The sequence below is a fragment of the Accipiter gentilis genome, chromosome 10 (genome assembly GCF_929443795.1).
Source record: "Accipiter gentilis chromosome 10, bAccGen1.1, whole genome shotgun sequence".
NCBI classification, from domain to species: domain Eukaryota; kingdom Metazoa; phylum Chordata; class Aves; order Accipitriformes; family Accipitridae; genus Astur; species Astur gentilis.
Window position 1 is genome coordinate 25211691 of NC_064889.1, and position 69795 is coordinate 25281485.

Here is a 69795-nt window from a genome sequence, read left to right on the forward strand (position 1 = left end):
CCCTCTCAAAGCATCCTCGGCAGCTGGCCAGAAGCTGGGTATCCCTGATGCTAACCGGGCGCTGGGCAGCCCAGGGACAGTCCAGGGGGACACTCTGCACCCTGGTGTATTGTCTCCAGCCTGCCGTCATCTGAGGTGCAGCCAGTGTGTGTCTCCATTTCCAGCTCTTCCCACAGCTGTTGGGGGGGCCCACGTGGGCTCCCGGGCTGAGCTGCTCCTCCGTCTGCTCCCAAAAGGCAGAGGAGCCAGAAGCCATCCCTGTTCCCTGCAAAACCTCCAGCCTGCCTGTCTGGCCGGAGCAGTCACCAGCAACAGCGTCAGGGGAGAGCTGTGGGTGACTGCTGCACCCTGGGGACACCAACGCCATCGCTCAGCAGCCAGAGGAGCACCTTTGGCACGTACTCCATCAGGCCGATGGAAACTGGCACATATTTATTTTTACAAACAAACTGGGGGGGGGTGGGGGGGGGGGTGTGGCAAGTGAGGAAGGAACCTGTAGAAACAGAAGACGAGCAGAGTCCTGGTGATTCGGGTGCTGGCAGTCGGTGGGCTTGGCGTGAGCTGGACCGGCAGCCAGGACCTGCCGAGATGCCATGCTCTCTGGGCACACGTTTGCCATCCAAATGTGTGCCCAGCCCAAACCAACTAACCTTTTTGATATAACCGTATACTCATGTGGCTATCCATTACAGTCAATTAAGAAGAGCTGTGGCTAGGTATAATTACCGCCAGGCCATAAAGCGAGCTGCGAGCAGGCGGTCTCCCCAGAAGGGGATGGGGGGGTCCCTGGCAGGGACACGGAGGGGCTCACAGCCCTGGCTTCCCACCGCGGAAGATTGCATGAGGGTTCAAAAGCAGTCGATGCTGTCAAACAACAATTGCTTATTGTGTTTGCTGGGTTTGCCTGGATTTATGGTGTCATCGTGGCCCGACGGCATAAGCAAACAGCTGCTGGGGAGTGCAGCGGCTGCCCAGCAGCATAGGGAGAGGTTTGCAGCACCCTGGTAGGGAGCAGAAACCCTGTCTTCGTCCTGCCGGGGGCTGAGCTGGGGCCAGGGGACCTTGGCAGGGTGATGCCACCTCCACGCCGGGAACGATGCTCAGCACCCGTCAGAGCGAAGTACCCACTGGGTCCTGTGCACACCCTCTCCTCCTGCTGTTATTGATGTCCATAAAACTCTGTTGTGGAAACAGCCTCTTTCCGAGCAGGTCCCCCCGCTGCTGCCTGCGGGTTTTCTCCGGGCAGACGGGGGCCGCAGTGCCTGTGCCCGGGATGACTTACACACATTCAGAGCAATTTCCATTTGTCTCTATTACCTGGAAGAAAGGCACAATGATCCTTGAAAAGGGGCCCTTGTTGGGCCACACCACCGCTCCTTCCCGCATTTCCTGCACCTAATGAAGACAAATGAACATTATCTTAACCTGTTCCAGCAATTCCCGGTTCCAACCAGCACTGGGAGAACAGACAGTAACCCTTTGTTTGCTGCACTGCCTGCACTGGTGCATCAGAAGCAAGATGGATGTCCCTGCGAGGGTTTCCAGGGGAGTCCTGGCTCGCTGCTGTTTGTGCCATGAATGGGGCTTTGCTTTATTGCTTATGAGCTGATTTCTCTTGTTCCCGTTGCTGGCTTTGCTGTAAGGCCGGAGCTTCAACTCAGTTCAAGTTCCTGCTGCAAGTGGTGCTTTGCAGCATAGGAGAGCAATTTGGTCCTTGCCAGGAGGAGAGCAGTCAAAGACCACTCCACATAACATCAGGAGAGATGGGAAAGGTACTGAACCCAAACCCGCAAATTGTTTAAAACCAGTGGATTAAAGGAAAAATCAATGCCAGCAGAGAGAAAGCTGAGAAGAAGACCTTTCGGAGCAGGACATCTTAACAACATATTCCTGATCTACAGGAGGAGGATGCAGAAAGGGCAGAGGTGTTCAATAGCTGTTGGTCGGGTGGTTGGAAGGAAGCCAAGGGTTGGGATCGGTGGTTGGTGATGAAAGACTTCCCGGCCCCACAGTCACTCACACGAACGTTAAGCAGTTGCTAAACCCAGGCGTGTGGAAATCGGCAGGTCCGGTTCAGCTGCAGCCAAGGAGCTTTAAAAACAGTTGGCCAAGAGGAATGGTTGGGCCATTAATGTTGATTTTCAATAAGTCTTTGAAGACTGGGGTGGTTCCAGAGGGCTGGGAGAAAGCTAATGTTGTGCCGGTATTTTAAAAGGGCAAACAAGATGACCCAGGTAATTACAGGCCTGTCAGGCTGACATCGATCCCGGGAAAAATAATGGAACAGCTGATACAGGACTCAATTAATAGAGAGTCAGAGGAGGACAGTGCAATTAATGCCAATCAGTGTGGATTTATGGAAAACAGCCCTTGTCAAGCTCTTGTGATACCTCCTTGATGAGATTACAACTTTGGTGAATAATCATAAATGTCGAAGCGATGGGTTTCGTACTGTCCCCAAGTGCTCGTGTGCTGGGAACCCAAATAACGTGAAGGCACAGAGCCCACAGAGGGTGGCCGGGGGTCCCGGGGGTGCTGGCACTGGAGACCACTCAACATGCCCACCAGTGACCTGGAGGAAGAACAGAGGCTGTTGCCTGGGGGGTTACACGGAGGATAAAGGGGGGGGGGGCTTGCTGAGTGAGGCGTGAATGCACCGTGTATGTTTTAACCCAGCCAAAAGCAAAGCCCCTCACGTAGGAATGGGGACCGGCGGGTGGAGGAGGGACCAGCGTGGGTCAAAACACCCCAGAGGAGGTTGTTCTGCTTCAAAAGCACATCTAGGGACATCTAAAACTTGTTGCCTGACCTAGGAGGAAATGTGGTGCTTTCAGGTTATTAAACCTTTAAAAGCTCAGCCAATTTTAAACTTAAAAAATCGAAAAAACCACCGTTTGTAAATGCAGAGGCTAAATTCTATTTTGGAAATGTCAGAAATAAAACATTCTAACATCTTCAAAAGGAAAATCCCTGTTCAGGCTTTTATTTTCAGCCAAAAGCTCTCAGCAAGTTTTGTACCAAACCCCTGGGGTTGCTGATGGCCTTCCCACCCTGGACCCATGGATGCGGCCAGGCTGCTCCTGGCATGCACAGTGCAGGTAGGAATCTTGGAAATGTGGATTTTGGGGGGGGGGGGGGGGGGGCTTCAGGGCTGTGGACGGGCAGGGGCCACCTCACGCCTGGCTCTGTGGCAGGAAGGGCAGAGCCGCTCTGCTGGCCCCCAGCACACATGTCCCTGTGTGTCCCGTCCCCCCCCAAATCAGTCTGTTTGTGGGCGAGTGGTGGCAGATGGGCTCCTATACAACTGTAGATACTCCTTTCCCCTGCTGACCAGCCTGATTAGCAATCAATATGCTGCTGTGCCCAGCTCCCAACACCCATTTCTGGGGAACCTTTTATTTAAAGTATTAGGCAGGTTATAAAAATGTCACTGATGATTTGCTCATGTTTTCTAAACTGTCGTTAAAAATTTATAGTCAGGACAAAATGCAAAAGGGGGAGGGAAAAAAACCCCGCATGTTTTAAACTGAGCCTCTCCATAAATTAAGGAGATTTGCTTTTGAGGGTGGTCCACAGAGCTGCGTGCCAAAATTGTGTGCGTTCAAAGAGTGAGGATCATGAGGTTAAGTGTTAGGAAAGGGGAGGGGAAAAGCAACTTATTTAAGAAAGCGGTGCATAAAGCAGGCAGAGGTCCTTGCATCTGCCAGGGTGTCTGTGCAGTTTCTGGCCAAGGAGCTGCTCAGGGGGTGGGACGCTGGCTAATCCCCGCTGCCCTCCCATTAGCATGCAAAGCTGTGGTCTTGCTTTGAGGAATTTTTGAACTGCTTTTGGGGATTACAGGGATGTCAGCCGGCATCGAGCTGCAGAGGGACACACGGCACAGACCTGAGGAGCAGCACCAGGGCCATTCCTACCCCATCCTCTGCACCGGGATGGGGTCTTGGGGACTCAGCAGGCAGCGCGGCGGGGGGGTGAAGCAAGATCTTTACAGAGAAAATGGTCCCTATTTCTGCTGCAGGAAGCAAGTCAGCTGTAAGGGAGCGTGCTTCCCATTTATAGATGGGGCTCAGACCGCTGATCTCTCTCCAAGGACAGGCTTTCTTGGGTTTGTACAAGCTGGGCAGGCTCAGCTCTTGTGCAGCCTTGGACCAACCCTTGCAGAGAGCAGCAGGGGTGGTTTGATGGTTCAGGAGAGCTTCTGAGCTGTATATTAGCTGGGATGCTTGCTTTGCTGTTCAAAAGGCTCCTCTTCCTTGGAAGGTATTTATCAGAACAGAGATAAATCTCATTAAAGCTGGGCAGGGGGTGTAAGCACTGTGTCTGAGCGCCGGCTGGTTTCAAAGGAGCATTGGTGCTTTCGGGAGAAGCAGTGACCTCCAGCACGGCCGAACCAAAGCTCGCCGGGAACCCCATGGCCAGCGGCACTTTCCTCTGCCATGTTAGATATGTCTCCTCTTCGTTCCTCCAATGTTACTAGGAAAAAAATCTAAAATGGAGCACAAAACCACCCAAGACCCCCAAGTTTGCCCTAAGGGAGAACTGGGGGCTCACCCACTGGGCTGAGGTTATTCTGGGGGGCCGGCTGGGCTGCTTGGGAGCTCCTCGGCTGGGACAGCAGCATGGGGGAGCTTGTGAGGGAGCACACGGCAGGGACTGCCCCAGATGTTGCTTCCACAGCTGTTTTGAGCTCTCGGATACTGCACAGAGCAAAGCAGCTGTGGGTGGGATTGAGTCAGCCCCAAAGAGGGCTTTGATGCCTACGAACCCGCAGCGCTGCCTGGCCCCGCAGCAGCATGTTCCCCCCTCCCTGGGCAGGGTGCCCGCTGTGTGTGCAGAGCCCAGGGCAGCACTGCTGGCCCCCCCAGCCTCATCCCCCCCCCCACCCCAGCCCCCCGTGGCAGCCGTGGGACGGCCACCCGCCACGGCACGAGCCACCCCGGGAGCCAGAGCCGCTGGCCGTCCGGGCTGTGATGCTGCAGTTTGACCTTGCTGGCTCTGATCTTTATCTTTCCTTGAAACTCTTGTGTTTTCAGAAACATACTGACTTTTACAATTTTGCCTCCTACTGAAGAGCAAGCTGAAGGCAGCGGTTGCTTTGCTGTTTGTCCAGCAGCGATCAGGAGGGCACAACAGACGGCCAGCGTGCGGTGCCATGCGGTACCGTGCCATGCCGTGCCGTGCCGTGCCTGCTGGCCTTGCAAGGGCCAGGCAGGGGCTCCCAGACCTGCTCTTGGTGCGTCTGATGAAGCAACATCGCGCTCACACGGTCTCCTCTCCTGCTGACCTCATGAAGAAGATGGACTCTTCCCTGCTTTGAAATTTTCCACTTTTGCATTTATTTCTAATATCCGAACTATTAGAGAAGTGTTACATGTATGAATTTAGCAGCATCGGTGGAAGACTGCCCCAGCCCATCTCCTCCCCCTCCACTGCACTTGGCAGGAGGGTGGAGGGCTTAAAGCTGTTACTACACAAAAATGAGTGGTCAAGCACAGAAGAGAGACCCATTGCACGTGCAGGACCAGCTACCCCGCAGGGAGGGCAGTGCCACTGGGAGCAGCTCTGGCCGGTCCCCCTGTGCCTGTGCCCAGCCCCCTCGGCTCCCCACGGTACTGGAGGCTGAGTGACTCTCCGCCAAGGGCGGCTGGGACAGCAAGGATGTGTCCCCACCACACTAGGATCAGAGTAACAAGCGTTCATAAATACCGCATCTCTCAGCACGTTGTGGGCTCGCTGGCTCCCCCAGATAGGCTGTACTGGGGGATAATATATTTATCTGCAAGTAAGGTATAAGGCCACAAGTCCAAAGCTACAAATCCTCACAAGTGAGTATTAATGGATTATGCCTCTGCAATCCATTGCATGTTCTAGTTATACAACAAAAATTGGGATAATAAAACAGCTCTTAGTGTCAAAATGTAATTAAACTGCTTCAATACGCCTTGAGAACAGCACAGCTGCTTTGTGCCACCATAAAGCATTTTAAAACTGCTGGGCCATTTGCTTGGGTGCCTAAATGAGAGTTCCTGGATTCAGCCGTGGCTCCTGTACCACGGCATCTGTGGGGAGGTGAACCTCTCCTCCAATAAATTAGCCCGCCTGTAAACATGGGTCCCAACATCCCGCTAATGGATGTGCTCCCGCGCGACCGCTGCAGAGAGCAGGGGCCGAGCCCCACTGCCGTGTCCTGCCAGCAGCAAAGCTTTGGTCCCTGCCGTGGGGAAGGTGTTGTGTGTGCTGGAGGGGGATCCCCTCCCACCCCAAAATGTGCCCGGGAGGGCCTGCTGCTGTTTATCCTTCTGCTGCCAGTGCCGGTCAGAAGGTAAATGCCGAGTGAACAAGACCTGTCGATAGACTCTTGTTTAGTACTTCTGGGGGATAAACGAACCATTAATTAACCTCCCAGCAGAAGCTATCAAACCTGCATGCATGAAATACCAATTATCAGTCAGTCACAGCGTTTATTCTCATCAGCCTCGTTAGTGTCCCAGGTGTGTCCAGGGCCCACGGTGCAGCTCCCAGGGGTAGCACGAGGTATTGCCCACGCTGCCACACACCCCGGGGGTCCTGCCGTGTCCCCGTCCCCGATCCCATCATGGTCACTCATGGGACCAGCCCTGCTAAGCAGTCCCACCTCGGAAGGTTCTTGCTCTGCAGACGAGGGCGGTTACTCCAGCAAGCATGGAAGTTGTGCTTGTCTCGCAGGGCAATGCCAGCCGTCACACGCAATGCATGGTTCTGCCCGGAGGGGGCTGCAGGCAAAGGGGTAGGGTGCATCCAGCTCCCCAAAATCCCACTGGTTCCCTGGAGACCTCTCCCTGGCAGGTGCACGCTGACCTTGTGGGTCCCCAAGCTGCCCCACACCAGCCACTGACGCTGCAGGGTCCGGTCCCGCTGCCAAACCTGCTCGAGGGGTCTGTATTTGTTTTAAATCTCAAACTCTGTAACACACGACCTCCCTCCCCAGTGCCCAAGCCACCGTGTGCGGGATGCCCAGGCTGAGCCACCTGGTGCTCCTGCATCCTGCTGAAACTGGCGCATCCCTGCCCCACTGCCTGGGAAAATAGGGCTTTTCCTCATGGCACGGCCCATCCAGGGTTCAGGAATGACAGGATAATTATACCGGGCTGGGGGGGGCACCTTCCTCAGACAGCCCTGGGGGGGGGGGGGGGCAGCCACATCCCAGGGGCTGCAGAGGAGCGTGTATGTGTGTATGTGTGTGCACACATGCACGTGCGCCTGTGCACGCAGTTACCTTTATCATCTCACCCATCTTCTCCCCAGGGGTGCTGGGGTTTTTGACTTTTATGTGTAACAATAAAAACTTTCATTGTAGCAAAACATTGGCTGGTCAAAATTAGACTAGTTAATTCCAGAGAATTGTTTCATCTCAGCTCAACAGTAATAATGAATCTTTTTTACAAGATGAATTGGTGAACAGCCAACTTCCTCCAGGGCAATTCCTGTGTAGTGTTGATCCCGCTGGAATTTACCTTGGAAAAAAAAAAAAAAAAAAAGAAAAGAAAAGAAAAAAGAAAAGGTTTAAAACTATCAAATGCTACTATTCATAACAACATGTTATTTAGCTCAGTCATTTACTGACAGTGTACAGATGGAGCCAAGTCTTTTACAAAAAACGCTCACACAACACTTTTCTCCTAAGCCAGCCACAGCCTAAAAGAAATATTAGGTGCACACAAGCACGTTATTATCCTCGCAGAAGCCAAGAAGCACGATGGGTGCTTGCAGAATGCAGAGCTGCCTTTAAAAATTAATATGATCTTGGCCTCTAACTCAGAAATAAAAAAGGGTTCGTTCCCACTCGAACGCCGTGTTTTCAGTGGGCTCAATGCTCCCATGTCTCCCTGTGGAGCCATGCCTCTTGGCCACAGCTTGAGATCCCCAGATTTGCAGGATTGGTCCCTGGGGGCACAGGGCTGGGCCCATCCAAGTGGCCAAACGCTTGGAAGGTATTTATCAGAAAAGAGATAAATCTCATTAAAGAGGGGGGTCGGTGGTGCAGCAATGCTTTAATGAGATTCTGGGGACTTTTCATGCTTTAATAAGACTTTTCATGCATTTTAGGGCCAGGGGAGCATGCAGCTGCCACCTCACCCAGGGTGTTTGCAACAGAGGTGGTGGCACATCACCTGGCACCGTGTCTCCTTTCGTTTCCCCCAGGTTGCTTTTGCAGGGGACACACCTGGTACCTGCAGGCACTTGCAGCAAACGGCTGTGACTGAGGCTGGCAGCTCGCCTCTGCCGGCCCTGCGCCGTGCTGCTGACAGGTCGGCAGGTCCGGAGGTGGTTTGGGGAGGCTGCAAATGGGGCAGCTGGGTGATCACAGAGCTTCCATTTGGGAGCTGGCACCAGCACCTCGCCGGCACCCATGCACCCTCGGCAGGGCCGGGAGAGAGCATCGCATCTCGCCCCAGCCTGCTGTCTGCATCCCACCCATGGGAAACACTGGCTGGGGAAGGCCAGAGTGCCCCACGTGAATAATATCCCTTTCCTAGAGCAGCAGAGACCCCCGAAGCTATGGTGAGTCTCCCGGCTGAAGCTGACCCTTCAGGTGCTGCGTAAGCACCAGCACGGAGAAGTCCAGCTGGTTGCAGCAGGGTTTAGCTGTATCGGGGGCTTTGCAAACATCCCAGGTCAGTGTTGAGATGTCACCATTAGAACACGGGCTGGGTTTGGGCTGTCCCCAGGCTGGGGCCGTGACACTTTCTCATGCCGCTGTCCCCTAGCCCCGCAGCTGCCGTGCCAGGAGCAGCCTCTTCCCCAGCAGCAAAGGCGAGGGCGGCTGCGAGCACCGTGCACAGGCACTGAACAGTGGGCATGGGCATGGGCAGAGCAGGGCCAGACGCCTTTCCCAGGGCTCCAGGTACCCGTGTCACCTGCAGAAGGGACAGGCTGGCAGCCACAAGCCGCCCAGTGTGGCGAGCGGCGGCTGGCAGGGGCGAGCCCCCTCCGGGAGTGGCTCTCGGCAATCCCTCGTGCCGTGGGCGGTGTGTGTCAACCAGTGCTAATGATTTTTTCAGCGGCCAAAAGCTCTGCAGGTTGTTTTTTTTTTTTTGCTGTTGTGGTGTTTTGTTTTTTTGTGTTGGGTTTGTTTTTTGGGTTTTGGTTGTTGTTTTTTTTTTTTAAAGAGGGATTAAGCCAAATTAGTTTTTATCTGTTTCTGCAGTTTTCCGCTGGGATTCAGTGAAGCACCAGTGCCTGAGAACAGAAAAACGATAAACATCTAAACGCAGACACTCTGAGTACTGTTTTATCTCTGCCATTTGAAGTGATGACACCCTTCAACCAGATAAACAAAGCAACGAGGAGGGGCATGTTGTTAGATGGAGTGTGTAACGAACAGAATACTCCCTGCCACATTACAGACAATGGTAATGCACAATCATTCATTATAACTCAATTACAGTAATTAAAACTGGTGGGATGCAGAGGCAGAACAGACGAAGGGAGTAGTGCCAACAGAATTTACACTCCGTGTCATCAGCTAGCGATAACAACAGCTGATGGTGTCCCAGAGCCTCCTCCTGCCATCTGTTCGGAGAGCCGGCGACGAGGGATGGCATTAGGTGCCGCAGCAACCGAGCGGGTGGTGGATGGAAAGGGGGTAGGAAAGAGCTCTCGGCCCTCCCCGGCACGGCACCCGGCCCAGTGGGTGCCATGGGTGCCGTGCTGCAGGGAGGTGCTGCCCCGTGCACCCCGAAGGGTGAGCCACCCCTCCGAACTGCGCACAGAGCCTGGGAAAACGAAGGGGGAAGAGTCACCCCGTTATCCCAGCTCCCTGCGGTGCAAATGGCACGGCCGCCTGGCTGGGCAGCCCAGCCTGCAGAAGTCTGCTTCGCTCCTGGGGTGGGCACGGCATGGCACAGCGTGGCACGGCACAGCACGGCACGGCACGGCTCTGCTATGACTGTCGTTTAGGGATGAGACACAGAGCGTGGGAAAAGCTGCTTGGCCTGGTCAGCTCCTCGGGGCAGGCATTCCCGGGGGGTCACCATCCCAATTCTCTGCCTGCTTGGGGCAGGGGACACTCGTGCACCCCACCGACTGCGCAGGAGCCCTGAGGTGGCTCTGCCAAAGCCCTCGGTACAGGGGGCGAGTTGGGGCAACCGGCACGGCGGCAGCCGGAGCAGCCACCCTGCACCTTGATCAGTTCAGTTAGTTATTTCATGGCAAGCTCACAACCTCTGCCTCAGCGCCAGGACCTACGCGCTGTAATTTGATAATTGTTGGTTACTCAAAGTGCAGTTTGGACTGACTGCCGCCTCGGAGAGCTGGGCTGGGAAGGGGGAGCAGTGCCCAGCCCAGGCGGCTGCTGGAGCGGTGACCTGCGTGCCAAACCACCCACCCTCGCGGTGCAACCTTCGCCCTCACCTGCAAGGGCTCCAGGAATGGCACCACTGCTGAAAACCAGCCAGGAGCAACGTCAGGGTGCACCCAAAAGGGTAAGGGCTATAGGGTGCACCCAAAAGGGTAACAGCTCAGTTCTGATGCCCAGCAGCTACCAGGATCAAACATCTCGCACGCTTCCATGGGAGCCCTTCCTTGCAGGAGTGCGATGCTCATGGAAGGAAATCACTAATGAAAAGTGGGTAATACAAGCCAAAAGGCACCTTTGCCTGGTGTGCTGAGCCATGGCCCACCGGCCGCATGGCGCAGCCTCAGGATGGGCGAGCACCGGCGCGGGTGAATCCTGGTGCCCCCCTGCAACGCCCACCCCATTTGCCAGCTGAAGCGTGAGGTCTCTGCCTTCACGCACTGCTGTGTCACAGCAGCATCGGCCAAGGCTGAACTAAAAGCACGTTAAAAAAAAAAAGCCTTTATGAATATATAATAAAAAAAAATTAGCGTATGGGGCTCGGAATACTTTAATTACAAAGTCTGGGCATTCGGCGCCTGGCTGATAGCATAAATGGGAATCAGAGAGACTGCGCACGGCTCTAACACCTCCTCCATCAGCACTTTCGGAAAGGTTGTAGTCAAACCAAATTAATTGCAAAGGGCAACAGTTTGCTGGGAACTGTTGAAAGCAGAAGCCACAGCAGATCAGGTGCCCAAAGGGGCAGTGCCGGGGGCTGCCGGAGGGGATGCCAAGCCCTGCCGAACCCTTCCGCTCCCCTGCACCGGGCTCTCCAAAATCTTACAACAAAGGATTTCTTGCAATTTTTATCTTTTAATGGTCCCCTGTGTAAGCCCCTCATTCCATCCAGCTTAAAATCAGATTTAAATGCACTCATAACCATTTACCGCTGTACATTATCGGGAAACCAAGCAGTTAGAGTGCTGCTCCTGCTTTTTATTTCTCCCTCGCAGCAGGCTCTGTCATGTTCAATACATCACAGGGAAGCCCCCGTAGGACGGTACATATGTCCTAGTTCAACGAAAGTGCTTTGTCTCTGTCAGGGGCGCTCGGGCTGAGAGCGCAGGAATGCGGGTGCTCACGTCCCGTGGTTTCGGAGCCACCCGACCCCATCCCTGAGCCATGGTGAGTATTCCTCCTGCAGCCACGGGCACCCCGAGGGCTGGCACCCCGCTTTGGCATCCCCCTGAGGTGCAGGGCCCCCTGCTCCCAGCCCTTTCTCTGCATCCCTAAGTCCTCCCTGCAGGCTTGCAGCAGTAGAAACAAAGCAGCTGGGTGACGCCGTCGGAAGGAAAAAAGAACCGATGGGGTCCCAGGTGCTGGTGGGCTCGCTTGCCCCGAGGGTGATGGGGGGACATCCAAGCAGAAGGAGCACATCCCTCGGCAGCATGTCCTGGACAGGAGGGCACGGCCAGCCCCCCACAACCAAGGGAACAGGGAGAAGCCGAGGGCTGGGGACTGCAGTCAGCTGCTCCCATCAGTCCTGCGCTTGGTTCTTCCTCCAGCTGACCTCTGCCGTCATCCCCATGGGTGAAGGGGTCCCTGGGCGAGGGGCGTCCTGTGCCCTCCGGCCCCGCCGCACAGGAACAACGGGCCCTCTCTCGCTTTGCTTGCTTTTATTAACAACTCAGTGCAGGTTTTCAGAGATCAAATGGTTTATAGACACTTTGCTTTCATTTGAGCTTCATTACATTTGCTTTTTATTCTTTTTTTTTTCTTTTTTTTCTCCCTTTTTTACAAAAAACAGTCGTAGTTATTAACAGCTGTACATATTCTGCTACATACTTTGGTGTAAAGTTGAGAAGTCTGACTCACTAACCCTCCGCCAGCTCCGGTACATGCAGTTCCTCTAATTTTCTTTTTGCGGGGGGGGGGAGGAAAACAAAGCACCGACTTGCAAACCAGTGACCATGCGGGACATGATCTGGGGGTGACCTTACTGCTGGAGGAGTTTGCCATGGGGACAGTTCAAAGCCCCCCAGCCCTTTCCAAGGCATCCCCCCATCAACGCAAAGAGGGGGGATGCTCCAAGCGCCCAGGGCTGGGGGCGCAGGGGGACAGGCAGAGCTGCCCCTGCGCAGATCTGCGCCAGCCCCAGGGACGAGCCCCGAAACACACACAGGGCATCGCTAACGCCCCAGCAGGCGCCAGCGTGGGTCCATTGGCACCGGGGGCATTTTCAGAGTAATTTTTCTGAGCCAAACTGCCCTCAGAACCACTCTTCCTAAATGCAGTTTTAAAGAGCTTGCTTTTTCCTTCGCTGGATAATTGGTGCACAAGATCGATCCCATCTCCTCCCTGGCCAAGGCAGCAAGCCGTGAGCACTAACGAGCCGCACAGAGCAGACAGCATTTGCCTGGGACATCCCCCTTAATTTTTCTTTTGAACAGAAAAGGGCAAAAATCTCAAAAACCTCTTATTTCAATGGGAAAAAAAAAATTATCATTTCCCATGAGATCTCCTTCCAACCCCAACTCATCTCTCCCCGCTCCAGAGCAGCTGCTCAGAGGGATGCGATGCTGACCGTGCGCCCCAGAACAGCCGGGTACCGACCACCTCTGCTTCATCCTCCTCTCCCCCATCTGTAAACCAGGCAGTTCTCACCTGAACCCTAAGCATTATTATTTTTGACCAGATTAAAATCAAAAATTAAAAAATAATCCATAAAAATGTAGTATAAAAATTCTCTTCCATATGCTACAATACAGGGTGAGCGCTTCTGCTACACAAATACTTTTATTTCCCATTATGTCTTTTTTTTTTCTTTTTTTTTTTTTTTTTTCCCCTTTAGTACAAAATGCTGAAACGCAGGCCTGTGCGGGGAGGGGGTTTGCTTCATCGGAACCTATATACCAGAAGACACAAGACCATATATAGCCCACAGGACCCTACCAAAGCCAGCCCCTTCCCCCCACCACACACAAACCCTACTTGTTAGTAAACTTTGCTTTTAAAAAAACTGTATTTTAAAGGTTATCAATTCTAATTCTTTACTTTCATTTGAATACAAAACACATAAGTTGCTATTATCTTTCGTGGCTCCCTGAGCTGAATTTACTATGCTTTCTTTGAAATCACTCCTCATTGCTTCTGTCCGAAGACCAAGAAGGGCTTGCGCAGACGATCCCGCAGCGTGGGCTTCCCCTTTTCTTCAAACATACGAGCACAAAAAAATCCATATATAAAAAAAGGTGATTGTGTTGCTGATGTCCCGTCAGTAGCTGAGGATCTGACCGAGTCCCCTGCGGTCCCAGCAGCGTCCCACCATCACTAACACACCGAACAATGCACGGGTACGACAGTAGGAACAACTTTCACCAGTGGACATCTTTGCTCAGCCTGGTTACGCGCTGCACGGCAAAGTCACGTCCCAATGGACGCTTCAGGGGAGGGTAAGGAAAAAAAAAAATTGCCACCACCAAAACCATCAGTGGAATACAATTACAGCAGACGAAAAATACACAACTAGTGTACCGGGAGGGGTCCCCCACCCTTCCAATGCTATTTACTAGTCCATTATTTACATTTTTCACAAGTCTTATGCAGGATGCACAAAAAAAAAAAGTCACAATAAAAAATAAGTCCTTTATAGTGCCACCAAAGCGCAGACGGAAAGAACCAGAAAACCAAAAAAAAAAAAAAATCAAAATAAAACCCAAAACCCTAAAACCAAACAAAAATTTGTTTAGGGCTTCAATGTGTGCCATATTTGCAGACCTCCAAATAAATCCGTGTGTATTGTACGCCGGGCCCTCGAGGCAGAGCCCCGCCAGAGCGTGCCGGTCCGTAGCCGAGCCCCAGGGGCCGCCCCACAGCAGACCCCCCGAGCCCCCAGCTACTCCCCGCCGGCCGCCCGAGTCCTGCCACCACCAGTGCTGGGAGTTGCCAGCCCTGCTATAAAATCCGTGGTTAGTAGATGACCTCGTAGACTGTGGCCTTCTTGTCACCAGAGCCCGTGACGATGTACTTGTCATCCGCTGAAATGTCACAACTTAAGACGGATGAGGATTCCTTGGACTGGAAAGTGGAGGGGGGAGAGGGAGGAAGAGAGAAGAATTAAAACCATCAGTTTGGTTTCCCCGATGAGGCTACCACAGCCATGTTTCACCAAGCAGCATCCACATTGGTGGCATCACCACATCCCACACGCTGGGTACCGAATCCAGCCACGTCAAAATGATTTCCCCCTCCCCAGAGCTGGCGGCCCCCTGGCTGATGCCAAGAGGGGGCTCCAGACGCTGCCCACCTCCATGCCCTGCCCAAGAAGCAGCCTCCTACCTGGAAGATGCTCGCTCCGTAGGGCGTCCTCCAGGCATTGAGCAGGTTGTCTTTTCCAGTACTCACAAACCATTTACCTGCACCCGGGAAACGCAGTGTCAGTAGCCGAAAGCTGCCGCTGGCGACTCCCTGCCCCGTGGCCGGCAGCACTGAAGCCACCAGACGGACCCTGCAACCGGCCTCTCCCTGGCCCTGGAGGCTTCTGGCTGTTTACCCTCAGAAATTGGAGATTTTGGAGAAATTGGAAAATCTGGAGATTTCCCAGAGATGGGTATCCCAGCCTCTCTCCTGGTGGGACAAGTCCCACCACTGCCCCACACTCGAACAGGGCCAGGCACCGGGTCACCTCCTGCAACGTGGCAATTTGCAACCACAACTAGGATTGTTTTACAGGGATAAACCCCAACGGCACCATCCGTGGGACGGATCCTGCCAGAAGCCTCCCCGCTCAGCCCCCCGCCACCGCGCCATGCATCGTCCCTTCCTGCCGCCGTCCTCGTGTGCATCCCCAGCTGTCACCGGAGGAGCCGAGTTTAGGGCCGGCGCCGCTTACCGCAGTAGGCAAACTTGAGGGAGAGGACGCAGCTCTCGTGGAGGTGCAGCTGGTACTTGTCGGGTTTCGTGTGGTGCAGCACTTCCACGTTGCTGCTCTCCATTCCCACCGCGAGCCACTCGCCCGTCGGGCAGTATCCCAGCGAGAAGATCTGTGGAGGGGGACGGAGGGGTGCTCAGGGAGGGGGATTTGCACCCACCAGCTCTGCCTGCAGCCCCCTGCCTGAGCAGGCACCAGCCACCTCGGTGTCCCCAGCAATTCCTCATCGCAGAGAGATGCCGATCGCCTGGGCACGAGCCGAGCTGGGGGTGATCCCCTTGGTGATTTTAGTAACGTGATGGCTTTGCCCACAGCACCGGCAGCAAGGCCAGCAATTCAGAAGAGATACAGCCCGACAGGCAGGGAAGGACGCAGCCTGGTCCTCTTAAATCACCGAGTGTCCCCAGCCACTGAAATGTGGGCACGGCAAAGCTGAGAGCCAGCGGATGTGTCTGCCCCTACAGCATAACCCCAGCTCTTGCTGGATGAGACACAGCCTCTTCCAGGGCCAGCACTTCTGTCTTTGGACAGAAAGTACCTTCCTGGCATCCTCCAGAAGTGGAAAACTCAGCGTGGAAGGCAGCGAGACTAAATAAGCTTTAAGCCACAGCTATTCATGGGCTGCTAACTGTGGCGGCATGGCTTCTGGATGCCCAGGTCCACCATGGTGAGCGTTAATGCAGTGGGATGTCGTATCCGCCAGTGCCGTGGGGTCAGCAGCTGGGACGCCCTCTTGGCATCAGCCTGGGGGGCTGCCTTTCCGGACCCTGATCACGCAAGTCTAGTTTCACCGGCCATATGACATTGGTGGAGGTTGCTGGCCAGCCCTGAGGAGGTGCAGCAGGGTCTGGAGAGGCACATCCATGTACTTGGAGCAGCTACACGAGACCTGCAAATGCCAGGATGGCTCCAGTCCCATGGAGACTGCTGCACTTGCCGAGAGGACACAAGGTCCCAACTTTGCCCCTCTGGACAAGGGAGGGCCCCTGGCTCTGGGAGGGTCTGCAGGAGGAGGCAGATGCCTGAGCCCTGCAGCCATCCCACCTGTGGGGCACCCACAGCCAGCCTGTAACACCCGTGGGCATTCCTAGGCGAGCACCACTTTCTTAATGGCAGCCTAGTCTTGCAGCAGATGAAAAAACGATGAAAGAGGAGCTGAAACAAGAGCCAGGGAGCCCCACAGCTCCTACCGTCTTGAACACTCTTGGGTTACGCCTAAAGCAGTGGGCACAGCCACACACAGAACTAACAGGGGCCTGTGCAGGCTATTTTCCCAGCAGGAAAAGCCCCCTCTAACACCTACACAGGAGCCAGTGCTGAGCAGGCTGCCCCAATTTCTGTGAAGGGATAAACCCCTGCATGGGGTCTCCACGAGGAGCTGCGTGAGGCCAAGACGTTCCCTGCTCCTGGGGCTGAGGGCACCCCATTCTTACCTGGGAGGTAAAGTCGTGCTGCTGGAGCTGCCTCCCTTCCCGCAGGTCCCAGGAGCGCACTGTGTTGTCCAGACCCCCTGTCCACAACTTTGTACCGTCATGCGAGATATCTATGCAGCTGGCACCATCTGTGTGGCCTTGGAATTGCCTTCAAACAACAAAAAATAATGCAAATCTTTAAGGGGAACGCTAGCAAAAAGCACGTAGGTTGCTTCAAGGGAGCTGGTGCTCAGGCTACATTTACGAGGCTTCCCTGCACCAAGCACACCTGGAAATCCATCCAGGGAGCATCCTTTGCCAAGGCGCACCAGCCTGGCCGAACCGGCTGGGCTCACTTAGGGCCACAGTATCGCCAGATAGCGCTCGTCACCATCCCCAAGGTCCTCACGCCAAGACACGGCCAGAAAGACCCCGATTACAGAGAAGAGCAACCCTCGGTGCTCCCAGCCCTCCTGCCGCGGTCAAGGGTGCCGAAGCCGGCTCACCTGACGAGCGTCTGGTTGTGCAGGTCCCAGACGGCGATGTTGCCGTCGCTGCAGCAGGAGAAGCAGACTTTGGCGTCGGGGCTGATGGCCAGGGCGTAGCAGGCGGGGGCAGAGGAGGTCAGCTCGGCCTTGATGCGGGGCGTGGGGGAAGCCAGGTCCCAGATGGTAAGCGTGCTCGCCTCCCCTCCCACGATCAGCGTGCGGCCATCAGGGAGGAGTTTGCAGGAGCGGATGTAGTTATCTCTGTTCTGGAGGGGAAAGAGACGTTAGCAGGAGGACAGAGAACGATTCCCCGCATTAGAAGTGGGGGAAAGCAGGGGGGACGCGCACTTGGGGACCAGCAGCGATCCACTGTGGCCTGCTGGCTTGCGCATGCATCAGGGATGCTCCAGCTCCCACACAAGGCAGCAGCACTGCCCCAAGTCCCCTTACCAGGCAGTCCAGCTGGGAGATGGGGCTCTTGCTGCCCGGCTGGCTGATATCCCAGATCTTCACACACCCCTTGCCCCCAGTGTAGACGTGCCTGGTGGGGTTGCTGATGGTGACGGCACACACCACCTCCCCGTGGCTCAGCGTGTTGATCTGCCGGGCGTGCCGTGGGATGCCGGGACCCGCCAGGGCATCGTGGGGAAAGGGGACCGGCTGCATCTGCCCGTCGGCGCTCACGTGGAAGGAGTAGGCTCTGCCGGGGAAGGGCGAACGGGAGGGGGTCAGCCCCGGAGACAGAGGTTTGCTGCAAACCCAGCATAAGGAGGGGGGCGGGTGGCATTGCAACCCGGCTGCCAGGTCGTGCCTTGCTGGGAACCAGAGGCCACAGCTGCTCTCCAGACGCTTGGCTGGACCCAGCCCCAGGTGAAGCCCCATGCTCATCTCCCTCCCGGGCACACTCATCCTCACGCAGTGCACAAAAAAACCCAAGAGGGACTTACGGCTTCCCTCCAGGGATGGACGCCAGGCTCGAGGGCAGGCCAGGGGCTCTCATGGGCGGATGCGGGTCGAAACCAACCTGCCAAGAGACACGCAGACACAGGTGAGGTCGGACACGAGCAGGGCACGTGAGCAAACAGCTTCCCATCCGCGAGCCTGGACAGGCGTGGAGACACTCGGTGGCTCCTTTTCCCTTGCTGCTCAACAGCTAATTGTTATCTTTTCCCCAGCAGAAAGGGCTGGGGAATTAGCTAAAGGTTTTGGGTCTGCAAGGACCAGCATGGGACAGGCTCGCCCTCCCCGTGCCGTTCCCAAAGCCCCAGGGACAGGAGCAGCCAAGCCATGCCCAGCACCCCAGCTGCAGAAACCCCCATCTCTGCATTAACGGCAGCACTTCTTGTTTTGACTGTGTTTTGCCTTACAGCATGCAATTGAATGTTTAGCAAGAGTAATGGGGAGGGGGCTGTACAGTGGGTACTTCCCACGCACAGGGGGAAGGATAAACCCCGGTGTAGTAGCACATGCACTTTACCCCACAGGGAGGCATCTCCACACCCAGCACCCCTTGATGGTGGCCGATTCAAAATGCAGCTGGTGAGGAGCCCCACTTTTACAGCTGGCACAGGGACACCCCCCGCCAACCCTCCCCGCACCCACCAGCCCACCGGGAGCGAGAAAAGGAGCTAAAAGTGCTACGTACAGCTCCAAAGCTCACCATTGGCGACCGGCCATAGGCAGCAGCGGCGGCAGCAGCGGCACTCATCTGCGGGGGGATGTTGTGGAGCCCCGCGTAGGCGCCGGGGCTGGTGAGCGAGCCATTCATCTCGTGGTGCCCCATCATGGCGAAGGGAGCCGCATAGGAGCCCGCAATGGAGATGGGCGTCCGCAGGGCCGAGGCTGCAGGAGGGTTGGGGACACGGTCAGGGGACAGAGCCCACCAGCATCCAGCCCCACTCACCCCAGATGAGAAGATGCAATGGCTGGACCTCCCTCCTCACCCCACGTCTGGCACGGGGACCACCCGAGCTGCTGGCACCCCTGTCCTGACCTGGATTAGGTCTCCAATAAACCCAACACCCCCCCACAAAGCTGCTGTGCCCCCAGTGGAGGGTACGGACTGAAGCTGTGCTGGGGATGGCAGCAGAGAGGTGGCATCAGGGACCGATACCCACCCAGGGGGTCCATGCCGGTTGGCTTGCCGGGCATCGGCCGCAGCCCCGGGGTGCTGCTCGTCCCTGGGGTCGGAGCATCGTTCCTTGGTGTTGGAGTGTTCGACTTGAGCCCGGGCGTCGATGATTTGTCATTCTGGATGGAGAAGGGATAAAAAACACAAAGGATGAGGTTCAACCGCCGGCACCTGCAGCCCCTGCTCAGCAAGCCCCTAGACCCAGCGAGTACCCGCGGCTGGCGGGGCCTGACCCCCCCGGCAGAGCAAAGGACATACGTGGCCCAGGTCTTTAGTCTTGGAGGAGGGAGTGCTGCTGGAGGAGGCGACCGAGGCCGGGCTGTTTGGTGCGTCCCCCTTCTTCAGCCCACGGGCTTTGTCTATGCCGTTCTCCGGGGGGGAGTGGGCTGGGCTGACCCGGGGGGTGGCGGGGTCCTGTGAGACAGGAGAAAGCATTGGCACCCCCAGCAGCGGGGAGGGCTCCCTCCGGCTCCTCTTTCAGGCAGGAATTGGGCCGGTGCCGGGGGGCACCTAAGGCATCGCCCCCCACCCCTCAAATCCCCACCGTGCCGCGGGGAGAGGAGCAAACCCGCCGAAACAGCCCCACGGCTCACCTCGTTGGAGACATCGACCACCAGGTCATCGCTCTTGTCACCATCGCTGTCCTGAAACACAAAGCGAGTTAAACCATGGAGAGGTGCCAAAACCCTGGGGTGGGGGGCAGCCCTGCAGGGAGCCAACCCCCCACCCCCACCAGGACACGTCACCCACAAAACATTTGGGAAAATATTACCCAAACCCCGCTTTCCCCCACTCAAAGTCCCACCTGAACGCGTGCCGCACGCCCCGTGCCTCATGCTGCTGTGTCCCCCGGCAGTTCTCAGCACCCCCCCGCCCCCCAGCAGCCGCTGGACCCAGCTGCAGACCGTCCCTGCCACTTACATATCGGCTCATGCTGTCCTTCTCCTCCGCTTTCCGCTTCTTGGAGTCAATGCTGTAGTCCGTGGAGCTCCGGTGCTTCTCGCTGGCTCTCAGGCTCTCCGAGGGTGAAACGGAGTTATTCTGCAATAACAGAAGACACTTTTTAAGTTGGAAACAGAAGGAAACAGGACTTTACAAGCAGCAGCTCAGAAGGTGCCGCAAACAGTCCTCCGGCCAGCACTGAGCCTGAAATCCAGCCCTGTCCCAGACTGCAAAGCCCCAGTGGTGGAGTGAGACGCCACAGCCCACCATGCTAGGGAGCAGGGGACAGGGTCCAGCCTGGGCTGGAGGATGGCCACCACCAAACTGGGCATCGCTTTGAGCCCCGGGGATGCTGTTGGGGCAGCCCCGCACGGCTGCTCCATTCCAGCAAGGCTGCTCCTGGACACCTGAGTCCATTTACTGCAAAAGCAGAGCAGAAAAAAGGGAGGAGCTGGTGGTTGTTTAAAAAGGCAAACCCTGGGAAGAAGCTGCGTGCAATTGCAGCAGCCCCCGGGATCCACCAGCGGGTATCGGTGAATGCAGACAGGGGAAAAGCTGTGCTCCCCTAAACCAGCCCCATCTCCACCTTCCTCTGCCCCCCACGGGGAGCACCACAGCTTCACCCCGGCCCTGGGCAGGGGAAGGGCTTTGCACAAGGCCTAGCACCCACGAGAGCCCACGGGTGCTTCCTCCAGCATCGGCAGAGCTGGGGGGCTTCATTCCCAGCATTCATTAGGGGAGCAAAGGAATCGCTTCATGTCAGGCCCAGCCAAGCCGCACCAGCAGCTGAGCTCTGCCAAGCCAAAGGGCATCCAAAAAAACATTTGTCCAAAAAACGTTTGGAAAAGTCCACGTCACCGGGAGGGGCAGAGCCCAGCGCCCTGTGGTGCAGCTCCGCTCGGAGAGGGGGCCTTTCTGTGCTCGCTTCAAGCGGCAAAGCCCAGGAGACACCGGCGCTCCCCGGAAAACCCCTCGCCACACTGGGACTGCGCTGGGAGCAAAAATGGCAGCGCAAAACCACCTCGAAAGCAGCGGAGAAAGCCCGGCCCCGCATCGCCCTGCGGCACAGCCCCGGCCCTGCGCAGATGCCCTTCAATTAGTTTCTCGGAGCAACGGGAGAAATTACCATCATTTCATGTCTTGTAGAAGAGCCTGCCACCCCTGCTAAGCAGAAATGTTCCTAAGCTCCTCTGCCTGCCTTTCTTTCCCAGCTGAAAGGGAGAACTAAAGCAGTTCATGTTTCTCCTCGGTACCCAATAAGCAGCTTTGGATAACACCGGGGTCTTTCTTCTCAGGCAGTCATGCTGAAAAACCTCGCAGCTACCAGAGAATCATGTCAAGCATTTAGAGGCATCGATCCATTCAGCCCGCCGCTGGCCCGCCGCCAAGAAACTAAATATTTTTTATTGCGCAGGCAAGGCTAGGAAAATATGAATGACTAACTCTGATTATCGTGCGCATTAAACCTCCACAGGGAATACCCCGTATTTTATTTTATAGATCGGGAACCTTCCCATCTCTGACAGCCCCCTCCCTGCTGCAGGAGGAGGTTAATGATGCCCAATTCCCCTCTCCCCCCTTAAATGGCACTTTTCTTCCCATCCGCCCCCGGCTCTCAAAAGGCCCATTTGTGGGCTCGGGGATGGCAGGAAATCACTGCAAAGCCGCAGCTCAGCCGGGCTTTGTCCTGCCAGCTTTTCCCCGAGACGGCAGCATTGTGTACCCCAGGGGTGGGGGGTGCAGGCTGAGCCCCCCCCCTCCCTCCATGGGGAGGGCAGCCCCCCACCAGGCTCCTACCAGCCTGTGCCCACCAAAAAATATATTCACCACCCTCTCCATCCATGCTCAGGCACCGCACCCAGCCAAAACAAGAACCAAACCACTGCTATTAACACCGAGGTGTCAGGGACACAAATAAAAAGCAGCCATGCTGGAGGTGACGGTTGCCCTCCACCACGGTTATTTAGCTGGTTAGTTAACTGCTTGACCTTCCAAGTCCTACTTAACACAGCGTAATAGCCAAACCCATCCCAACAGATTAGATGACCCAAGATAATAGAAGAGTGATCAGGAATAAAATAGCTTTCCTAATCGCCAAAGGATTTTTAGCTGCGCAGACTTGACTGCGCTCATTCACAGGGCTTAGTCAATTGAAACTGAATCTTGAAGCTCTGCGGCAATCAAAAAGATTTAAACCAAATCTCATAACTGGCCCGGAGGAGGTGGCTCCACTTGCCCCAGCACAGCCGAGAGCCCAGCAGCTTTTCCAGCTGGGGGGGTGTTTCTTGATATTTTTTTTTTTATTATTATTTTTTTAAATTAAATAGGACCTGTGCAAAAGGCATCCCTGGAGCTCACGCCCAGAAGTCTGTTTTTTAAGACAATAGATAAAACAAAAACATGCAGCCACCAGAAACTGAGGGGAAAAAAAAAAAGGAGGTAATGGGACTTACTGCACTTGAGTCTCGCTCTTTTAGAAGAAGCCGGTGTCAGAGGCGAGGTCACAGCCAAAGTAAAGAGAAGACAGAAAAATAAAGCAAGTTAGGCTAAGTCTTAAAACAGAAAAATAACTCTAGAAGGTCCTCATTGTATGGTCTCCTGCCTTAACTCAAAACCTATCTGGTCTGTCTTTGGCTTGCTTTAAAATTCCTGTCCCTTGTCCATCCGGCTCCTGCTGCCTCCTGCCCTTTTCTTTTTGTTGATGTGATTTATTTGGCAAAACACACAGAGGAAAGGGGAAATGCCCTGAAATGCAAAAGCAATGACACCAGCCTAAGGCTCTTGTGACCAAAGTCACAAACCCAGGAGAAGGTCCCGACTGCCCGTCTCCGCAGCCACGCAGGCAGGATGTGGTTTAGCCATTAATTTGTACACAAACAGCCCCTTTTCCCTGGGATGTCCTGGCAATTTGAATCCATGCAGAAAAATTAATGTAATTGGAAAATTGCTACCAATAGTTTTTTCTCACTGGCTTTCACATGGAGGAAAAACACCCCAAACCCACCAGCAGCAGAGCCCAACAACTTTGTGAGGCTGTCGGATAACTGCCATGCAAACCAGCGTATTAAGGGGAAAGATCTCAGATCTTCATGTGTTAACGGGCAGGGGGGATTGTGAGGAAAATCTTCAACACTGTTGGTTTGCAACCAAACTCATGCATCATTTTATCTTCTAAAACATTGCCTTATCACTAACAATAAGAAAAACCAGCAAGTTTCCTAGTGAATGTTGCTGGTTTCCAGACCATCAAAAGTCTCTGACAGTGATGGAAAGGAGAAGGAGGAGGAGGAAGGCTGCTTTGCCTTTAAGGCACGGGTGAATGGGGACGCAGGATTTGCAGCAAGACTCCATCAAAGCCTGCTAGGACTAAAACCTGCATGCGAACTCAGGGGGCAAGTGAGCAACTCAACCCAACAGAGGTCAATCTGCCGGTGTCATTTCTTGGGGTGATTTGCACTCCCTACCCTAAATGAGCAAAGAAAGGAGCAGTCTGGAGGCAGGTCCCCACCTCCCCTGCCACCTGAAAACCCCCAACATCCCTCAGCTGCTCCCAAAGAGCATCTTGACCCCAGCGAACAAGAAAAGGGAAAGCTTGGGGATCGCCTGGAAGTTGCCACTGGGAACATCCTGCAACAGCAGTAGCATCTCCCTCGGCCACCGAGGCTGATTTAAGGAGCTTGAGCATCATTTAGGGAAAGCCGCATCCCTAAAGGCACAAGTCCACCCCCTGAAGCCCACTGCCCCGAGGGATGGGGTGGTGGGAGCAGAGCCATGCCTGGACCAGGGCATTTCTAGCACCAAGGGATGCAGCGACGGGCAGCCCCCGAGGACTGCATCGACCTGGCTCCTCGCTCTCACCTCTGTGGTCCAGGTCGTGATGGTTTTTCTCATCCTTGACGGCGAGGTGTGCCTGGCTCCCCAGGGCACCGAGAGCCAGCAGCCCTGAGCTGCTGCCGGTGACCGGCGGGATGCCCGGCGGCTGGAGGCCCGAGGGGTGTGGCGGCAGCTGGACCGGGGGTCCATGGGCGGCGTGGGAGAGGTGCTGAGCCTGGAGCTGCTGCTGCTGCAATGAAACCACCAGTGAGCCGGGGAGGGGGCAGCGGGACCAGGGGGGCATTTCGAGGCATTGAGCGGTGGGAGCAGTGCTGGGAAGGGGCATGCCCCGCTTCATGCCGGGAGGGCAGCGAGGTGATGCCCTGGGGAGCTGCCCCGCTCGGCTGCCTAGAAGGAGAAGCCCCGTTAGCAGGAGAGACGGAGGGTGTCCTGTGCACGGCCCTGGGGGTGACCCCCACCGCAGCCATCTACGACACAGCTGGGTGGCACGAGTGCATGCATGGCACACACTCCCTGGGCCAGACTGTCAGCGTCATCCATAATTCCAGGTAATTCACATCATCGCTGCAGGCTTAGCAAGTTTTGCTTTTCAGTAGATATAAGAAAAAAAGAAAAACAAAAATACCAGGACACAGAAAACAACTCTGGCTAGAGTGCCAGCTGCTAAACCAGATCAGAGAGAGAAAATTCAAGCATCCAGGATCCTCCCAGGACACCTCAGAAAAAAAAGAAGTTTTGCTTATTTGCTCAGGACCAGCTTTAAGGTGCTTGAATGCGAGAAGAAAACTGCCCACACAGCACTTTGGCCCCATCCTGCCACCCCACTGCTTCCAGCCCCCTCCGACATCAGCTGGACGTCCCCTGCACTGGGGATGGGGCTGGCCAAACTGCGGGTGCACCCTCTCCCCGAGCCGTGGGGCCAGGCATCACCACCCACACCCCCAGCAGGCAAGGCAGGCAGCTCCAGCCCGGCTGGGGGAGGGGGCTGCACAGCCCCCCAGCTGCTCCCCACCTCCCTGGGGCTTCGGGGAGCCATGAGCCCTGGCCATCCTGGCACACACGCATCCAGCTGTGGGAATTGCCCACTTGTCTTTAGCTGGAAAAAAAACTGAACTACAGCTTTGGGGAGAGGAAAGGAAAACCAAACACATCCCCTGCATTTCTATTTCAAGTACAAACTTGAAGAAAACAAGCTGAGATCCGAGTTGCTATCAGTCAACAGTCTGTCCTCGGTGGTGTCACTCCTAAGAGCCCCAGGCCACCACTCCGGCAGCTCCTCTGCCTGAAGGACAGCAGTGGTCCAGCCAGGAGGGTCTCGGGGCTGGCGCTCACATTTCTGACCCTCCTGCCTCCACCCATGGCCACCTCCAGCAACACCCTATTAGCTGCTGGTGAAAGCTGCATTTGGGCAACTGCCCTCCAGTCGGAATCACGGGGTGGGGGGACACCTGAGCTGCAGCGGAGCCCCCCACACCTCCTCTGGGTGCCTGCATCAAGTTCAGATCAGATTTTCTCCCTCCCCAGTGCCGCCAAGCACGGCAGAAGCTGTCACCAGAGCGGGCAGCTTTCTAGCAAGCCGGGCTGTGTGTGGAGGAGGATCCCACGGCACGGTGAGCGGACACACCACCGACCCGCACCCCATCCGAGGGGCACAGATGGAAAGCAGGCGAGGGCCCTTCCTGCCAGGTTCAGAGGGGCTCAGTCCCAGCCCTGCACAGTGACAGCCAGGGAGCCAGGGGCTGCATCGCAGCACAGCTCAGCTCAATTCCCAGCAGCAGGAAAACACCAAAAATACCTCCCAGGTATGGGGGACCCTACCTTTCCAACACTTCTATCAAGGAAATTTCCAGCACACCTCCCCCAGCGCTGCAAGGGGATGCACCCAGCTGCCCCCAAACCAGGCTCATGCTCTGCAGTACTTGGGTGACCCCAACACAGCCTGAATTGGGGGGGGTGGGGGTGAGGGGTGACACCCTGGGACAGCCCAACAGGGCAGCACCAGTCACTGTGATACAGCCCACAACTCAAAAAACACACTGGGAAAGCAGAAGTGGGTTTCACCTAAGGAGTCCTGCACTCAGCTTCACAGAAGGCACAGTTTGACCCTGTTGTGCACGGGAGGTGCACTTGAAAAGTTTCCCTCCTGCCCTCAAGCAAGGCCGGTGGCCTCTAGCCTGCAGCCCCCCCATGCTAGCAGCTCCCCCACACAGCTCTGGCAGAGCCATGCATACAGACCCACAGCCCCAGCGAGGCCGAGGGCACCCTGCAAACGCCCCCCCCCCCCCCCCCCCCAGCCCCTGCAGCAGGAGCCAGGACGCAGCTTTTCGGAACACCCCCCCACACAGCGAGGCCGTGTCTTCAGGGGAAACGCAGGTTCCACCCACCTCCCGACTGAAGGACCTATTTTAGGGGGTAGCAGGAAGGGGTGACTTGCTGTCACATGCTGATGGGCCCAGCGGGACGGAGCAGCCTCTCGCTGCCCGGGGCAGAGCTGGGTGCAGGGAAAGCGGGTGGGCGACCCACACCTGCCAGGCTCTGGTTTCTAAGCCTTGTGCGAGGGGAGAGGGAAATCCCCAACCCAGGATGCAAGCTGGGGTCAGATCTGAAAGGCAGTAGCTGCAGTTTCAGGCAGAGGAGATGCATTATCTTAAAACGCAGCTTCTTCCGGGCAGCGCAGAGGTCTCAGCTGTGGCAGAAGCCAAATCGAGAAGGCAATTAGGCCTCTGCAGTGCTGTTATAGGAAAAGCATAAATCATTGTGTCCTCAAAAGAAGGAGCTTTTGGCTTCTGCTGGGCTGCTCCATCCACGGGGCAGAGAGGGGGAAGCATCCTCAGGACCGCCATTTGAGGAGGCATCCTCAAACCCAGGCGTGCAAGGCAGCAGTGCAAGGAGAGCTTGCTGGCAGGACGAGGGGAGCACCAGGGCTCGCAGCGGGGGGTCCCCAGCCCCATGGGCTCTGCCGGATGGTGCCAGCACCATGCTGGCGTGTCCCTCGGCAGCACGGAGCACAGTCCCTGCCTCCTCGCCACACACACGTACAGAGATCAATTCCTCCGACACCAAAGCAAGAGGAACAGAGCCTCAGCTCTCGCTGAAATCAATGAGGCTCTTTACAGTCCCAGTCTCATGTGATTTCCACCCATTTAAGTGAGAGGCAGAGCTGGCCATTATATCAGAGCATCACCCTGGAGAACAGCCCCTGATGGTTTTCCAGCACAGTAGACTCCTCTCCTACAAGCTTTCCAGCAGGGCCCATGACCATGGGGCTGGGATGCACAAAGATCCGATGCTTTATCCTCAGCAATCTCTGACTTCCAGAAATATCTGCACTGCATAATGCTCCTCCCAGTAGCTTTCCAGTCCGGGGTGACAATCCCCTGCAGCAGCACGAGCCCCAGAGAAGTGGGGGCATGGTCTCATGGGCAACCTGGGTCCACGCAGCAACACTCCAGCCCAGTGGCATCGATAGGGGTCACAGCCTTGGCATGGTCCCAGGAAAAAACATAGCTCTACCACCAGCAACTGTAGCAGCACCCAGTTGGGGCAGAGCAGGGAAGGCAGGAAGAATCACCACCCTGAGCCTCACCCTCCAGCGGAGCAGAAGACTGCTGGTTTCTTCCTTTTTTTTCTTTTTTTTTTTTGTTTGTTTGTTTTTTTTAAAACACTGCCAGCAAATACATCCATCCAACGCCCCAGTGAGCTGCAGGGGACTGGCCCCACAGGGTCTGAGCCCCCCTGCAGCAGCCCTGCTCCAGCACAGGGCAGGTGGAAACAAACGTCAAGACAAAACATCCCACTGTGGCCCGAGATAACATTTAAAGGTGGTTTTCTCCCCTTTAGCAGGCAGGAACCGGTGAGCAGAATCCATTTGGAAAGTCTCCTCGCCAGGCAGCTCTGGTTTGGAGCCTCATGCCTCTCTCCAGCTGGGCTGCCCATAGCTCCACAGGGCAACGAAGATCACACCTCAGGGCTGCAGACCTCTATCCTGGCATGGCTGGAAGGAGCCATGCCCCAGGCAGATCACTCCTGTGGCAAGAAGACGACAAGCCAACAAACCCAACGCCTATCCCCGCTGCAGGTGAGGGCGCCCGCATAGGTGCTGGAGGATCCCCAGGCTCCGCTAGCAGCTCCCACGGCCGTCTCCGCCGTCCTTCCTGGCTGTACCGCTCCACCATGCTTGTGCGTGTCGGCCCAGGGAGTGGTCGATCCAGGTCCCTCCTGCGCAGTGCTCGGGAATCACATCCTGGAGACTCCACGGAGAGGGATAAAACCCACCTGGGACTCCACAGCACAGAGGGATGCAGCAGAGCTCAGCAACGCTGCTCACTTGGCATCTGCTCCGCTGAAAAGCCCACCTTCCCTCCCCTGCCCCTTATTCCCTTCCCTGAAAAAGGTTGTTTTTCAAAAATACATCACGTGGAGGCTTGTTGCAAATAACCTGGGGGGAAGGCAAGCCGCAGGAGCTCTTTTGCCACCTTCACCACCCAAAAAACACCCCTGCACCTGCAGCCAGGTGCTCCACGCCTCAGCCGGCAGCAAGGACGAGACGGGGTGCTCGCCTCTGAGCGGGATCAGGGTCCTGCCTGACAAAGCCAGGCACCCAGTGCGGTATGTGCGAGGACTTGGGGCAGCCTTCCAGGGCCAGGGACTCTCCCGACACCTCCCCAGCGTGCCCAAGCTAAAGGGCAAGATCAGACCCGCTCAGGATTCTGCACTGGGGCTTCTCATCTGCTGGCAGAACTCCAAACCGGACTGACTTCCCTGCAGAGCCCAGGACACCAGCCTGCAGCACAGGGATGCGGACAAAGGCACTGCAAACCCAGCCCCGGGTGATGGCGGGGACATCAGTGTCGCCCAGCCCGCAGGACTGAGCCAGGCGAGAGGAGCTGGTTGGAGATGTGCAGACACAGAGATGTTTTCCTTCTGGGGTCCCTCAGCATGTGCCAGACAAATATGGTTAAGATATGAAGGAGGTTACAATTTACGAGAAAGGCTGGCAAGGAATATCTCGTATGTAGAGTGTTTTTAATTGGATTATGTACATCATGCTTCATGCCTTTGTTAACCGATTTAATGGTTCACCACTTAAGTTCACCACTTGCGTTAAATTTAGTAAAGTAGTCTAATCATTTCCAGAGCTATAACCAAATCAAGGGCTCAATTTCACAGAAGCCTGAAGCAGAGGAACTGTGAGACAATGGCCTAGATGCATAAAATTAACAGTTCTTGACCTCAAAAGGGGCAAAAAAGAAGGTTTTAATGATTTGGTGCGGTTTTTTTGTGTGTGTTGATTTTGTTTGTGGCACCTGCACCAAGATGCTGGTGCAGTTTATAAATAGCATCTCCCTCTCTCACTGCAAGGCATCGCAGGGGACAGCAGAGCCACCCAGGCCCCCCGCCCCGGCAGTGCATCCCCATGGGACACAGAGGGTGGGGGTCCGCACACGCCCCAGCACGCTGCCCTCTTCCACTCCAGAAGAGCAAACAAACACAAGCGATCTGCCCCACATGAGCAACCCTACAATAACAAACCGCTGCATGCAAAGGGAGAAATCCTGTTTGCTGGGAAAAAAAAAACAACAAAACACACCCAACAAAACAAAAAAAACAAAACCCTCTTGGTTTCATGTCTCGGGGGGCAGGGGCACCGGGGCAGGTGCAACAGCCACCAAGCAGCACGGACCCACGACCCAAAACAGCTCCACATCTGCCCAGAGCGTGCACAGCACATCTCAGAGACAAGCTCTATCCTCTTCAGCTGTCAAAGCGCAGGGCATCGCTCCCCACCCTCCCGCCGGCTGCCACCCCAGGTCCCTCCCTCAACAAGGCGCACTGGGAGGAGATGGTCCCCACTGCCTGCCCAGGCGAGCCCCACGCTCCCCCGGCTGCCCATAACTCCTGCCTCCTGAAAGTTCGTCAGGCAAAGCGATTAAATGCCTGGCTGCCTAATGACAGGATGACACTCGCTCTGATCCGAGGAAGCAATTACCTTGAAAATGGGGGTCACGGGCCCCGCTCATTTACCTTAATTGAATTCCAATATCTGCCTCTAGCTGCCTGGGCTCCTGGCTGTGACTTAAAGCAGCTCATCAAAGCCGAGCATCTCCCTCACTTTCTGTCTCTGACACGGATCCACCAGCTCACCTCCCAGCCCGCTGGGAAGGTACGAAGTGCAGGCAGCGGCAGGCAGAAAGCCCGGCAGCTGCGTGCCCCTCCTGCCTGCCACCCCGGCACGGACCCAACGAGACACGGTCCCGTGGCCAGACCCCTTCCCAAGTGCTACCACCACACCAGCCCCACCAGGAGGGATCCTGCTGCAGCCAAGGCTTTCCTCAGTCCCAAGGGCTGCAGGAGCCTGGAGCACATTTCTACACTTAGTGCTACCCATAAAACCAGAAAAACGTATATAAAAGCAAGTTAAACACAGAGAATCGCAAAGATCCTTGTAGCTTAAGAAAGAAGTGCAAATAGTTACTCAAAAAAAATAAAATAAATTAAAAATCAGTATTTTTTGGAAAACAAACACCAAAACCCAGAAGAGCTCTGGAGCCACCTCCCCAGGACACTGGTTGGGGATGCTGATGTTCCAGGGTTAAGGAAGCTCCAGAGAGCAGGTTTGCTGCAGGACTGAGACCGTTACATCAATTAAAGAGACAATAAAAAACTGTTAAGTCTTAAAAACGCCCAAGATCTGAGAGAGAGAGCCTGGTAAGACGGGAGCGGGTAAGTCAATGCATGGAACAACAACTCCGTCAAGTTTACAGCACATTTCACATCAACAGCACACACAGAGACATGCCTGGGCTCAGGGGGCTCCAGGAGGGCTGCCGGGCACCCAGCCCCGCTCCGCTCCCCAAACACTCCCCAGTCTCATGGAAAACATCCAATTTGGCTGGCAGAGGCTCCTAGTGGTGCATTAGTGCCCAAGGAGGGGGACTGGGCTGCCTAAGCAGTGGCTGCCACCCCCTGTCTCCCTCAATGCCAGATTGGGGGAGTTTTGGTGGTTTGGGGGGGGCGCAGGATGGCCGGGGGGCTGCGAGTCACCCTTCTTTAACCCCGGCTGAGCGCAGGATTGCCTCTGGTTATGGTAAATGATAGGAATAAAAGGGGTATACACACGGTGAGAGGCAGATTGGGAAGTCCACGTACCCCGATGATAGCATTCAACTCCGTCATTGTCACTTGCTTGGCACGCTCAACAGCCTGTGCGACTTGCTGTTGGTGCTGCAGGGACAGAGAGGTATGGCCAGGTCAGAGCTGGGCACGGGGGCAACGAGCCAAGGTGGGACCCCCTACCCTGGAGCTGGTCACCCCTAGTTTTTTTATCTATATTTTGCTCATGGGAGCAGCAGCCTGGGCACACCTCCCTGCTCTACGGACCACAGCGTGCAGGGGGAGCTGGAGCAGCCCCTCACAGCCTTTTTTGCTTCGCAGGCTCGGCACAGACTTCTACAGCTGAGCAAAGCCCCTCATGGGGTCTGGCTCTCCCCCACCCCAAGGGTTTTGCGATGCGCACACAGGATCTGAGCCTCATTTCTCAAGGGGCACCCCAGAGCAGCCCCACTCCCCCTAAATATGGGTTTGGTGGGACCAGGTCTGTGCCCCTCTCATGGGACAACCCCCCTCCCCCCGCAAGGGGCAACAGCACTACCTTCCTGGAAAGACCCCCAGGAAAAGCAGCATCCCCCATCTGGGGCATTAAAAAGTCCTTACCTCTTGTGACAGAAAAGGCATGATCTGGGCTAAAATCGTATTCAGTCTTTTAGCAATTTCTGTCTGAAAAAAAGGAAGAAGAAAAAGCAACAGTCAGCACCAAGCAACCTCCTGTGGACTGCACAAGGCTTCCCAGCAGCAGTGCCATGCATCCCCCTCCCCATCCCCTTCTGTGCATCCCCCCCTCTCCGTCCCCTCCCAGGCATCCCCCTTCCCCACCTGGCCACACAAGAGGAAGCGGCAACTCCCAAAAGAGGCAATGAAAGTGCCTTTGTGCACGCTCTGTGCTCACCAGCACTCTCGGGACACTTTGGTCCCCTTCCCATCATGGGACCGAGTGTCACAAGCCAGCCCCAGCAGCTTTGCACCAGCCTGGACTTCCCTGGCTTCAGGAAAACATAGCCAGGCACTAGCACAGCTCTCCATCCTTAGAACAGCCGCTCCTCTCCAAAGAGGCCAGATCATGTAAAATCAATTTTGCATGTCCAGCACGCAAGGGACAGCCCCTCACCATCGCTTTCCACTCCCGGTGCTTATTTGCGGGCGTTGAGTTTCTTCAGAAGAAACCTCGGCAAACACACACCACCCCGTGCAGCGAGTGTTTAGTCAACAGCAAGGGCTGGTGGGTGCTTGCTCTGATCTCAGCGCTGTTCGGGTTCCTTCCGCCATCCTTGCATCGTGCTCAAGAAACTTAACCCGTAACCATTTATGCCCGTCAGTTCGACCACATTATTTAGGAGCTTAACAACAAACCTATGCTGTCAAACTGTGGTTTCTGCAACATCTCCATTAACTGGGAATAATGTTTTCCTTGAGTGATAACCCCAGCTCATGTTTGGGAAGAGCCGGGAGGTGCCGTCCTGCCCCACACCACGCACCCCACAGATGCTCCTGCTCGGCACCCGGAGCTGCCCGCATCGTCGCTGCCCGGCTCCCAAGAGTTAACGCCGGCTGCTCGGCCGGCCGAGGCAGCTGTTAAAACAGATTTTGGTCCAACTCAAACACGGCCCGAGCAGCCGCAAGGACTCAGCGCCGCAACAATGGCCAGAGCCGAGCCCTGGCGCAGAATCAAACACCCAGAAATTCCTTCCGACAGCCCTGAGCAGCTCGTTATCAATAACACAAGTGATTAACTGGGTCTCACTCTAGCCTCCCCGTCGGCAAGGTGCCTCCTCCCCAAGATGGCCAGCATCCACCCCCGCCTCAGAGAGTCCCTGTGTGCTCCCCATATCACCACCTCCATCCCTGGCACCCCGAGGCTTCGCCCTCCCTGATCCCCACTGCTCGGCCCCGAGGCATCCCCAGGATGCACCCTACAGCAGCTCTGATTTTTAATCCCAGCCCCAGTGGGGTGCCAACCCAGAGAGGAGCTCTCAGCTCCACCTGCTCTCACATACTGCAAGAAAAAAAATCTAAAAGTCATAGTTCGGAGGAAGAAAACCAACAGACACTCAACCCTTGCTTTGAGGAGTTGGGCAGTGGCTGGGGCACGCTGGTGTTACTACAAGACTAACCTAACAAGCACAACCAACATGCTCCAAGATGACCATAAGCAAGGAGATGCCAGAAGAACCCCAATCTCCCCCAGCCTCGACTCACTCCCACCGAGGGAACCACCCTGTAGAGACCGCAGGGCTACTGAAGCTCAGGGACCTGCTGCAAGGGGTCCCTACAAACCACCCGCTCCTTGCTCCGGCAGCACCTTTGCGCCGGCATCGCCAGTTTCAGCTTCAAAGCAACGGGGATATTTCTGGCCATCGTCTTTTCCGAAAGCGCCTCGGTGATCGCGTTACACCTGATGCTTTTATTAGCCTTTCCAGAGGTCAGCGGAACGTGCTGGCACGCCGTGTCAAGGCGGAGGCATCTGGAAGTGACTACGGTTTGGACTCAGGTACCTTGGCTGGTACAGCGATGCAAGTGCTGCAGCTGCCAGGATTATCATGGACCCGAAAGCAAGGATGTGGGGCTCATCAGGCGGCTGCCAAAGGCATGATACTCCCTGCCCAGAGGAAAGGGCTCTGGCCAGTGCAAGTTTTTAAACACCCAACACGCGTGCATCACCCACCGACCACTGTGCGCCCACAAAATTGGGCTGCAAGCTAAAACTGCAAAAATCAAGCCCAGCCACGGTGCCGTGTCCGAAGAAGTGTGGTGCAGGAGCACGGGCTGGCACCACACGTGCCGCCAGCCGCCCCAGCAAAGCTGCCCTGGCAAAGCAGCGCCACTTCAAAGTGGCAGCAACGCCACCGGTAACCACCCTGGTGCTCACATCAGGCATTGCTCAGCGATAGGTAAACCTCTTTAAAGGCCTTTTTGGCACCGACGCATCGATTAGATTATATATAAACTGCAGCTCCATTAAATATTTATTCCTTCAGATGAAACCTATTGGATTCTGGACACAACAAGCACTCGGCACATTGCTCCTCCAGAATGGTTGCTTCTCCTGTAAGCTCTTTCTTGCCAGCCCCCAATAAATTCTAGAACAAATTCAATCCTTGTTTGAGGTGAAAACAGCGGTGCCAGCACAAGCAGCCCCTCCAGCTGCGTGTCGCAAAGGTCATTTAGGTGTAAAGGAAAAAATGCAGCATCCAAACAGGCCGCCTCCGCGGAGGGAGGGAGGGAAGGTGCTGGGTTTTCCCCAGGCATCATCAAGCACTAACACAGTCCAGAAAAACAAGATGCACGATGACCCATCGCCTCCACGTTTAAATCCAATTCTGCCCAAACTTCCAACAAAGATTTGAAGAAAAACTTCACGGTCTGCAAAGAGAGAGACTTCCCACGTGGGATTCAGCAAGCAAGAAGATATTAGATGTCCAAAATATTATGTTTACAACTGTGAGGCTTCCTGTTAACATGAGATTCAATAATTAAATATTTGCTCACTTTAACTTTTCCCATTGCCCAGCATATTAAACTCTAGTTGTCCCCATTAAATTTTAATCGGGAGCAAAAGGGGATCCTCCAGCGCGCCAGGAACAGGGGAGGGTTTCATGTCTGACACCTTCCCCATAACAGGGCTCATTCATCACCTTGCCCTAGAGCGGCGGAGCCCCCCCCTCCCCCCCCCCCTCGAGCCCTTCCACCCCCCACCCCTGAGCTGCTCCTGCCAAGAAAAACCTCCATTCCCCCGCCGCGGGTTGCCATGGCAATCCCAGTCTCCGCATCCCCTCCCAACGCCCTGCATCTTCGCCGGACCATGGTGTACGTACATCACCGAGATGGGGGCTGCAAATGAGCGGTGGATAAAAGACCAGGGGCTCCATAGGGCACCCGAGGAGAGGCACCCACCCGTGCAGCCCAGCATCGGCACCCATGGGATCGCCTCCCAAGATGCTCACCCCGAGCAGCAGGATGCTGACGGCAGCTCCATGCCGCTCGTTAAAAAGAGCAAGGAGTCAGGAGAACCTGAAATCCCAACTAATCCCCCACCGCCCACCGCCCCTGCCAGGAATTTGACCTGCTGCTAGACAAGAAACACTTCTGGGGTGGTGTTTCGCAAGCGGGGAGCGGGGAAATCAGAGAAAACATTTGCACTGGTTATAAATCAAGAGACAGACCGCTTGGCCACAGGCTGAGTTCTGTCACTTGCTCTTAAAATGGCCAGAGCCACTACCAGCACCCAAAGTACTTAAGGGCACCGAGGGCTGCTGCTGGAGCAGAGTCAAAAGCCAGGCAGGGGCTCCGGCTACTGCAGCGCGCAGCGGCATGGTGTTAAATAGCTGCGGGGCTGTCTCTCCCCAGCAGCCCTGTCCCCCCGTCCCCTCGTCTTTACACCTGGACATGGCAGAGGGAAGTTTAAAAATAACGCTGCCAGCCGTCAGTCGCGGGATACGGAGAGCGGAGTTGGAAGGAGCAACCTTAAAAATCGCCCAAAGCACATGAACGCAAGCAGAGCCCCAGCCTTGAACTGGGGTAAGGGGGTGCGGGAGGGAGCCTGCACCCCAGTACAACACTGCAGACACTGCTCTGGGCAACAGAGACGCTCGCTGTGCCAAAATATATTAGCCTTGTCCTTAGCCGACCAGGTGAACGGGAGCTGCAGGGCTGCCCTGGGCTGATCCCAGCACCATCGGGCAGGACCCCGAAGCACAGGAATGGACCCAAACGCCTCCTGGGTTCCGAGCGCTCAGCAGTACTTTTGGGGCCAGCGCTCAGCCACGCTCTGGAGATGGAGGTGCTTGCAGAAACCCACCCCGCAGCACCGCTCTGCAGGGAGCACCCCCAGGCTTCCCAAACACCCTGCACAAAGCATACGCGCCGTGACCCAGGGAGATCCTCCACAAACCTACGTGGTTTTGAAGTGAATCACTCCAGTACGCCAGACCAGGCCATCTCACGTGCAGTCTCAGAACAGACAGGGCCACACCAGACCAAACTCCAACCTGCCCTTGCTTATTGAACTAAACGGTGGGATGCAGGATGGAGACAAGAGGCTGAACGCGCCGCATCACTCAGCTGACCCTTCCTCCTCTTGAAAAACATAGCAAAACTTTATAAAGACTTTCCACTGCAAGCTTAAACCCTTGGAGCAATGAGGTTGGTAGGGCTGCTGAAGGCAACGGTCTACGGGATGCAGGAATGTACCACCAGCATCATCCCATGGTTCACTAACAATTCCCAGGGATAAGCACCCACTCACAAGCCCCCAGCTTTCCCCTTGGCTCCAAAACCACAAGTCCCTCCACACACGTTCCAAATTATGTTTCCCAAGACGGGTCTGGACCACCACAACCCTCCTTCAGCCGCCCCAGGTCTCCCCCAACGCTGCGCATGCTCCCCCCCAAACCTCAGCCCTGGAAGAGGGTGGCAGAGGCAGTCGGAGAAAGGCAAGGAGTAAATCACACCACCGGTGAAGCACCAGAAGCATTTGTTGAAACCAGGATATTGTCTCTTTAAGCACATGAAAATAAGGCCCTTGAGCAGTGTGGTTCTCACTCCGGCGCACAATTATGGGTACTTTCAGCTGTCTACCACTATTTCAAGTGCTCTCTCCAACCAGGCTGTCAATGGCATGTTGAAAGCTATTTGTGGCTGCTATCGTTATTAGCAAAGTGGAGAGCTTCACTGATGAGAATTAAATTCAGGGAGGGGGTGTGGAGGGGTGGGCCACAACCCCTCATTACAGAATTACCACCGGCACCAGGGCTTCGGGGGGGCAGAGCTCATTCTGGACCCCCAAAACCCACCTGGGACCCCCAAAACCCACCCGGGGCTCCCACAAAGCCAAGGGGAGGAGGGAGAGGTTAAGCTGGCTGACAGCTATTCCCTTCTACCTTAGGAGACCTGACAGTATCACACTAACAAATTACTTGGCTTCTGAAGTATTTAGCAAATTATTACCTGGCACTCCTTGCTAACAAGCATGACAGAAAGTATATTGTGTTCTTGGAATATTCTAGAAAAAAAAAAAAAAAAGCATGCCTCTCTTCCCCTGAAGTGTCAGGAGGGTTTAGGTTTGTTCCAAGCATTAAGTGTTTAAGCACGAAAACAAGAAGTGCTTATGTGGAGAGTTCTCAGCCATAAAGAAAAAAAAAATCAGCACAAAGGTTCTCCCCTCCAAGGTGTCTCGTTTCCCCACGCAAAATTAGTTTTTCTTTTGGAATCGTGATTCCCTCCGACTGCACTGGGTGATTATCTACAGAGATCTGAACAAAAACAATGCAAAAACAACAGGGGAACGAAAGTTTCTTTTGTAAAAATCGATTAACCTCAAAGAAAGAGTTTTGCTCAGGTTTAAAAAGAAAACTCCCAACCGGCCTCAGGTTTAAGAAAGCTGAGCCCGGATAAGAGAGCGCTTCATTCAGCAGGAAGACTGATGCAAGGAGCAATTCACTGCGTTATATGCAACAAAGTGGGTAGTCACTTCCTAAATATTTCCTTGCATATGGAGTTGTTTATGAAACTACATTTTTTTTCTTAACAAGAAACAAAACGAGAAGAAAGGGAAAAAAACCCACACGCGGCCACATATGCACACACTTAATATTCAGCGTAGAAGAGATAATCTGTTATATAAGCCCACAGACAGACAATCCCCTTTTGCTTAAAGATGAAGTATCCATCAATGTTTGTCTCAAGCAGATGTAATCACAAGCAGTCAAGTCTGGAGGGCAGGACACTGCATGAATAATTCAAGCACTTCAGTCTACTTGATTGTGTGCAGATAAACACAAGTCAACCGCTAAACAGGTCAGCTGATAAACTTGTTTGTTCAGGACTAGCCACCCTCAACCAGATGCAGGCAGGACCACGCTGCAATTAGTGGCGGGATGCCTTTCGGAGGGGGGGGGGGGGGGGGGGGGGGATGCTGCAGCCCAGAAGAGGGGCAAACCCTCCCCGGGCACCGGCTCGGGCCGAGCTCTCCCGAGCTCTCCGGTCCCTCCGCTCCCTCTCGCCCCATTTTCGCCTGGAAGCACGCTCGGAGCAGCTCGGGCTGCTTTGTTTTCCTCCAGCACCATGCACATTGCTGTCAATTAAATAACAAGACAGCTTCACCTCCCCAAACTTCCCCCATCAGCCCAGCACTAGGCACGCAGCATATGTCACCAGGAACAACTAAAGCAGGCGGGGGATGCTCGGCGCAGGCTGGAATCATCCGGCAAAGATTTATCTGCTGAGTTGCAAGGCAGCGAAGCTCCCAGCAAGGCACACCGACCACGCAGGGCCTCCCCAGGCTGCAAACGCCGCGGCGTGGGAATTGCCACCCTGCAAAATCCGGGTCAGGGAGGGCAGCGGCGGCTCTGCCTGCACCAGCCCCACGGAAAACCGCCCCTGGGCATTTTGAGGCTCCTCAGTTACCCTCCGAAACCATCCCAGACGCTCTGCCTCGCCAAACACCACGGGGAAGACACGCTATGTGGTCACACCACAAGACGGAGCGGATGGCGGAGCGCTCCATCCACACGCTGACGAAGGCAGAGCCCGTGAGGGGCTCTCACCCCCCAGCCCTGACGCTCATCCCATAGTGCGAAACCTCTCAGATCAATTTTTGGTTGCAACTGTGCACCGGTGGAAAACACACCGCATGTCTCGGGAAACAGCAACTGCTTCCAAAGCTTCGATCAAGAGAAAAAGCTCGATATCTTGCTGCATTATTTCAGCATCTCCCAGTGTTTGCACAGAGTGAAGCCGTTCAACACCGAGCAACCAGGTGGTAAGAGGCATTCCCCCTCCTGAACGCAGCCCGCACTTGCGTTACTCCAGTCCTTTGAGCGTTTCGGAAGAGGCCGCGGGGTCCGTGTCCCTCTGGACGCATGCAAAACAGGCACGGGGTCCTCGCAGGAGGCCACCACAGGCCTAAGCAGAATTCTGCATTCAGGGGCATTTCTGACTGCACCAAGGCAAACGGTGCCCGAGGTTTCCCCAAGCCGCACACCAGCCCCACGTGCCCCTGCTTACCCCGGGGCATGGGGGACCCGGGGCTCCTGGGCAGCCCCCCCAGGGCTCCCTGCAAGCAGCGCTGCCTCACGAGGACGCTTTTGTCCAGGCAGAAGCAATGAAGAGAAAGAAGTTGGGATTATCTGTATGGAAGAAGATATTTTTAAAAAAATGAAGACTAAGCAGTAATTATTTTCGTTACCCTGTGACTACGTACCAGAAAGCTACAGGGAAGCGTGTGTGAAGAAGAAGAGAGGCAGATTCACAGACACACTGCTTTGAATTTCATCAGTCAGCTAACAACACTTTCTTACTAAGGAGGGCGATGCTGCTATTAAGCAAAACCACTTTGGAGTTGAATGGGGCTGATTTGCGAATGGCGAAGTTGATGTCAACTTATATCTGCCTTAAGTTCTTAATTAGAACTACTTCTAAAACCAGTAAGCAGCAGCAGCACAAATAATCAGGTCTAATCTCAATAATAACTTTATTCCTTTAAGTTTTACCATCATGTGCCCAGCCTTTAGGCTCTTTAACTATAATCTTATCAAGGTGGCACACCACATTCTGCTATGGCCTTCTATATTTTTCCTCCAGGCAAGTTACATATTAGAGGAGACTGAAAAAAAAAAAAAAAAAAAAAAAAAAAAAGACCAAACATTGCTTCATTTTCCAGATGCAAAGACAAATCCGTGACATTGAGCAACACACCATAAGATATCAGTATCCCTGAAGATAATTCCCTTCTAAGTCTCACGCTACAGCACGGCGAGTATGACCTTAGAAACGGTCGTGTTGTACCAACAACAAAACCAGAGGAAAACACAGGAGATAACAGCATTTTCCGAGTGCCGGGAATGCGCTATTCCAGGTACGGACCTCCCAGCACGGAAGGCAAGGCTATTTTCACCTCTTCTCATACACACTCTTTCCAAAGCCTGAGCTTCTCCTGAATATAGGCAAAAAACCCACCAGCCTGCCATCAACGTGCAGCTCCTGATATAACTGCCAGGCCACGAGATCTCACCTGGAGTCACATCCCTGACTTCAGCACTTATTCCCCATTTAGTGCAATCAGGGCCTATTTTATCTCAGGTTGAGAAAAGGGCAACAGGAGATCAATCAATCACAATTTCCCCCCTTTAAATTACTCACCTGTTTGTGCATTTCAATATTCAAACCATACGACATTTCATAGTACTGGGGAATAAAGAGAGCCAAGAAGAATTTGAATTAATTTAACATAAGATATTTGCATAAGGTCATTACCAGAAAGCATCCCGGTCAAAACTGCGCTTTAAAGCACTCGTAGCCAAGGAAATTATACCTTATAATAAGCAGATGTTTATAAGGTTTAACTGGCATGCATTTAACAAGAGGACACTCCTTTTTACTCCTGTTTTCTCCTCCTAAGCTACTTAGAAAAACAAAGAGGCGCAGAGCTGTGTGACAGGCGTCTGCACAGCCCTGGCAGAACAGGTACAGCCCGTAGTCTGGCCAAAAACCGAGTTTCTCACCGGGGGGGTGGATTTATTCCCCCCCCAGGGTCCAGCACTGCCGCTGGGAGCCCAGGGAGCCCCCTGGCCCCTTCCTACCCCCCAGGAAGGGCCGGTGCTGGGTCCTGCCGAGCCCATTACAAACACAACCGATCCCACCTCGGGGCCCTGCGGTGCAAATTTCGCAAAAAAAGAGGCAACAAAAGAGCCCGCTTTGCCCGGGAAGTGGGGGGGGTGGGGGGTGAGGGGGCGGGGGTGTGCCCTGGGAAGGCACCGGGGTGGCCTCCCCCCTCCCCCACGCGCTCCACCAAGGGCCCCGGGGCAACAAAGGGGGGGCAGCCCCGACCCCCCCCCAGCTCGGGGCCGCTGCCTCTGCGCCCCCCCGCCGCAACCCCCGGGGCCGCAGGCGCCGGCGGAAGAGGGTTAACAGGAAACTTGCTATTGCACTTCCAGCCGCCTCGGTCTCTGCTGCGCCCTGGCACCAGCCGAGTGCGGAGGGCGAGGGCAGGGCGGGCAGGGCAGGCGGGCGGGCCCCCCTCCCTGCCCAAAGCGGGGCCACCGCGGCGGGCTGGCAGGGTCCCTGGGCAGGCAGCCGCCCGTTCTGGGGAGGTGGTCCCCGTCCCCCCTCCCTTCCCCAACGCACGGCTGGGCTACCAGCTAATGACATTTACAGCCTGATCCGAAATCTGATTAAAGTCTCTTACCATAACGTAATGGCGCTGCATTTCTGTCTTCTCGTTCGCCAGCTTATCATACTCCACTTTCAGGCTGGGGGGGGGGGGGGGGGGGTGTAAGAGCAGAGGGGTGAGACCCCGCGGGCAGGGAGAGCGAGGGAAGGCAGGGGAGGGGAGCGGCGCTGCCCGCAGCCGCGCCCCGGCCCCCCCGGGCTCACCTGTGGTACTGGGCTTGCAGGAACTGGAACTCGTCCTTGATCCGGTCGCAGGATTCGGCCACGGTGAATTTGAAGCCCGGCTGGCCCGGCTGGTGCGGAGCCTGCGGGGAGAGGAGCTCAGCGCCGGGAACCGGGAGGGGGGGGGGATATGGTGGGGAGGCGGGGGAGGGCGTCGGGGGGGCCGGGACTCACCGGGTGCCGGCCCTGGGGGTACATGGCAGGGCTGGGGCGCGGTCACTGGAGCCAGCCGCGCCGTGCCTCGCTACGGCGATCGCGACGTGCGCTGCTGCCCGCCGGCCACGGAGCGCTCCCGGAGAGGCCGAGAACTGGAACAAAGAGACGAGAGGAAAGTCCGTGCGGGGGGCGGAGGAGGGAGGGCGGGGGGGTGGGGGGGGGGGGGGTGGATGGGGGGGGGGAGCGGGCCCGGCCGGCCCGGCTCGTTGCGCGCCCCCCCTCCCTCCCCCCCCCAGTCTCCCACCCCCCCCCCCCCGCGCAAAGCACCGCACCGCCGGGGAGGCGCTGCGCGCCCGCGGAGCCGAGCCCAGCCCGCAACCGCCGCTCCGCGCACCGCCGGGGCCAGGTGCCGAACACCCCCCCGCCTCCCCGGGCCGCCTCGCTCCGCGGTCCTCCGCTTCCTCACCGCCTTCCCCCCCCCCCCCCCCCCCCCCCGCCTTTCCGGCACTCGCTCTCGGAAAAAAAGAAAAATTCCCCCCCCCCCCCCCAGCAACAACAAAAAAAATAATTAAAAAAAGCAGCAACAACAACAAAACCCAACCAAAACAGCCCCGGAGGAAGGAGGATCCCGCGGTATTCCTGCTGCGAGAAGAAGGGGGAAGCAAAGCCAGGAACTAACGCCGGAGCACGACGGCCATGGAGGAGAGGAGGAGGGGGGAGAAGGCCGTACACATCCGACTTCCCGGGCGCCGCGGACATGCGAAGTGCGAGCGGTGCCTCCGCCGCGGCTCCCCCGCCCCGGGGGGCGGCCGTTCAGCTCCGTCCGGCCGGCATCGCCGTAACTCCACAAGCCATGCTGCCGCTGCCGCTGCCTGGGGGTGGCGGAGGGGGTCCCCGGTCGTGGGGCGGGGCGCCCTGCGGAGAGCGAGGCCGGTGCCGCCGAGCGGAGCCCCCCGCGATCGCGGCGGCGGAGTGAGGCAGCGCCGGAGCACGCGGTCCGCGCCGCCGCCGGAGCGCTCGGGCGAAGCGGGGCGGCGGGGAGGGGGAACAAAACCCGGGCGGCCTGCTCCGCCGCCGACCAATGGCGGCGCGGCGAACCCACGTGGGGGAGAGGGGAAGGGGGCGGGGGGAGAGAGAGAAGCGAAAAGCGGACGCTGACTGGGCGGCGACGTCACAATGCCAGCTTGTGTCTGAAACGACGGAGCGAGAGCGGCGGCGGGGTTCCTCCCTCCCCGCCCCGCCCACTTCGCTCCCAAGCTCCGCCCCCTCCCCCGCCCCGCCCAACCGGCCGGGCCCCCGCCGCGGCCGCTCGGTTCCCCCCCCGCCCCCCCCCCCCCCCGCGGCGGGAGCCCTCGGCCCCGCAGCCGGTGAAGGATAGCTCTGCCGGTAATCTCGTTAGATCGGCAAAGCAGCCCCAATTAGGTGCCATAAAACAAACAGAACCGCTTTGTCACTTTAACGTTTTCACTTCGCCAGCCGCCATACCGATAAAACGGCCGGTAAAGGGGGGGCGGGGGTAGCGGGCCTCCCGCACCCAGCGGAGGACGGCGGCCCTTCCTTCCCTTCCTCCGCCGGCCCTCCCCGCTCCCAGAGCCCCTTTGATGTGCCGGGCCCGGCGGAGGCCGCGGCCCTGCCCGGTGCTGGCGAAGGGGGCGGGGGGGCCTTTCTGCTCCCCCCCCAGCGCCCCCTTTCAAGTCTGAGCGGCTCTAATGAGGAACACGGGTAATGTCATTAACGTTACAGGCTCCCGCCAAGCGGTTCGGCTCCGCACAGCCGGGGCGGGGGGGAGCGGGCGGCTCCCCGGGTGTGCCGGTCTGCCCGCTCCCCCCCGGCGGGCCCGGCATGGGGAGGGGGGGTCACTCCGTCGTGTCCCGTCCCCCCCCCCCCCCCGCTCCACAGTTCTGAACGCGGGGAGGGGGAGGGGAGCCGCGACCCCACGGGTGGGCCCGACCGAACGCGGCTCCGCGGCACAAAATGGCTCCTCTCCCCTCACGTCACACGGAGCCTCCCCGCCCCACGTGGGAACCCTCCAGCAAGCCCCACCCCTTGACCAATAAAAAAAAAGCCGAGCGGCCTTTTTCTCGAACCCCATTGGTTGAGCCGCGCCGGGCTGCCGCTCTGGGAAGGGAGCTGTCAATCAAAACCACGCGGGGCCGTGAGCGCTGACAAATGCCGCTGCTGTTCAGCCCCCCGCTTGCAAATACCGCCCGGCATGGCGGCTTAATTAGCTCGGAATGGCTTTTCCTCCCAGCTCAAACAATCTGTCACTGCCGCGCGGCGGAGGCAGCCATGCATAAAAAAGTAAGCAGAGGCTAAATATCAATTTGATTTTGTGTATCAAAGGAATATTTTAGGTTTTCTCCCCAGTAATGAAACGTATCCATTTAAATAATAAAAGGGGGAGGGGGGGGAACACAAAACACAAACCCCAAACCCCAGCATCCCCCCCCGAAGCCACCCCTCTGGCACGCAGGGGGCAGGTAATGTGTGTGACGTGCTCCGCACCCCCCCGCTCCTGGGGTGGGGGACGGGGTCCCCCCCCGCGGGTGGGGGTTGGGGGCGGAGCGGAGCCTCCCCGCTGAACCCCCGGGGAGCGGGGTGCCGGGGGGGGGGGCGGGGTGGCCCAGCCCGGAGCCCCCCCCCGCCCCCCTCCGCGGCCCCACCGCTAATTGGGTGCGTTCCGGCTGTTGACGTGAGAAGAAGTGTCAGGGCCGGGCGATGCCCATTGGTCGTCGCGGCCGGCCCCGCCCTGCCCCCACGTGGGGCCCGGGCCGACGCGGCGGGAGCGACGCGAAACCCGGCGCGGCATTGAACACGCGGAGCCGGAGCCACCGCGCTCCCCCCTCCCACCTCCTCGTCCTTTCGGCCTCCTGTCATCATCTCCCCCCCTCTCCCGCTCGTTTGTTTAATTTGCCTCCCTTTTGCTTTCCTTTGCTTTTCCTCCATGGAGGCAGCAACTCCCTGCCAAGGCCCCGCACTGCAAGGGGCCCACATCGGGGTGCACATCGTCATCGGGGTGCACATCATCGGGGTGCAGAACCCCCCTGGGACTGCAGCCCCAGGAGACCAGCTGCCTGCGTCAGGCCAGCAGACACTGGGAGAGCACCGGTGCAATCAGCGTGGGAAAACGTGGGCCCACGGTCCCTCGAGCCACACGGGGAGCGGAGCGCCTGAGACCGCCTGTGCCCGGAGAAACAGCAAAAATTAATGGCAACTAGTAACCCTGGAAATATTAGCGGTGAAATCGGGACTTATTTTTCCTGTAAAGTGCTCTCTCTGACAGTTCGTTCTGCCAAGTACATCCAAGGCGACATCCATTTAGCGGAGAAACGTGACCGGTGCTCCCAGCGTCACACGCTCATGTCGGTCCCAGGAGGATCACAAAGCAAAGGCAGCAGTACCTGAAAGGTCCTGCTCTCCGCGGGGCCCTCGGGGACAGGACACGCGTTGCCCTTCCTCGCCATGCTGCCCCTCCTCGCCGCCCAGCACGGCGGCGGGCTGCCGAAGCTGCCGAGGCTTCCTGCAAGCCTGGGGAGGATGGAGTGATCTGTGATAATTCTCCAAATTGCTGCATTTTGGCCTCAGCGCTTGCTCTTGGGTTTGCAGATATTTGTTAATTTTTCATGGCTGGGGAAGGTTAACTGATTCCCTCCCCCCGCCCCCCAGCAGGTTCACGCTAACCCTGTAGCTGTAGCGGTGTGGGTCCGGGTTTGGTGCTGCTGGGTGCTGAGCCTCTGTAAGCCCGCGCCGGCTGCTGAGAACTCGCATTCCCCGTTGAGCCTCGTTCTGTGCCTAACTGAGCTGGAAAAGTGCAAAAAAAATGAGCAATTCCAGCGGGGGGGGCTGAGCCAGACCCTCTGCCCGAAGGGCTTTCTGGGGCCTAATTCAGTGGACACGGGGACATGGGGAGAGGAAAGCAGTGGTTTTACACTGAAAATTCATTTCATTGCTCAAAATAGAACACATTAGATGAGCTGCTTCCCTCCCCCAGTGGTACTTATGGACAAATTCTGATTTTTATTTAATGGTTTCCCCGAAAAGGTTGTAATTTTCTTCACAGTCCCATCTAGCTATAGCTCCAGCGCTGTTGTGGTGAACTCAAACGACCGAGAATGCCTCTCGTTAATTGATATTCCTCACGCTAGGACTGTACTGAAATAGCAGATGTTTTATTTTAGCTTATTAAAACTCACCTGGTTGAAAAAAAAAAAAAAAAAAAGAACTATTAGGGGTGAAAGGAAACATTCTGCTTCATATTGATTTAAAATCTACTTAAATTGATATTTGCACATCCCAATTATAAACCGTGATCTTTTCCCATAAGTTATTTTTCTTTTTCTGAGTTTTTTTTCTTAACGATCTTAGAAAAAGCCTCAGTGGGAGAAGCCACCATCTCTTCTCCCAGCCAGCCCGTGTTGCCACGAGATGCCTTTGTCACCGCAGGCCAGGGACGTTGCATCCCTCCTCGGTGGGTGATGCAGGGCAGGAGGTGACCACCTTGTCTTCTCCCCAGTGTGTTGCTGCCTGAGCTGAGGCAGCCAACACCACCAAGTGAGGATGAAGATGAGGATGAGGGCTCTGGGGATGCTTAGCGAACGCCAGTGGCCCCGTGGCCCCCATTTGGGTGCCTTGCAAAGGGCAGCTTCCCACGGGGAAGCGGCAGTGGAGCACCCCGGGGTGAGCAGAGCGCTGGAGAGGTTGGGGTCCCTCGGGGTGATGCGGTGATCCCTGCCTTTGGAGGTCACTGGTCGCAAGAGCGGTTTTTGGCCGAGATGTGCCTCATGCTGCGGTGCCGGGGTGCCTGGGCGTGCTGCCCTGGCACCCTGCGAGGTCTCACAGCGGGGAAAGGAAACAGGAGATGCCCTTATCCACCCTATCTGGGGAGAAACCTTGAGCTCAGCTTCTGGGCACGGGGTGTTGTGACACCGTCCCTTCCCCACCGCGATGCCGCCTTTTGGGGAAACCAACCGTCTGAGCTGCCCTTCCTCTTCCCAAGCGGCCTCCACGGGGGAAAAGCTGCCGCACCCCATCCTCCCACCGTCGATGCTCCCGCATCGGTCACCCCTGGCTGGCCCCAACGGCCTCAGTGCTTCCGAGTCCTGGGTCCTGGGTCCCGGCCCCTTGGTGGGCGTACACAGCCCCCCCGCAGCCCCGCTCCCGGGGACCGGGCTTTCCTGGGGGTTGTGGTACAGATGGCTGTAGGAAATAGGGGAGAAAGAAACCCACAGGATAAGGTTTGTTGCAGCTGGCCGGGTCCGAACGCCTGCAGAGCCACAGTCACCCTGCTTCGCTCCCTGCAAAATGCCGGTGAGGAGAGGAAATGTGGTTTTTTCCCCCATACTTTTTGGTCTCCCCTTCATATGTTGTGTGTCCCGTGAATCCTGGAAGAGGCTGGCTATGGCTTTAGCACAGCTTCGTCAGGCCATGTGGACTTGCTCTTAGGGTACAGAGGAGGCGGCAGGGGAAAGAGGAGAAGCCTGCATGCACACGTGCACGTGCACACACGCACCCACTCGTGCACGCACACGCACACCCGCTGGTCACCAGGTTGCCTCTGTCCCCGGCTGCCGTGACCAGCCAAACTCACCCAACGTGCAAGCGGTGCTCCCTGTGCGTGGCCGTGTGACGGCAGCCGCCCCGAGAGGTGGCTTTATCGTTGACAAGCCAGTCCCAGCCCCAGTCAATAGTGTGTGTTTACATTTCAGGTGACACTATCTGCCCTCCGCACAGGGCAGGACCCTGCCTGCCAAATTTCCTTTAGCTTTCAAGTTTATCTAAACAAGGATTTCAGAGCTGGGAAGGCAGTGAAACGCATACTAATGACTGACCACGGAGAGCCAGGAGAGCTATCAGCAAGTTTATTTTGCTTTGTGGGGAAGCTCAGTTTTATCTGCTCTTGGCAGTAAGGTTTTACAGCCCCCCAGCAAGAGAGGGCTCAATCCTGCAACCGCTTCTCCACCAGCATCCCCCGCAGGGCTGGGGATACCAAAACCCTCTTTTAGTTTTGGGTGTTCCCACTAGTGATGCTCCAAGCACCCGAAGCCAGCCCCAGCGAATACCTGCACAACAGACAGTGCTCTGGCTTCGAGCTTTTCCAGTTTCCCCTTTTTTCCTTTTCAGAGCAAATCTTGGGGCTCCAGGTGGAAAAATGCACCCGCACAAACCTGCAAAACAGCAGAGGGCTGCGGGTCCCTCCTGCAGGAAGGGGCCCGAATTCCTGATACGGGTCAGACCCTCGACTCGAGCCTGCAAACGCAGCACTCCTCCTCAAACACCTCAGCAGAACTCTTGAGCTACGACTTTTCTCTCTGCTCCACAGCAATTCAAGAAAACTGAAAGCACCGTGCTGGGGTCCCTTTGGGCCAGCGGTGCAGGAGCAGGCAGCGGTGGGGATGGCTGTTGCCCTCCACGGCCACGAGCATCTGTTCTGCATGCCCGCAGCCAGCACCACCGAGAAGCCGCCGGGAGGTTTCCGGCAGCCCGGCACGCAAGCGGACGGGGAAGAGCGTCGGTTGCTGGTGTTGCCACAACAGGCCCCGATTACCCCGTCCTTTCACAAGCAAAACTCCCATTGACCTCACCCTCATCCGCGGGATTTGCTTGAGCAATCCCTGCGTCCGCCCAGCCCAGCGCCTGCGGGCTGCAGCCACCGAGCCGGGGGCTGCCCAGGCAGGGGGGCCCAGGAGGCAGCAAACCTGCTCGGGACCTGCCGCAAACTCCTCCTGGCACCGAACAAGGGCCCGAGCCTCAAAAGCAAAAATTTTCTCCCCTGTCCCCCTGCGGTCAGGATGGGAGGTGTGAGGAGGTGGGTAAGGGATACAGATGGGTGCAGATGGGGCCAGAGGGAGGGAGGGAGGGAGGGAAGGAGAGAGCCCCAGGACCCTCCCAGCAGCAGAGGCAGCTCAGAAGAGCCTGCCAGGAAAGCCCCAGCCCATCTGCTCCTTTGCAAAATTTTGGCCAAGAAGTTGGGACAAACAGGAGGAGCTGGTGGATGGATCGGGCCCAGGACTCCCTAACAGGACTCGGCTGCAGCTCAGGTCCGAACCCAGCAGCTCCAGCACCGCCGGCTCCATCAAACAACGCACCGGTGTCCAAACCCAGATGGGGAAAACGGGGCATTGGAGAGCTTTTGCAGGCAGGGAAGCGGTGTTCCCTGACCCCTGCCTGCCTCCCTGACCCCCGCCCGCACCCAGCCCCAGCACTGCCCCAGTTCCCCGGCACGCAGGGACCCCACGGGTGAGAGCAGCCGGGAGCTGGCGCTGTGCTTCGGCAGAGGATGGGTGCAGAGCCCCCGCACCGGAGCAGCGCTGGCCTTGCACGCTCAACCAGCACTGGTTGCACTGGGGCTCTGACACCGCAGCGGCTCCTGGGATAGCAACACCGGGGGCTTATATATGTTTAAGGCCAGGCTGCACCCCGGATGGAGGAGGGAGAGGAGAGCCTGGCTGCTCTCGGCAGGGAGAGCAGGTTCGGCTGTGCCCGCGGAGCCTCCCCGGGCACCGGAGCCGGGGCCAGCCCCTCGCCAGCCTCCCCGGTCCCCGCAGCCGGAGCCAGGTCGCTCGTGGGTGCCGGCGGGTGCCGGCGGGTGCTCGCCGCCTCCGGAGCCTGGGCCGCGGGCACTCTGCTCCCCATGCTCACCTGCCCTCCTTTCCCGGGGCGAGCAGCTCAGCCCAGGCTTTTGCTGTATACTGTCTAATTATAGATATTATATTGCAAATGGCTTTTGGGCCTGCTAATGGTATTACTGGTGTTATTCTTCTACTTGTTAATTATAACCAATTTGTTTGGGATGCCTTCCCAGTTTTCGTCTGTAATTGCTCTCCCCATTCCCTGATGACTGTGACTCAGCAGAAACTCTGCAGTTTCGCTCAGGGATGATATTACTCTTTGTCTCTCCTGCCAAGCGTGGCTGCAGACGGCTGCCTGCGCAGCACGGCTACCGCTCCCACCCTGCCAGTGGCCACACTCCAGCCCGGAGCGAGCGGCTCGGGGACCGGGAGGGATGCGGGACGGTGGCGGTGCGGGGCTGGCATCCGCACCGGGTTGGAAGCAGGGCGATGGCAGCCTTGCTACAAGGCTCCGTGGCCCCAGATTCGGATGCGGCATCGCCTGCGAGAGATGTTGGGCTCAGGCCTGGGGATGCTCATAAGCGACTTGCTGAATCAGGGCTGCGGCCCATAAACCATTATAGGATTCTGCCTGTGAAAACCCAGCAAGGCTCGGTATGACTAAAGGCTTAGCCAAGGAAAGAGGAAAATATTAAACTGATTGTTTTCTTTTTATTATTGCTAAATTCTAAAGAAGTTTGCTCTTCTCTCCCCAGCATTAACTGCAGATAAGTTATTTGGAAAGCCAGTATTTCACCAGAACAGCCATTCAAGTAGCCTAATACACACATTAGAGTCTATTTGCACTTAAAAGAAGTGGGAGGTATTAAATCAGCCTCTGGCCAGATAGTCATTGTATAAACAAGAGCTGTTAACTCCTACTTGATAGCAGTGATAGCAAGGGAAAGGAAAACAGCCCTGCAGTGTCATGACCAACCTGACACAACATGTTTTAGGTCTGGGGCAAAAAAAAAAAACCAAAAACCCAAACCAAAACCACCCCAAACCCCTGCGAGTTCATGACTGCCTGGGCTGCGGGAGAGTGGCTGCCAGCATCAGGCCTGGCCAGGCTCTGCAGGCAGGGATGCTCCTCCTGCCCGCCCAGCACCCCCCGAACCCTGTCCCGCTGCTCTGCCTGCACCTTTCCCGCATGCCCTGGGCCCTGGAGCAGCTCCCGCACCCCAGGGCTCCAGCAACAGCGTCGCACCAGCATCAACAAGACAAGCAGCGTGGCACCATTGCCTGTTCGCAGACCTGCTTGGGCCACTGGCAGCCAGGGACAGGGGGGTTATCTGCAGCCAAAACGCTCGCCGATGGCGGATCTCCAATCTCCTGCGTCCTGCGCAGCCAGAGACCCCCTCCAGCAGAGCATGGCTCTGCACGGCGCCCGGGAGACAGAGGTCTGCAGAGCTCTGCTCGCTCCTGAGCAAACCCGGGTATTAATGAAATTTATGAGTCAGAGCGAGCAAAAGAAACTGTTTTCAGCTGACTTCACTCACCACTTCCTCTCCTCGTGTTCGTCTCTCCCAGCAGCCCACTTATCTTCCCCCTGGAGCCGTGCCCACCCTCCCCTGCCCGATACGCCTCTATCGCTAACAGGCCGGAGCGTTCAGCACCAGGATTGCTTCTGAGTTTGCTCACTCACTCACTCAAGCACTCTCAAGTTGTTCTCTGTGGCTAATCAAATGTCAAAACAAGCTACCCCTGTGATTTTGAGAGCTTTTAAACAGGAAGACATTTACCACTGATACATGAGAGCTGCGCACATTTGTCTGGGGCTCAGCCTAGAACGGGTTTCAGCGATAGCTTGGGACTGGTTTCAGTTGCAGCAAGTATCTGCTGGGCAGGAGCTATTTTGTGGTCTCTCTTTGGAGGAATAATGACTGTACGAGCCCGTGGCAGCGGTCCCACCGCTTGCCCAAAGCCAGCACTGCTGTGTCCCACAGGGACCGGGCTCTTTCCCTCCTGCTGACGGGCAGGAGATGGCTGCCAGCGCGGACGGGCAGCACCCCTCCATCCCAGTGTGCCCAGCTCCTCGGTTAATTAAACCATGGTTTATAGCCCGACTCTAAATCATGTGCTTCAGGACTAAAGCAGTGAGCTTTCAGCATTGAGAAGCGATAACTTCCAAGCCGTCCAGAAGACCAGGAGTCCCCAGGAAAGGCATCGGGGACCTCTCGGTTCCTATGCAGCCCGCAGCGAGGTGCAGCATCCACAGTGCCCTCCGACCCACCATGGGCCGGGCTGAGCCGACGGCTGCAGAAGAGCAAGACCCAGTGTGAGGGACAATTTTGATTTCAGAGCCACTTGACCTGTCTCTGCGCAGCTCTGACATCAAAACTGTCCTTTACGCAGGTACCCGCTCTTCCGCAGCCAACGCTGGCCGAGACCCGGCGTGTGACTCTGCAAAGGGCCCTGTATGGCCTGGGTCCCCCCAGCCTCCCTCCCTGGAGCATCCCCTGCCCAAGACAAGGGGACAAAGCCCCCGGCCCCGGGGCAGGGGGCTGTCAGCAGGCCCCCCCCATCCCCGGCATGCCCCTGCTCAGCAGGGGGATCTCGTCTCCCCATACCACCCACGTGGGATGAAAGGCGTAGCGTGGGGTTTGGGATGCCCCGACGCGCTGGCGGGGCTCCAGCATTGTGCAGCCGGGCTGCCTTGTGCTCTCCAGCCCCGGGAAGGAGCCGGCTGGGAGCCGGAGGTTTGACAAAGGGCTTGTTTTGCCCTGGCAAGGCACAGCGTTGGGCTCTCAGCAAAGGGGCCAACAATTACGTGCTGCCTGCGAGGACATGTGAGAAGTGCCATCGAAGCAAGAAGAAAATGGAAGAGGGGGAAGAAGAAGAGGCCCTCCCATCATCCCCAATAAAATACAACATTTGTCTGCAGAGGTTTTGTTCCAAAAGCTGCCTGGGCACTGCAGGGCTGAGGGATGCTCCCTTCCCCCGGAGCACATCGGCTCTGCTGCAGGCAGCCAGCAATTTCCCTCTTGCAGCATTAGCCCTTCCACAGAGGCTGCCTTAGGTGATAAGGCAGCAGCACCTACCCCAGGGCTGTGCCCAGCTCTGGCCGAGGGCACCCGGATACAAGCGGCTCCAGGAACAGTAGCGCTTGCACCCGGCCTTCAAAGCCGTCACTTATCCCAGTTGAACGCTGAGCACGAGCTGCTCACGGGAGCTGCCAGGTTTGCACAACGCTCGCCCTGTGTTTTCCACTTTCCTCCCAGCACATCTCCAATGTCTTTAAAAAAAAAAAATACCCACAGCTTCCTGAAGGCTCTACAACAGAGAGAGATGCTTCTGTTGCTCAAGCTGTTGCTGGTCTGGAAATGAAGCATCTCCCTCCTCAGAAGCATTTAATCAAACACGAAGAGTGCATGCACGCACGTCAATCCGAGCGGTGAGCCCTGATGCTGCCGTCAGCCAGAAACACAGCGGTCCACGCAGAGTCGGCCAAGCCGCTCGCTGCCGCGCGCTGTGGCTGGGGAGAACGAAGCCTCCTGGGGTCTGTGAGGGCAGAGGGGAGTCCTGGGGGTGGAGACATCGCACTGGGGCTGCAGTGCTGGAGGATGGAGGGGACCAAGCCTCGTGCCCGCAGCCGAGCCCAGCTAGAGCATCAGCCTCACCGCCTCCCACTTCAAATAACTCCCAAGCTTTAGGTTTCCTGCTTTGCTAGGGATCTTGCTTAAGCCTCCTGCACCAAGCACCGGCTGGGGGGGCCAGGGCTGTGTCTGTGCCACCCCACAGAGCCCATCCTCACGCCGGCTGCGGGGTTAGGAGGGGGTGATGCCCGCTGCCATCAGAGGAAGGGTGTTGGGAGCAGACAGGCACAGGCTTTGTCCCAGCCCGAGACAAGGAGAATGCTGTGGGTTTGTTTTTCGACAAATGAATGGATTTTACTGTTTGACCAACACTCATGAGAATGCCAGTCAGTGCGAATTTGGCAGGAGGTCTGACACTTGTCAGCTTTGGTTTATAACAGGAGAAAAGCAGCCAGCTCTCCGGAGGAGAATGACGTGCGCGCGTTGCTGTGCGGGTTTGTTCTCGGAAGAATGCGTGGCAACAGAAGATCAAGCAAATACTTGGGACTGCTACATCACGGAGGACTTTGTCAGCTAGCCGGAAAGTTTTAGAAGGGCTTCACACTCTTTAGAGACAGCCAGGCCACTGCTTGGAGCCGGGGTGAAAATACAACAGCGTGGGGTTTGTGAATAACAGAAGCATTACTGTGGCATCCCTAACGAGCGTGGCCTCGCCAGCACGCCCTCGGAATGGCGCTTGGGGAGCTCTGTCTGTAAGCAGCCATGTCGGCCCCATGCAGGCAAGCTGCCCGTCCGTGGAGGAGAAGCGGGAGCTGGCAACATTTTCCTTGGGGGGGCTTTGCTACAGGCACCTGCCTGCTGCGGACCCATGGGAGGGGGCAGGTGCCGGGCGCAGGCAGCTCACCCCACTGCGGAGGCAGTCTGGGGGGGGTGCTTTGATTCCCAAGGGAAAAGCCACGGGAATGACTGCAGCCCTGTACCAATACCAGCTTGCACCTGCACCCCAAAAGGACCTTGGCCTCGGTGCGTGAGTCAAGGTGGGCAGGAGCCCATTTCCCCCTTCCCTCGCCAAAGCGGGGCGGCTCTGCCGAGACCTGGGGCGGGGGGCGGGGGGGGGAAGCTGGTGTTCTTCCAGCCCGGCTCTGGGCTGAGGTCAGATGGGATTTCCAGCCTGGCTAGTGTCAGTGTGGTGTTTCGAGCCGGCAGGCCGGCCAGCAGCCAGGACAGAATGCCCTCCCGCAGCCAGGAACAGCATCTCTTTTTATTTAAAGCCATCGTCTCAGCCACATTTCCCATGCAAAAGCCAGAAGCTGGTGCAAGAAACACATATGCAATTTACTTTGTTTTGTTTTTTAAAGGCTCTCCAGCCTGCAAAAAGGAATGAGGGCTTCTCCGCCTCAAACAGCTCACCAGAACAGCTTATTCTGCAACATCTATTCCAGGCAGTCTCTCCATGTTGACAAAGCCTTTGGACAGGGAAGGTCAAATGTCTGTTGGGATCATTGCCTCTTCCTTGTCTCTCTCGCTTGCCCAGGGATGCAGGGACGCAGGGACGCTCGAGGGTCTCTGGCACGGGAGATGGGCAGTCCCGCTGGTACCCACCGCACACCCGTATCGGAAACCCGGTGCTGCCATGTCCAGTGATGCTGCACCAGGAACTGACAGCGCAGCCTGTAAAACGGCCCTGACCAAACAGACCAGACCAACTCCGAATGAATCATTACAGGCAATGGAGTAAATCATCCACATCTCTAAAAGGGCAGCAGCTGCCTTTCCCTGGGTTGCTTTGGAGCAGGTCTTTAGGAGACAGGACTTTCTAGTGAGCATTAGAGAGCATTATGTCTTGCCACGGTGGGAAGGGTGCGTTGCATGCATGGCTGCAGGGCAGGTGCTTGCTTTTCTCCCGGCAAGAGATTTTCTCCAAGGCATGGCAAAGCTCTGACTTCGACCTGTGGTAACGCAGCTCCTGCTTCGTGCTGACAGCTCAGACTGATGCTGCAGCCCGGCTTTGCTGTGGTCTAGGTGGCCCTTGAGTATGGGTTTGGTAGGCTCCACCTAGCACCTAATGAGTGTTTGCCTGCTTCACTGTGCAATTTGGCACGATGGGCAGCCTTTGCTCAGGAGCTGCCCCAGTCTGGGAAAGATAAGGGTGTTGCAGGCCAGCTCCGAGGCAGGATGACAGAGCTGTTTGCAGGCAGCTCCTCTGATCTGCCCAGCTCTGCTATTACTCCCCGAGCAACCATTAATAACCCGAGCCATTACGGGGTGCTTTTCCATTCAGAGACTTAACAGCTCTCTAAAGTCAAACGAGCGAGGCGGGAGGTTACGTGCTTCACCCCAGTTGCGCAACAAGTCCACAGCTGAGCCAGGAACCAAACCCACACCTAATCACCGGGCCACAGCTCACCTGGTGCCCGTGCTCAGACCCTGGCCCAGGGCCCAGCTGGGACTCCTCTGCGAGACCACAGCAGTGTGGTGCTCGCAGGCTGGGGCACGCTCCTCTCCGAGCTGGTGGGGTGTTTCCCCGCACAGGGACTGCGTCCTCAGAGGTCTCGGTCCGCTTTGGACGGCTTTGATCTGGGCGCCATGGTCTGCCTGGCTTCATGCGGTGGATGCGTGGAGCGGGAGGAAGATCAAGCTCTGCCTGCCTGGTCCTGACCCAAACTCCTGGCTCCAAAGACTTGTTTGGCACTCGGTACTGCGGCATCCCCACACATCTGCTCAGGCTCCACTAGGAAAGGAGGTCCCCGGTTCCTCATACATACCTCCCTGTCCCCTTCCCCATCACAACGTAGTTCACCTGCAGCCCCCATCACGTTGTCGTGGTCCCCCAGGACAAAGCCCACGAGCCGTTGCCCTCCTCTGTCCCACTCTCACCTGCACGCCTCAGCCCTCCCTTGCCCAGGTAGCTGCAAGGCAGACGTGGTCCATGATGTTCCCATGATGTCTGCATTACAAATAAGCCTCTGAGGTGAAGGGATTGCTGTGATGAGCAGCGTCAGCCTGGCACCTACAAGCTGGTTCTCGAATAGGAGAGAAACGTGGTTCTCGGGTACTGAGCAACCTTCTCCTGGGTTTGCCTGCATGAGCCCACTGACGGCCTGGGAGGAAGGAGGAAGGGGGAACTCACAGGTTCTGGGGGGTTTCATGATTTCCCAAGCACAGGGTGAGCCCCCTGTGCCATGCAAGGTTGCAGCCCCGTGTCCCAGCAGCCCTCGCTGGGGAAGGGGCAGCCCAGCAGCCCGGGGAGGCTGGCGGTGGCTCGTCAGGTAAGGGAGGCCTGATCATCCCCCTGCTCCTAACTGGTGTCAGAGGTGGCCGCTCCAAGGGCTGTGTCGGTCGCAGCAACCTCCTGCTATAAGAGATCATCGGTCCTTAAAATAGCTCTATATCATTAGCTACATCTAATTGAAGGTGTTTTGAATGCAACCTCCACAACACACAAACCAAATGGGAAATGACATACCATCAAATTAATGCCCCCAAACCATGATAAATGACTGGTTAGATGATTAATGTTTCTATTTCTTGGTTTAAGAGAGAACAATGCCGCCTGGCCTAGCATTTATCTGCGTTGCCTGCAAAAGGTCACCAGGCATCCTCAAAATAAATAGGACTATCGCCCCGCTGTCATGCCTTCAGATGCACCGCAGCTCTCTTGTCTCTACACACGCTGCAGCCTGCATGCTCGGGGATGGAGCAGGGCGAGTTTCGACCATTGCCATGCTGAGCGAGCGAGGACGGGCGGCCGCCCCAGCTGGAGCCAGAGCAGTGATGATCCTTCATGGGTCCCTTTCGGCTCCATCCTTATGGACATCCCAGGCTGCCTCGGAAAATCATTCCCTGATGATGCATCTGAGGAAGCCGGTCGTCAGAGGAATGGTTTATTGCATTGGGGTTTTGACATCTGAGAGGACTCATTGCTATGCTGGCTGTTTTATTAAATCATTAAAAGGCACTTCTTTAATAGTTCCAGAAATATCAACTTTTCATGTGGCTGGGGCGGCTTGCTGCTCTGCACCTGGAAACGGCACAAATTCTCTTTCAGGTTCAAAGCAGTCTGGCTTCTGATACACCACGTGTAATTAGAGATAATTGAAGCGAGCACGTTCAAAGGAGCCCAAGGACCGGCGGGGCGCAGGAGCTGGCTGCGCTGTTGTGCAGCACTGTCTGCACTGTGCGGTCCGACCCGCCACGCTGGGGCCGTGCCGAGCCCCATCGGCCCCTCAACACTGGCACCGGCTGAACCCAGGCGTGCGGGGCTGATGCTGCAGGTCTTGGAGATGCTGCTGTAATTTATGGCAAAACCCCACAGAGGGACAGCAGGCTGGGGCGAGGACGGCTGCACCGCAGCCCGGAGATACCGCAGCTTGTCCCGACAAGACGCTGTTTGTGTGCGGAGATTAAAGTCTCCTGTTCAGTAGCAGGAAAATGCAAATACTGTTTAAACAAGCTGTTAATTGTTAAACCACATTATTTAGGGGTAATAATCACTGGAACACTTTGTACTGCTAAAATGAGGCCAAGAGCTCTCTGGTCATGGGCTCCACCAGAGGAGGATGTGTCTTGTTTATGGGCTGTGCCTGATGAAAATGAGCAGGCAGAGAAGTGGGAATTGGGGGAAGAAAGGAAATTGGGAAAGGACACTGTGAAAGGAGAGGGTCCAGGGAAACAGCTCTGGTGGCCATGGCTTGGGTCCCACAGGGATCCCATGGGAAAGGAGACCGCTGGATGGAGAGGAAGATGGTGGGGATGGAGAGGGAGATCCCACTGATGGAAAAGGCTGATCCCGCTGGCTTGGCCACACACTGGGAGTTGCCCCGGCTGACGGCATCGAGGCTGTGGCAGGCACCAGCACCTCTTTGTGAGGCCAGGGGTGTTCTCAGCTGGTTGCCACCATGGGAGCAAGCGCCCTGCCCTTGCTTTGCTCCGAGACCCCCCTGGTCCTGCTGCGTTTTGCATTTGTTTGCCATGGGCCCAGGCCTGGAGGCATTTGTTGGAAGGAGGGTTTGCTTGTGGGACGGGTGCTGTTGGGAGCCTGGGTGAGCTGGTCTCCTTCAGAGCCCTGGTGACGGCATCAAGGCTGGCATGATCCTCGGCAGCTGGAAGCCCCAGGAAATCCCAGCGCGAAGGCTGAGGAGCAAAGCTGGCTTTCACCAGCGCAAGGATGGGAGATGTTTGGAGACTCCCGGCAGAGCAGCTTGCAACTCCTCCCAGTGGGTCCATGGGTTCAGCTGCAAGTGGAGGCTTCAGGCATCCCCATGCAGATGCTGCTGGTCCCACCTCACCCTGCCAGGACATCACTGAGGCGGGTCCAGCCAAGCACAGACCCCACCTGAGCTGGGAAATGGAGCAATGCTGCAGGGCATGGTCCCCAAGGACCAGCACCCACTGTCTTCGCTGCAGATGGGAGAGTGGGATGCATCCAGCCCTTTGGCTGTCTTTGCACCGGGACACGCGCACTGGGCTTCAAGACCCACCACGGCAGAGCCAAGCCGTGCCAGGCCCATATCTCCCCATCTCCCTGCTAGGAGGAAGTTTTGGTAGGAGCTGCTCTCTCCTTATTCCACCCGGCTGGGGCCTGAGCTGCGGAAGATGTTTCTACCTGGCTGCAGCAGGAAGGAAGGTGGGGGAGCGGTTGCCAGACCCAGCCAGAAAGAAACGCCCGGCTCCTTTGCACCAGGGCAGAAACAGTGCAAAACACCCCAAAGGGCAGCCACGACCCTCGCACCCCGCAGTGTGGGGCAGCCCCGTGCCCCAGCACCACAGCACCCGTCGGCACCCAGAGGTCCCTGCGTGGGGAACCCATTCCAGCGTGCCGGGATTTTTTTCCCCTGGGTTTGGGGAAGACAGAGAAACCCCCGGGCGGAAAGCGGCTTGCTTCAGAGCTGGGTTTCGACAACCAGGAACTCATGTATATTTTGGATTTTAATCCAATGCGGCTGGGGCCATGTGCAAGATGTAATTTAAGCTCCAACTCAGGGTCCAAATGTTCTCCAAGTGCGGAGGTTTTGGCACTGAGGTTTTGGTTTGGTCCCAGCTTTCATGGCAAATTGAATAATCGTATGAGGGAGAGGAAAGGAGAAAGAGCAAGAGAAAAAAAAAAAAACAAAACTATCGGCAGATCTTCCAAAAGTGGAAAGAACCAAAACACATTTTGGCTTCATCAGCTCTGAAACAGAGTTATTTCCCTCTAGATCTGGAACAGCCTTTCAAGCAACGTTTTTCAATTTAGCTTTTTATTAAAATAAAGCCGTGCCCCGGCAAATCTGCGCAGAGCTGCCGCCTGCGACCGTCGAGGTTCCCCGCGTGCCGCCACGACCGTACCCAGCTTTATAGCTCCTACTTGTGCTGCTGGCATCCAAACAAACATTTCCTTCACCGTTTCAGAGGCCTCTGGGAGTGGCTGGCTAGGAAGTACGGAGAGAGATCCCTGTGCACGTATTTAAATCACCTACTGTTGTGCTAACTTTCTGGCCTTGTATATCTTTTAATTATTCCCATGTTTATAGTTTTCTGCGGCTTAAAGGATTTTTTCCCCTTAAATGCATGTTTTCCTGACAATTAGCCCTGCTGGCTGTAAAAGTGCAGATGAAGAGCTGGAGACGGAGACGAGCCCAGCCCCGAAATCCAAACCTCCCTCCTCGCTGCAGTGCCGGCGGCCAGCCCCGGCTCAGCACCGTCCCGGCTCAGCCCCATCCTGGCTCGGCACCGGGACCAGCGCTGGCTCGGCATCAACCCCCCGCCCAGTGCATGCCCTGGAGCGGGAGCCCTCCGCCAAGCAAGCCAGGATGCGGCCAGCCCAGCCGGTGGTGCAGCAGCATGGTGCAGCCAGAGGTTGTGAGATGCCAGGGTTTGCCACAGAGCAAAGGATGGGCTGCTGGCCAGCTGTGGGGCATGGGTCCCATGGGCTCATGCAAGCCCACAGCCTCCCGTGCAAGCTCAGCTCCAACGCTTGCACGCAAGCGAGCAAATTAAAAACACGGCTGGGCGCGCTCCCCCCGCCGCCGGCTCTCCGTGCCGCTGGCCGAGGCTCACACGGACCTGCTCGGCGGTGGCCGGGTCCTCGCCCTCCCCGGGGGCCCAGCCTGTTCTCCCCGCCGGTCCCAGGGCCCGCACAGCAGCCGGGCGCTGCTCTCTGGGGGCACCCGGGGGGGCCGTGCGTGCTCGCCGTGCTCTCCCGCCGCAGCAGCCAGGCAGGGGGTCCACTTTTCTTGGCTCCATTGTTGCCTATAACAGAGAAGCAAACCGCAGCGCTACCACCGCCGCCCCTCGCCGAGCCTTTCTGGCATGCGATGGCTCGAGAAGGAGGGTGCCGGTGCCCGAGGGGACCCCTGAGCCCAACCCGGTTTTCCCTGGGCGCGCAGGAGGGGTCTGGCGAGGTTCACGCACAGAAGCAATGCTTAACATCCTCAGGTCCTGCTGCCCAGCCCCGGTTTGGAGCAGGATACGTCCCCAGTGCCCCTGTGACTGAGGCCTCAAAGCATCCCAAGCTTGGCTGGAAATCTTGGGGAGTTTGCCGAAGCACAGCTCGGCCGGGAGCACGCACCCCACGCACCAGCCAGCGGCAAGCCAGCCCCGGCACATCCCACGGCTCACCCGTGGGTTTTATTTTCCTTGGAGCCCCGCACAGCAGCAGAGGGAGGGGAACCCCAGGCCTCCCTCCCAGCCAACCCCACTGTTTCTCGCTCTGACTCATCCCGCATCCTGCACGGTGCCCGGCTGTGTGGCTGGAAACTCCCGTGGCACACGTGTGCGGGCACGGGGTGGAAAGGTCCTTCGCTGGAGGCAGAGGTGTGGGGCAGAGTGCCAGTCCCGGCCCCGCTGCACCCCTGGCCATGGGTCCCAGCCCCACCGAGCGGTTATCCTCTGCGCTTTTGCACCTGAGGAAACCCCCAAAATAATCCCGAGCTCGGCTGAATCAGTGGGGGTTTACACACATGTGAACAACCCCAGACCTGGTTGCTGGCTGGGGCGAGGGCACACGGAAGGTGTCCCGGAGGGTGAGAGACATACACAGGGCACCGGGGAGCAGGAACACACGGCAGGTTGCAGACCCCGCAAGCATCCACCCCCTGCCCCGTGCCGTGGGACCCGGGCTGGGAGCATTGCCTGGGATGCTCGTCGCCTCCTCCGGTGCCCCGGGCTCCCGGGGAGCCTTTGGCTCTGCACCAGCCCCTGTGCACCGCAAGCCCCATAACCACTGAAGGCAACAGGGAGGCGTAATCTCATGATTACCAGGATACAGAACATGCAACCACGCTCTGGTAACCCTGCTCGGTGCTCAGCCCACCGGCCCCGCTCCGAGGTAGAGCCCATCTGCCTTCCTGCCACAGCCAGGGGATTCCCAGGGGTTTGCAATAACCTCTCTGCCAAATTTCACCCCAGGCTAAAACACAGCAAGAACGACCTCTTGGGCGGCAGGGACGTTATGACATGGTCTCTGACCATCACCCACCGGCCAGAGGACCTTGTCTCTCTGGGAGAACCCGCATCCGAAGAAGGACCCCCCTGGAAAAGAGACGGGCTTGCCTGTCGCCGCTGCTGCTCATCCTCCGGCTTCAGGCTGGTCTCCTTCCCCAGCACGCCTGAAAACACTCGGGGCCAGAGACATCCCAGTTTTAAACAGCCCACTTGTACAGCTGCAGCTGAGCCTCTGCACCCATGCAAAGAGCAGCTTCAGGATGCAGTGGGGTGTCGGGGCCAGGTACCAGCTCCTGCAGAGCCCCCTCCATCCCTGCACTGCATCTGGCCCCTCATTAACCAGCACCTCCCTGAAATTAGATGGGAAGTTTCTGTTAATCAGCTACAAACTATTAAGTCATTGGCCAAACTACTCTCCTGCTACTTTTGCAAGGAATTAGGCCTCTATAAAATCAAACAGCATGAATCTTAAAGATTTACACAGTGCTTTTTTAACAGTTTTCAGTATATTTCAATAGTTAATAAAACTAAATGCTGCTTTGTGTAAAAGGTAATAGATTACAATCTAGTGTATTTTACTAGCACTCAGTGTGTTCATCTAACACCTAATACGTTAAAGTTGGAATCTATGAAAAGCACTTTGTGAAGATTAAAAGCAGATTTATCACAGATGTGCCTCAACATTATGCTTGGCTTGAACCATTAGACTCCTGGAGTTTAAAGGTTAGACTTTAATGACTTCAAGGAAGTCGGTTACTTTTTAAAGCTTTAAATAAGCAGCTAAGATACTAATGCCATTTACAAAACAGGGAAGACTGGTTAAGAGCTGTTCAGAGGATGCAGGAGTTACCACTTCAATGTCTGCTCTTTAAATCGCTTTGAAGCAGATACATCTCAGCACAGTAGTTTAACCCTCATGCAAATTAATAATATGTTATTTACTAGATGAAAGTGTTTCCCTGAAAACTTTGGTGGCAGAGCTTTGCTTCCACGTCTGCGCTCCCCAGCTCTCTGAAGGATGGGAGCGATTAGCTGCAAATTCCGCTGCCTGATTGCAGAGGGCAGGAGGAGGGAAGGGCAGCCCAGGGCCCAGCTGTGGTTCGTGGCCGGCCGGTGGCCACGTTATATATTCACGCAGAGAAAATGCTACGTACGGAGGAGTATCAGCTTTAGCCTCTGCGTGCTCCTGCGGTGTTCACCTCCCATTGCAGAGGAGATCCAAACCTCAGCCCCGATGCAGCAGTTGCCAGCGGAGGAATTTGCTGCCTCTCCGACTGCGTATGAAGCTGCTGTGGCTGCTCGTTGAGGTTCTGCTGCCTGCTAATGGCGCAGGTCCCCGCAGGCAGGTCTCTGGCACAGCCAGCGGCTTTCCGTGCCCACATCCCTGCCCTTGCAGACGTGACGGCAGAGCGGAGAGCACGGCCATGGCATGGTGGTAACCTCTGCGCCCAGGCCAGGTGGCACAAGCCCCAGGGACATTCTTCTGCTCCTATCCCCAACCATTCCCCCACCAGGCACCATTTACAGCTCCTGGGGAGCTCGTGGGTCCTGGGAGGTTCCTCTTAGTGCATCCACAGGCTGATGACCTACAGATGCCCTGGATGTGTCTGCTCCTCCTCCACTGGGGAATCAAATCAGGCTAGAATACATTTTGCAGAGCTGGGATGATTAACATCGGAGATGCTGGGGGTCCAGTCCTTGCATGGGGTAACTCAGCCTGGATGCTACGAACGGAAGGATGGAGCAGCACCAGGCACATCGCTGATGGCCCAGGAAAGGCACCCTCACTGCTACACTCATTTTTGGTACTTTCTATGGTCTGGCACGTTTTTCTGCCCTAAGGACAGCTGCCATGGTGGCATTACAGTACTGGCAGAGCATCATCTGCACTGGGGACATATTTTCCAGCAGCAGATCAATGAACCCTTGTCCTTGCGCTCCACAAAATGACTCAACTTGTCCTTTGACTGGCTCAGACGATGCTGGTGAGCATTTCCCCCAGTTTTCATGTATTCCCGGTTTCGTGCCTAGTGCAGGCAATCAGGACGAAGCCCCAGCTCACAGCCCCCCCCAACTCCCTGCCACGGGACAGGCTCACTGTTTCTGCTTTTCCCCGGCCACCACTTGCACGCATGGGTATGTCACTGAAATCCTTCACAAAGATTTTCCTGGCCAAATTGCTGGAATCATTAAGATGACTGCAGAAGATTATCCTGATAATGACTTAAAAACCAACTATTGATCTTAATAAATACTTTACATATATACAATATACATATATACAATAAATACTTTACAACAAGGTATGTATTGTAATTGCTTCTGTCCTGAGGGCAATTACTCTAATTAAACACTTACAGATATGATTAAAATTTAACCCCGGTGACGCTAACTAAACATTAAAGGATGTACTTAACATATTTAGGAAAGTACCTATATGTATGGTGGTTGGTGGATAAGTGACATTATACATATGACTTAAAGCACCCTCATTGCCCCCTCTGTGCTCGGACAAAGGGGGTGCGACTGGCTCGTTTCAAGGCTCGAGGCTGGGTACATCATACATGCAGGGCTTCAGACCTTATTAGCACAAGTTTATATCGATGTTTAAACAAGCGAATAATTATGCTGCCATTCAAATTTCCTTTTTTTTTAATTAAAAAAACCCTCAAAACCACACACCCTTCCTATGATTTAGTTTGGATTTCACTGTTGAGGATGCAGCTCCTGATGGCAATGGTGTTTGATATCAAGCTGGGCAGAGGCTGAACGCTCGGTGCCGATGCCTGCGTGCCGTGCCGTGGCTGGGCAGGCAGCGCTGTGGGCAGCCGTGTGAGCAGCAGTGGGAGGAAGCAGGTTTGGAGCAATAAGTTCCATATGCAGGGAAGAGGGGGAGCAGCTCAGTGGGCGGTGAAGGTCAAGGAGAAAGTGTATGGGCTTGGACTGTGTCAGGGTGAATTTTCCCTCACACCACTGGGTTGTTTGGGTTTGGGGTTTTTTTGCATCCTTTAGTCTAAAAAGATAAAAATAATGTAATAGTTAATAATTTACAAGGTCATAAGGAGGCCAGCCGCTTCCAGGTGGGATCAGGGCATTTGGGTGATCATTCCCTAAACACTTGAAGAGGTCCCGCCTTGCCAGAGGGGCTGAGCAGGTCTGCGGCAGGACACAGAGCACCCAAATTCAGCAGCGAGCAGATTTTCATGATCAAAACCCCAAAATGAACCAGAAGCCTATTCTTCAAATGACTGTTGACACATTATTTTTTGACAATTGCAGTAATTTGTCTGGTATGCTTGTTGTTTTTCATCTTCCTCGTTTTCAAAGTGATATTACAGAAATATAGGGAGAGAAATTATCACTCTGGTATGCTGGTTGCAGCCTGGCCAGCGCTCAGCCCTGCTCAGCGGGGAGGTTAGTGGGTGCTCTGCAAGTGCAAACAGCCTGACCCGCTGTTGCAGCCCATATTAAACTTTCTGTTCTTTGATGGGGATCTTTGAGTCACCCTGAGATGCTGCAATTAGCAAGAAATAACATGCAGTGTACAAACTTCATATTTGAAATTCTTCCCAACCAGCATTAACCAGTTGCTAAATGTTTTCCATTTTGCAACGGCTTCGCCTGGATTGCAATTGCAAAACATTTATCTGCTGTAACACCGCGATTTCAGAAAATTAAGGAAACCGTAAGATTTCTCCAGAAACTGTATAAAAAGTAAGACCTCTAAAAGGGAGACGCTCCCAACGTGAATGGGTTATTTGCTATATACGTACATGTTACTAATTCAATGTCTTGAGCTGTGAGAGGCTGTATACCTCTTCCCAGGTGCTGCTTCTCTGTAGCTGCCGGTGGCATTACAGGCCATCAGAAAGGCTCATGCCCAACGGGGACATTCTCAGAGGACAAGAAGAAATGGGACTTAAAAAATTGACCTGGGCAGCCCTCGCCTGTGCGGAGCCATTACACAGCACCTCGAGTGCATCTGCAACTTGTATGGGGCCTCTGGGATGCTGCTGCTGTTTGAGAGTGAGGCAGGTATTTGGGAGTGATGTCGGTGTTTGGGGGTGATGCTGATATTTGGGAGTGATGCCAGTGTTTGAGGGTGATGCTGGTATTTGGAGGTAATGCCAGAGTTTGGGGGTGGCACAGGTGTGGGCATAGTGTGCTAGTAGTGTTGGTAGCAGAGATGGTCCAGTCTCCAGCAGAGACAGTAGCAAAGACAGCAGAGACAGGGGATGAGGTGTGAGCCATCCCGCTTGGTAAATGCTCTGTGAGTGGTTGGAATGGGGGCATTGGACTAGGATTTGGCCCTGCTGGCTGGGAGCAGCCTGCTTGCAGGCGGCCCAGAAGCCTTGCATGCCAGGCAAGGCGCAGCCCCGATCCCACCATGAGAGTCTCGCTTTTGGGAAGAACGAGCCAAACCCAGGGTCTTGCTGCTGCCCCACAGAGCTGCCTGATGTGCGGGACCGGGGGCAGCCAGCACCAAAACCCCCTCTTGCCCCATGCACAGCACTGGGGAGCCATCTCCAGGGGCCCAGACAAGGCCCCTTATTTCTCTGTTCCCACAGGAGCGGGTTCCCTCCTGCTGGGACGCAGTGCTGGGCAGGGAAGGACCAGGCTGGGAGTCCATCCTCTGCGCCTGGCGTTCGCCAGCAGCACCTCCCTGCCCTCTGCTGTGGGAACTAGCCCTTTGGCCCAGGTATGCAGATGGAAATTTGCATCGGTCCGTCATTAGGCGGTAGCTCCCATTTAAGGCAATAAAGGTGCATAATTTCATAGGGAAAACTTAATGGAGCACTTAGTTCCCATGCACTGCTTCTCTGACATTTTATAGTCTTTGAAAGTATAACTTAATAACGGCCAGAAGCCTGAATCCCCAGGTTCTCCTGACCCCCTCAGGAAACAAAATAAAGCCGTTTGGAAAAAAAAGAGCAGGTGTTGTGGAAAAGTCAGAAGATGCAAATTCTTCCTTCTCATTAATTATTGTATTTATTCCACGATCCCACCTGTTCATATGACGTCTCTCCCTCATGGAGACTTCTCACAGCAGATTAAAGTGCACTTTTATCATTATTCTGAAAGGCATTTCATAAGGGAACATTAGTTCTCCTACATTATTCTCGCATGTTATAAAAAGTGTCTTTTTAAAATATTAGACAGCAATCGAGATTAATTTAAACCACATCAAACATTCACGGCTGGTTTGCTGGAATATTCCCCCCCACCGACACATGCTCCTCAATGCACTGGCCGCAGGCAGAGCTAAACTTTGCTTTCCAGCACAGTAAGCAGCCCAACCTCTGGGCTCTTCTCCCCAGCAATGATGGAGCTGCAAGGAGATGCCGGTGGTCTGGGCTCTGTTCTGCAAACTCCAGCCAGAGAAGCGCAGAAAAATTTTGACCATCAGAGCAACTCTTGGGGCCCAGGTTGCATGCCCTAGAGAGGTAATGGTCCTCAGCCGGGCATCTCCTCCAAGCAATGAAACACCTCTGGACGACGCTAAGGCAGAGCTGAGGGTAGCATTGGGTGAGGAGGTCCGTCACCCATCTCCAGGAGAGACGAATCATTTTGCTGGCATGACTTCCATCACTACTGCTGTTTCCGCAGCCCAGGCCTGTGTCCCACCATGGGAGATGCTCGGACCTCGCTGGTGTTCATCTACCAGTGGCCAGATCCTGGCCCCATGTGTCGCAGCCCAGCAGGGCAGGACTTGGGCAGGGCCGTTGTTTCCAGGGGAACCAGGACCACGGAAAACCCAGAGCCACAACCATTTCCCCAGAGCAATGGAAACTTTTAATCCTCATTCATTCTTGGCTGAAACCATTCCTCTAGGAGCAAAACTTTTATAGTGCTTTTAAATATAAATAGTGCCTTCTTTATCAACTTGGCGAACAAGGACTTCGCACTCAGATCTTGTGGTCATTTTGAGCTGCAGCATTTTATCGCCGCACATCGGAGCAGAGCAATCTCCCCTTCTCTCTGCCTGAGGGGCCGGATTCAGCACTGCGTCACTTAGCATTCAAGCCACATCCTCCTCATGGAGGACCTATCAGCCAGATACCTGAAAACACATTTTCAACTCCAGTGAGCAATTGACTTTCAAAGCTTGTGATGCTTGTCAGCGTGTCTCCTAGGGCAACAAACAAACTCCGGAGAGCAGCGAGCCGGGCTTCCCACAGAAGAAAAAGAGCACGAAGGTAGAAGAAGATTCTGCTTGTATTTTAACACTATTTAGGGACTGTGCAGTACTCGGAGGAGAAAAAAAGCCTGCAGAAACTTTGGTCTGGTTTGCTTGGTGGTGCCTTGACATAGGAGCATCTTCCTGGCTCTGTGCCTGTGGGTACTGGGGAGATGCTGGTCCCCACACCTGGGCAGCAGTGGGGGCTGTGCGGGATCAGTCCTGGCACTGCAGCCCACACAAAACACACATCTGGAAGTTCAACAGCTGGAAGGAAAGCTGACCTGAGCCGGAGGGACGATGACCGACTAGGGATGCTTTTGGGCCTCTCCTCAACTTTGCACAGCTCCGTGAGTGCAGGGGCGAGGCTCCCCGGGGATGCAGGGCACAGGCAGCGGGACGTGCTCATGCAAGGCCAGGTAAAGGGCCGGCATCACGGGGGGCAGCCGCAGGCAGCCCGTGCCTCCAGGGCAGCGATGCAGGATTGCTGCTGCAGCGGGAGCGAGGCAGCACTCAGACATTTGCCCTGTGTGTAGCAGTGAAGCCAGGGGCCAAACCTCTTGAAATTCTCGCCCCAAGTTACTTATTTGAAGAGCAAAAGGCAAGTGGGGCTGCAATACGGGGCTGCCTTTGTGCATTTATTCCTGCAGCCGAAACCTGCCCGTTCAAGTTGGGCTGTGCCTAAAGCGGTGTCTCCGTCCCCAATTCATGGGTGTGCTCTGGTCCCACCAACCCAGGACCCCCCTCTCCTGGCCCTGGGGCTCTGCAGGGCTCCCCCAGGGTGCTGGGGGGGGCGGAGGAAGGCCGGGGTGGAGGTGACGGCGGAGGCCACTCCGGTCTCGGCTGCCAGAGAAGCGCTGCCGATGCTCCCGATTCCTTGTGCAATTCCCTCGTAGCTTCCCCCCCTTACATGCTCAATTTACAGAACGTATGAGAAGTGTCTTCTTCCCAACGTCAGGCGCGGGATGAACACTCCTGTTTGCCACATGTTTTGTTAGATCGTTAAGACATCAAACAGGCACCTAAAGGAGCTGCAGTTCGGCAGCCGCCTCCCTGGCACGGGGTGCTGAGGGCTGGGGGGAGGCACAGCGGGAGCCGGGAGCCGAGGGAGGGCTGAATCCGGGGGAAACCCCCCTTCCCACCACCTGGCCATGCCAGCAGTGAGCCCGCAGACTTCCACAGTGCTCCGTGCCACGGGTGTGAGCTCCCGGGACTAATGAGGACCATTTATGTGTCAACATTCCTACCTGATTCATTGCTGAGTGACACACATTCTCCGAGAAGTTCCTGTTATTATTAAGATCTCCATTACTGGACTAACCAGGCATGAATCTGCCTGAAACTCCTGAGCACAGGATGAAGACCAATACCCACATTTCTCAGCCGGCTTTTGCAGGATAGCGTGGCGATGCTGCCCTCCCTTCCACACCTGTATGAGCTTTCCTACCACGTGCTTTCCATCGAGGTTGCAGGATTTTGTCTAGGAGCCACCTGTGCAGCAAGAGGACACTTGCCATGGGGGCTGCCACGTCTGCAGCCTCAAAAGTGTCCATAGGTGCCCCTTTCCGTGGTGCAATGGTGGTTTAATGAGAGCAGAGGAAAGGCAAGAGACACAGCCAGTCTCACAGGTCTGGCAGGAGAGAAGAGGATGGTGCCAAGGAGCAAGGGGAAGGGGACAGGAGAGGGGACAAAGCCAGGCATGAGCAAGGCAAGAGGAGGCAGGCTGGTTGTCTGTTTCAGGACACAGAGAGGGCAGAGAAGGATCAGGGCGGTGACTGCACCTTATACAGGCCATGGGGTCCCTGGGGATGAGCACGCCCGGACCGAGGGTCCCACTTCTGCCCCCGAGCCCCCACTGGGCAGCAGGGTCCTCCCAGCAGGACAGAGGGATGTGGGACCCGGGATGAGGCTGGGTGCAGGATGGAGGGACATGGAGGGGTCCCAGGTCCCCGGCAGGGGTCCCAGCATGGCTTTTCTAGTACACAGGAGACCACGGACAGCAAAAAGCCAGCATGGAGAAAAGACCAGCGTGGCCCTGAGCTGTGCGGGTGAGCCAACGGGGTCAGCTGATGCTCACTAAATGTTTCGTTAACTCGACGGGTTATAAAAAAAACAGGAGAAAAACTGAACAATAAAAAAAAAGCAGAGGTTTGCCTTAGCGATGCTGCTGGGAACTGCTGACAAAGCTGCTCCTGACAAAGCCCCAGCAGGAGGGGGGGAACTGTCTCTTTGCTCTGCCTGTCTCCTGCTGAACAAGGATCACTTTTAATGGGCTGAATACATACAACATACAGCTGACAACAAAGATGTTAGACTAACCTAACAAGAGAGTGAAAC

General features: G+C 56.1%; 1 protein-coding gene across 8 annotated transcripts; it reads right to left on the reverse strand.

Annotated features, from left to right (window-relative positions):
* Positions 1-12248: 12248 nt before the first annotated feature.
* On the reverse strand, positions 12249-42754 carry TLE3 (TLE family member 3, transcriptional corepressor). Of its 8 annotated transcripts, none has more exons than XM_049811978.1 (21): positions 42393-42754; positions 41732-41865; positions 41540-41640; positions 41352-41415; positions 40307-40351; positions 31769-31831; positions 31205-31279; positions 24080-24281; positions 22675-22691; positions 20201-20320; positions 19873-19923; positions 19538-19693; positions 19266-19398; positions 18809-18990; positions 18096-18172; positions 17599-17848; positions 17167-17414; positions 16682-16829; positions 15210-15360; positions 14657-14733; positions 12249-14395 (listed from the first exon to the last, which is right to left on the reverse strand). In XM_049811978.1, the coding sequence occupies exons 2-21, from the start codon at positions 41753-41755 to the stop codon at positions 14288-14290; spliced, it is 2292 nt and encodes a 763-aa protein (XP_049667935.1). In that variant the 5' UTR covers positions 41756-41865; positions 42393-42754; the 3' UTR covers positions 12249-14287. The 8 variants fall into 8 exon arrangements, with proteins under 8 accessions (XP_049667935.1, XP_049667933.1, XP_049667934.1 ...); XM_049811976.1 differs by having other exon boundaries at positions 18794-18990; XM_049811977.1 differs by having other exon boundaries at positions 24080-24284.
* Between the last annotated feature and the right edge of the window lie 27041 nt (positions 42755-69795).

Bases quoted from the DNA above. Each gene is read 5' to 3' on its own strand.
- TLE3 (XM_049811971.1), bottom strand. From the start codon at position 41,755: ATGTACCCCCAGGGCCGGCACCCG. The intron at 41,416-41,539 runs GTGAGCCCGGGG...CCCCCCCCCCAG, and splicing joins CTGCAAGCCCAGTACCACAG to CCTGAAAGTGGAGTATGATA. The intron at 40,352-41,351 runs GTAAGAGACTTT...TTTATTCCCCAG, and splicing joins TGCAGCGCCATTACGTTATG to TACTATGAAATGTCGTATGG.